Raw genomic sequence first — 68,458 nt, 5'->3', positions numbered from 1 at the left:
TGAAAACAAGTAAAGGACTAAAGGCCATCCACTTTCTCTCTCCATCTCTTAAACACCTTTGAAACCCTTACTTTTTCCTAATCCTATTGTATGTAATTATTAGCTATTACAAGTTACAAGATGCATGAAGTGAACTTTCTCTCATGTTCCACTCACCTATACCTCTGAGTAGCAATATATATTACTAGTTCCAATTTGCAACAAAAAAAAACACTATGGGAGTTACCACTAGACTGGTTGAAAGAAAAGGAAAGATATCAAAAGTTGATTGTCAATATATATACATATATACATATATATATAGATAGAGAGAGAGAGAGATTTGATGTTGGTGTTCTCCTAACATATATATACACAGAAATTGAGAGAGAGGGGTACCTACCTAGTTGTTTGATTTGTGGATGGAGGGGATGGGGCAGTACTAGGTAGAGAATCTAATGGAGCCAATAGATTGAATGGACATCACATGTGAAGAATGGCTAAGGAGGACTAGCTAGTAAATTTAGGAATTCCGTACATTCATAGCTGCATGATTACTAAACTATGCTTTGCTACTCCTATTCTACCTTTTTTTTTTCACAAAAAATGACAAAACGATTATAATGACAAATTAGTGTAGCCATTAATTACTGCCACTTTACTTCACAAGAGCATAAATTAGTGTCAACAACTCTTGATTGGAGTGGTAAGAGGTATAGTCTTCCATCTTAAAGGTCAAGGGTTCGAGACACGCTGAACAACTAAAAAAAAAAGCTTGAGGAATACAATGGTAACCATTAATATCTGGGAGCATTGCCCATACGCAATTGTTGTTATTAGAACAACTATTTTCATGACATCGATTTAAACCTGTACTTAAATTCCTTTAAACCAAAAAAATGGTGGTACGTACATTTATGTCTATAAGAGAGATAACATCATCTATGAGAAGAAAGGGCAAAATAGAAAAAAAAAAAAAACAAAGATAATTGAACTCTTTTTTTTTTTTGTTGAAAAATAGATAATTGAACTCAACTAAAGATGAAAATAGAAGCTGGTCCTATGTGGAGCACTCAAATTAGTAAAAGTTAGTCACGTCTTTGGGGTTAAATGAGAATTAGCCCTTTAATTGAAAGTTACCCTAAACCATAATCTTCCATGGTTTCTGGCTCATTCAATCACACTGAAGTATATATACTATCTGCCAGTACCGGTACAGTATACTCTTAAACTCATTCATCCATTAGAAACTTTCATGTGACTCTCATTTCCTTGACCTCTATTGCTTTATACTTCTCTGTCTATATCTTTACACACAACTAGGCTTCTAGTCCCCTGTTCCCACCACCACCATCTCGTGAGAACATGAATTTTTCTTCACGAGGACACTTTTCTTTGGACGTCATAGTAGTTTACAATAATTCTACTACAAGTCCACCACTATTTGGTGCAACGGTTAGACACCCCCTCTTAAGTCCATGAGGTCGTGAAATCGAGTCCCAGTGGAAGCAGTTTGCCATCAGGATATTATCCCATGTAATTTAGGAAATATATAAAGTAAATAATGTAATAAATTTGTCGGGCTTTAGGCCTCTTTCATGTTGTCGAGCTTTAGGTCTCTTTCATTATAGTTCAAATTAGGCGGTTATCGTGCTCACCACATCTTCATGATATATCAATGCCTTGTAACGACTAACGTAGATCATAATCGATTTCTCAAAAAAAAGATCTAGTACAAGATCTTTTTTCTATATATATAATTGTCTGCGGAGAGTTTTCGTTTTCTGACATAGTTGTAATACTAGTTTTATTATGTCATGGGAATAGAAGGCTTTGCATTAGGAAAAAAATTGGATACAATTAACTAATGCGTTTAAACGAAAATTTTATGATCTTTAATGAATTGTTTGCACAAAACTATTTTAGTTAATCTTTTTCCATGTCTGACTAAATTACCAATTTTAATGTTAAATTGAGTTTACCTCCTCCTTCATCTTCATCATTCTCCTTCTTATGTCTCATTTTCCTTTTTAGCTTCTATAAATTTTTTCTCTCAATGAAGATCTCTATTAATATAGTTACTCGAAAAAGTTATGAGGAAAAAAGGTTATCGGGTCGTTTTTACTAACAATCTTCGCTTTATGAATGACATTGACAAAGTTGGTATAAAACGTCAGAGATGAAGTAAGTGGTGCAAGTTGTTTTGAGTTAGAATATTAGACCATGAGAAAAATTTCTAGAATATTTTTGAAGATGATGAGAGATAGAGAGGAGAAAAATTTCTAGAATATTTTTGAAGATGACGAAAGATAGAGAGGACGGCCAAGAAAGATTTGTAGATGACAAATATGAAGAATGATTTGAAAATGAAAGAGAAAAAATATGTTCAATTTGCCATGAAAAAAATTGGGTTATTTCCCTAATGGCCCCCTACTTTGTGACCAGCTTCCCGCCTGGCCCCCTACTTTGCGAGAAATACCCATATGGCCCCCTATTACCGTTAAATTTAACTTTCCGTCACTCTCTCTCCTCCATCTCTTTTTCTCTCTCTGCCATGTCACGCCACCTCATCACCTTCTCCGGCAGATGTCGCCGGCCGGCGACCTTCAAACTAAAAAAAAAAAAACTTTTTTTTTTATCTCTCTCCTCTCTCTCTCTCTAAGAACTCCGGCGAAGGAACCCTTCGTCGGAGTTCTTAGAGAGAGAGAATTTTTTTTTTCTTTTTAGTTTGAAGGTCGCCGGCCGGAAATTTGGCCGGCCGGCGACCTCTGCCGGAGAAGGTGATGAGGTGACCTAACAGATGAGGTGGCGTGACATTGCAGAGAGAGAAAAAGAGATGGAGGAGAGAGAGTGACGGAAAGTTAAAGTTAACGGTAATAGGGGGCCATATGGGTATTTCTCGTAAAGTAGGGGGCCAGGCGGGAAGCTGGTCACAAAGTAGGGGGCCATTAGGGAAATAACCCAAAAAAATATTACATGTTTCTAACAAAATCATCAATATAAGGGGGTAAGTCTAATGATCAATTAAATAGGGAGCATCTTGAGTTGACCATTTCTAGGAGGGGGTAGGATAAAAGAAGCCAAAACCTAATAAGAAACTGATATATAAGAGGTTTGGGTGTGTACAACTACTGGTGGCCTGCATTAGCTGCAAGTCCAAACAGAGGTGGGCCCAACAGGGTGTGCTTAAATAGATGGAGCCATTTATTTGGGCTTGGAAGCATGTAGTTAGTTAAGAGTAAGGGAAGTACTAGGGGCAAAATGGGTTTTACTGGCATACACTACCCCATTTACTGGCATATCAGTGGAGTATATACTCTCACCATTCTCTCTCCAGTTGCTTCACGCTCAAGTGATATGTCGCCACATTAACCGGAGGACTGGGAGAGGGACCAAATGGAGAGATGAATAAAATTTCATTTTTTAATTTGAGTATTGCATTGGAGATGATCCTGCTTGAGCTGCAAAACTCACAAAATATACTTTTGGGATGCAAACCTCTTTCTACCTCTCTATTCATACATGTTACCACCCAAAAGACCTTTCAAATCTTGTGTTAAAAAAGAAGAAGTATTTCTCTATTGTTTTTTCATTCTTTTATGAATAACTTAGACCTACATATACTGTTCCTATTATGGCTGAACTCAGTAGCAGAACCTAATTCACATGTCTCTATATGATTCAACTTTTTAGTGTAAATTTTATGTTTAATTTGGTACCTATAAACATCACTAATATTGGTGGGACTTCTCTTTCATAATTATGGAGACAAAATACTCTAGACCCCACTTTGATTCATATACTTTATATAAATAAATTAAAGTGGCATTAGTTTAAGGGTTACTTTCATTACTCATGAGAGAGAAAGAGAGAGAGAGAGGGGGTCCATGTTTCATGATATCTGACAATATATTGATAAAAACATCAACAACAAGAACAAGAAACAAATTGCAGTAGCTGATATGCCCAACAAAAAAATTCTCTTCAACCTAGTAAACAAAATGCATAATTTTCATCCTTAGATCTATCTCTGTGTTGGCTCTCCCTTTATTGCTAAGCCAGAACCTTGACTGCAAAGTTTTAAAGGCACTCTTATGCTTTGTCTTTCTTCCCAACCATGTCTGAAAAATGTTGCATGGAAATTTTAACAGACACATAAAAAATTATTTTTAACACACATAGTTACACACACACAACACCTAAACCCTTTCCACTATAGACGCGCACACGTTCTACACACCACATTCTTCTGATCCAAACCTAGAGATGACTTGAAAATATGGACTACATTATTATTTCAAATATAATTCATGATAATAAGCATTTTAAATATTATGAGCCAAAGTACAAATATATGAGGTAGAATCCGTAATATGAATCATATTGAAGAATAGTTGTTCTTGGTAGTGGCAATTATTTCACGTATGCCAAACATAGCCTTTGTGTTTTTGTCACTAATAGTAAGTCTAAGGGGGTAAGCTCAATTACTCATTATTGAGGGGGGTAAACTCAATTACCAATTAGTGACGAGGGGGTAAGCCCAAAGAACCCATATATTTATAGATATTTGTGTTAAAAATTACAACATATATATGCACGTCAACACTTATCTATGTCGAGATCTACACTAGTCTATGGGAGATTTATATTAAAAAAAGAACGAAAACAAAGTGTACTTTAACTACATTAATGTTGTTTTTATTTGATTTGTTATGTTTTAACTTCCTTATTTTTTTCCCTCAGATAGGAAACTCTTTTCTATTTTCAATTTTGATGAATTGTTGTTCTTTTTTCTGCAAAGATGAACGGTTGTTGATGCTAGTGGTCTTATTGCAGGTATTGTAGAATACTCGGAGTGAGAAATGCTAAAAAAACAAGAAAAACTAGACAGACTCTAAGCAACAATCTTATGTGGCATGGCGTGATTCGTGTTTCCAATGATTCTCGTTCTGCTCAAAGCCATAAAAGAGTTTTGCTAAAAGGTAGACCTAGTTTTACTCGTTCTCTAACATTACTCTGTTACAATATGACGAGATGGATTTAAGAGAGATCACGAAGCCTAGTACGGGTGGGTAGTAATATGCCTGGCTTTTCACTGTGATGACGAACTTCGAATTTTATTGTTTCAAAGAAAATGAGAAATGATTCACTCGCTTAAGAGCATGCGGGATGTTCTATAGGCACTCCGGTTTCTAATCTTTGCAGGCTTTGTCTCTTGGCAAACTCACATAGTTATCAATGTTTTCATGACACTTTCTTATATCTTGGCAACCCCCATTTTCCTGAAATTTTTTGAGGAAGTGCAAGAGTAAGAAGCAAAGTAACAGTAATGGCAGTAACAGCTAAACATGTGACTTATCGGCCTTTTATCCTAAGAACTCCTTCGATTTTATAAGCTTTTTACCGTATCAATTATATATAGGTCGTACTGAAACCGATAGTTGGAGGGATATATGGGTCGTGTGCTGGCCAAGCTTGTATCCGAGATGACCACATTCTAGTCGTTGGCCATTTTGCATCTATAATGGTATGGATAAATGTTACTTCAACTATTATCTTCAATTAAGTTAAGATTTTCTCTAGAAGATGAATTAGTTTTTAATTTTTGACATTGAATTTGATTGTGGGCCAGATTGAAGAAATGAAAACTAGGGTGAAGAGCATGTTTCGAGAAAACCCCAAGGAGAAAAAAGAAACATTGCAAGAATAGTACATAAACGAAATTTCTTAAGATTGCAAAGTCTTACATACCACGACCCTAATCTACAAACCACGTTACTTTTTGTGACGAGCTTTAGCAAACGGCATTTGTCTGCTCGTCAGTGAAACTCTTATTGACAACGAAAAATAAAATGTTGTCCCTCATAAGACATATTCATGACGACAGAGACTACATCTACAACGAATATTTTAGAACTTCGTCAAACTATAGCTAATTTTTAATGAAGATTTAAATCTCGTAATAATCTCCCTTTTTAACTTCTCAAATCATTTCTTGCCCTAATCTCGGAACACGTTTTGGGCTACAATCTCTTTGTTTTCTTCTTCAAGATCTCTGCTTCATTAGGAAAACTGTCTATCTAGGGTTCATGCTTATTCCTCAAGATCTTACCTTTTACTTAGATGTGGCAACCTTCTTGATTCTCTCTTTACTCGATCACCGTAAGGATTCTTGGTGTTTGTAACAGCAACTAACTTTGGAGAGTTTTTTTTGGTGGTCAATACGTGGACAACTGTGTTTTTATGGCTGTGGCTTTGGGGAATAAAAAATAATCTTCGGGGAATAAATTCTCTAGGGAATCTCTGTTTTTTGTACATTCTTAGAGGCATACTTTATTTTAGTCCAAAAACTAACTTGATCAAACATTGCTCCCTAATCTTCATCTTCTTTATCACTTTCACCACCACAACTTCACACCACCACCACCCCGACCACTACCCCGACCACTACCATTGCCACCTCTTCTCTTTCCTCTCTAACTCTCGGTTATCCTCTCCTTCTCTTTAGACAAAAAAAAAAATTATATCCATGGAAGATAGTTTGTTGACTTGATGAAATGTGGGTTTTATGCAAAATCTATTATATAAAACAGAATGACGAGTGCTGACTAGGACAAAGTTTTGGACAAACCAAAGACAAACCCAGAGATAAATCTGGCCGTTCGTTTCAGATCAACGTTTAGATCATGAAAACACGTGAAATTAGTCTAATTTAATCTGGTCGTTTGTCTGTTTGCTCTAACATCTAAACCGTTTGATTCATCACCTACCTGAAAAAAGAAAGTTCACCCACTCAAAGAAAAACGTCCTTGTGCACCAAATCCTCTCCATCCATGAAACGTAATACCCCTCATTTAATATGAATTGAATTCCATTGAAGTACCCTTCACCGTTACCCTTTAGACTTCTAAGTCTCTCTCCTTTCTGATCGGTCTAAAAAAGGTCGTCAGTTTGATTTCGTGTTCCCTCTCTTTACTCTGTTGTCCCGACTTCAAGATGCTTAGGGTAATGATTTTAACTCTCTATTTTTTTTACTTCCAGATTTAAGTTTAGGTTTTGGTAGGTCTGTTTGATGTTTAAATTGAAATCCTTTTCAGATTACAATAAATCTGTATTTTCAATTGATCTAGGTTCTGGAATTTGGAGAGACATCAAGTTTTGGAATCTATCATTATGCCATTGGAGAAGTTGGGTTCTTTTGAATAACAAAACTCAGCTTGATTTTTGTTTAGTTTATATAGGTGTGGTTGTATGAATATATAGGTGTGGAGTTGTGACCAGTAATTCTAGACATCTTCGTATGCTACCAATCCGATTCTCTTATATATGTTCCCTATTCTTTTATATCTTTTTATACTTACAAGATTTGGTTATATGGTATTGGTATTCCTTAATTGCTTTCTGTAGAATCTAGGGTTTCGACTGAAAGAAGAGAAGAAGAGATGAGGGCAAAAGTGATTAGGACAAATGAAAAGAGGGCTTTTATATGGTCAGCAGAAGTCGTGTGTGGTCCAAGCTTGACCGTCCTAGTCTGGTCCAAGCTCCAGTCAAGCAAGTCAACTCAAGCAACGTCTGACTAAGTCAATAACTATTGACTTCACTTCTAAAAGCACCTACATGAGAATTCAAGAATAGAAGTTAGGAAAACAGTTTTAGTTGTTAGGTTTTCTGTTATTGTTAGTTTCTGTTATTGTTAGTTTCATAACTGTTTTTCCTTTCTACTCTATAAAAGAGAAATGTAAAACTAAATCAAAGATAATTTGAAATAAAATAGAGAAGAGAGAAGTTTCTTACATGGTATCAGTTAGGTAAAGAAATCGATCCACTGCTAGGGTTTTCTTCTCTCCATCTCAAGAACATTCAATCCAAAATCTCGCAAAATGAGACAATTCATGATCAAAATCCAGTTAAAATAGATCAAAATCAGACAACAAAGATCAAAATCAAGAAGATAAATCAACAAGTTGTAAGTGATTAGATTCACTTACTGTTTTTTCAGACTAATTTCCATCTTTCTCCTGGTTCTTTACTCATCTCTTTATTCTCAATCATGGCATCCTCTAATCAAGGTAATCTTCCTCCAATATCTTCTGTTACTAGTTTTATCACAGAGAAGCTAGATGATAGTAATTTTTTAATGTGGAAGGACCAAGTAGAGACTCTACTTGGTACATATGATCTGTTAGGGTTTGTAAATGGTACAATAGAAGAACCACCTCAACTTAGAATTTTTCATGGTGTAGAACAAGTTAACCCAGATTTTCAATCTTGGAGATCAAAAGAAGGGTTTGTCAGGTCTTATCTCAAGAGTACTCTATCAAAATCTGTCTACTTAGATACTTATGGTCTAAAAACAGCTAAAGAAATTTGGGATTACCTTGATATTACTAACAATGAGGGCTTAGAATCAAAAAAGGATCAACTCAGGAGAAAATTACAAACAATTAAGAAGGGAAGTGCCACAATTGCTGAATATCTAAGAGAATTGAAACTTATAGCTGATTCTCTTATTTCTGTTCATGACAAAATCAGTGAATCTGAACTTGTCAGAATAGCTATTCATGGTTTAAGTTCAGAATATGATCAGTTTGTCATTGCTATAAGGGCTAACAATGAACAATTGTCCTTAGCTCACTTAAAGTCTAGGCTAATTCAACATGAGCAATGGTTACTTCAAAAAGAATCTGATCAAGAGGCTTACTATGTCAAAAGAATTCAGCCAAGACAACATCAAAGATATGCAAATAAACCTTCTCCAACCTACTATAAAAATCAAGCTTATAATAAGAGAGATGGGTCTCCTCCAAAAGGAAATTCTTCCACAAACAGTCAATTGAAAGGTCAAAAGGCTGAAGATTTTGATTTCTCTTCAGTTCCATGTGGTTTATGTAAGAGGTGGGGTCATACACCTAATGTTTGTTATTTCAGATACAAACCAAACAGGAACTATCCTACTTATCATACTGAAGCAAATTGCCCACAAAGTGATATTGATAAAAATCATCAAGATGGAAATGCAGATACAGAGTCTTATCCCTATGAAGAAGAGGGAATGCTAGAATGTAATAATGCTGTTCTATTTCCTTATGAAAGCAGTGATGACTGTGATGAATTTCAAGAGTGCCATACTGCCACTGTTATAACAGATGCAAGTGATGAAATATATTATGATTGTATCTCAGATCAGGAACAATGCTTTGTTTCCACAGATGCTTTAACTTCATCAAATAAAGATAAGTCTTGGCTAGCTGATACAGGAGCCAGCAGCCATATGACTCACAGTGAAGATAATCTTACTTTGATTCAACCCTATAATGGGTCTGATGCAGTTATGGTGGGAAGTGGAAAGTTTCTATCTATTTCAAGTACTGGTATGTCAAAACTATCCACCTCAACTCATGATTTTGAGCTAAACAAGGTCTTATGTGTACCACATTTGAAAAGGAATTTACTGTCTATTTCAAAATTCACAAAGGATAATTCATGCTCAGTGGAATTTCTTCCATGGGGTTATAATATAAAGGATATTCACTCCAACAAAATCCTAGCAGAAGGGCCTGTCAAGAACAACTTATATCCTATTGAAGTACACCATACTATCTTACAACATAGGTTAAATCATGCATACTTATCTCAGACAGCATCTACTTATGATATATGGCATGCTAGATTGGGTCATACAAACAGTGCTGTGCTTAAACAACTACATGATGAGAATAAAATTGCATTATCAACAAAGATTAAGAAAAAGTTTTGTAAATCTTGTGAATTGGGTAAAAGCAAGTGTCTTCCTTTTGATAACTCTTCAACTACTACAAATACCCCATTATACTTGGTTCATTGTGACATTTGGGGACCAGCCCCTGTTTCTACTCCTAATGGTGCAAGATATTACATTCTTTTTCTAGATGATTTCAGCAAGTACAGCTGGATTTATGCCATGAAGCTAAGGTCTGATAGTATAAAATGCTTCAGTCATTTCAAAGCAACAAATGAGAATCTTCTAAAAGAGAAAATTGTATACTTCCAGTCAGATGGTGCACCAGAACTCAAAAAAGGAGAATTCAGGGCTTTTTTAGACAAAAGTGGGATTCTGTTCAGATGTTCATGTCCTTATACTCCTCAACAAAATGGCAAAGCAGAAAGAAAGCATAGACATATTACAGAATTAGGTAACACACTATCTTTTCATTGCTCTTTACCAAAGTCTCTATGGTTTGATGCTTTTAGTACTGCTGTTTATATTATAAACAGACTACCCACAAAAACTTTACAAGGCACAACACCATTTGAAACCTTATTCCATCACAATCCTGACTACTCTTCTTTAAAAATCTTTGGATGTGCTTGTTATCCACATCTTGGGGAACTCAGAAAGGACAAACTTAGTCCCAAGAGTGTTCAATGTGTGTTTTTAGGCTATAGTAATGAACACAAGGGTTATAGATGCTATGATCCTCTTACAAAGAGACTTTATATGTCTAGACATGTCATTTTTGAGGAAGACAATTTTCCTTTTGTCAACCTCACTTCTAGACTGTCTAGTGGTGATCAGAATTCACAGCCACACATTTCACTACCTTTACCCCCTGTTGATCTTTTTCCAGACAGTCCAACTGAATTAGGGACACCTAGTGTAAATACTAGTACACCAACTAATTCAGTATCAAGGCTTTTGGCTAGTGATGAGGGCATTGCTAATGTTTCCACTAGTACACCAGCTACATCACTAGGAACATCTCATCCTCCACCATCCAGTCAAATCACAACAAGGGGTAGGAATGGTATTATCAAACCCAAAAATCTTCCCAAAGACTTTGTGGCCCATTATTCATCACCTCACACTTTAGATGTAGCTTATTTGACTATATTAGAACTACCCTCTGAACCAACAACATACAAGGAAGCAGCTAAGCATACTGCTTGGGTTCAGGCAATGCAAGAAGAATATCAAACTCTAATTGATAATGAAACATGGTCCTTAGTTCCTTATAACAGGAACATGAATGTTCTTGGATGCAAATGGGTATTCAAATTGAAACAGAAGAGTGATGGCACAATTGAAAGGTATAAAGCTAGACTTGTTGCCAAAGGTTTTCATCAACAGGAAGGCATTGATTATGATGAAACTTTTAGCCCAGTTGTTAAGGCAAATACCATAAGATTGGTTCTGACTATAGCAATCACAAAAGAATGGCATATTAAACAGCTTGATGTATCAAATGCCTTTTTACATGGGGTATTAGATGAAGATGTATATATGATTCAACCCCCTGGGTTTATAAAATCAGGCACAGATACTCTGGTTTGTCATCTGCACAAAGCTCTTTATGGTCTTAAGCAGGCACCAAGGGTCTGGTTTAACAAATTTGCAACTTTTCTTCTATCATATGGTTTTCAGAAGAGTAAATCAGACCACTCTATGTTTGTTTATCATCAGCAAACATCCACAATGATATTACTTCTATATGTGGATGATATAATTCTAACAGGCAACTCAATATCAGATATTTCAATCCTCATCAAAGATTTAAGCAACAATTTCAAGATGAAGGACTTAGGTCCACTATCTTACTTTCTGGGTATAGAGGTTACTCATCATCATGGTAAGATTTTACTTACTCAGAATAAATATACTTTGGAACTATTACAGAGATCAAATCTATTAGATTCAAAGCCATCAAAGTTACCTGTTAGCAGTGGTAAAAGAGTCTCTCTCACAGAAGGGGATGAACTCCCAAATCCAACAGAATATAGAAGCCTTGTTGGGGCTCTCCAATATCTTACTCTTACTCGACCAGATGTTTCATTTGCCGTCAATTATACAGCCCAATTCATGCATAAACCAACAACAGTTCATTTAGTAGTGGTTAAAAAGATTCTCAGATATCTTAAGGGTTCAATGGGTTCAGGAATCACTCTGTCTGCTGGTGATCTAACCACCCTGACAGCTTATTCAGACTCGGATTGGGCTGGATGCCCTGATTCGAGAAAGTCGACAGGAGGCTACTGTATTTTCTTAGGGTCAAGTCTCATCTCATGGAGTTCGAAGAAGCAAGCCACAGTGGCTAAATCTTCTACAGAGGTCGAATATAAATCATTATCAAACACAGCAACAGAGTTAGTATGGCTATCATACCTCATGGATGAACTGCGATTGCCACTCACTCGTCCCTTTCATCTCTTCTGTGATAACATCAGTGCTAAATACTTAGCCTCAAACCCTATATTTCATGCACGAACAAAGCACATCGAAGTAGACTTCCATTATGTTCGAGATCTAGTTTCAAATGGTTCTGTTTTGGTAAACCACATCCCCACAACAGAACAACTTGCAGATATATTCACAAAGGGTTTACCAGAAGATTTATTTCAGAAATTTCGAGCCAAACTGATGATGTTTCGTTCCTCCTCATTATCGGTTTGAGGGGGGCTGTAGAATCTAGGGTTTCGACTGAAAGAAGAGAAGAAGAGATGAGGGCAAAAGTGATTAGGGCAAATGAAAAGAGGGCTTTTATATGGTCAGCAGAAGTCGTGTCTGGTCCAAGCTTGACCGTCCTAGTCTGGTCCAAGCTCCAGTCAAGCAAGTCAACTCAAGCAACGTCTGACTAAGTCAATAACTATTGACTTCACTTCTAAAAGCACCTACATGAGAATTCAAGAATAGAAGTTAGGAAAACAGTTTTAGTTGTTAGGTTTTCTGTTATTGTTAGTTTCTGTTATTGTTAGTTTCATAACTGTTTTTCCTTTCTACTCTATAAAAGAGAAATGTAAAACTAAATCAAAGATAATTTGAAATAAAATAGAGAAGAGAGAAGTTTCTTACACTTTCTATGTGTAATTGGATGAACTTCAAAGTGTTAGTAAAATTTTGATCGATTTTGCAGAAGGAGGACAACAATGAGAACGTGGCTGAGATAAAACCCTTGTTAAGAGTATGATGCAGGCGCATAACATGTGGGCCCACGTCCACGCGTGCCCACATCCTATTCGGCCATAATAGTAGTCCTAGTTAGTATAGGATTAGGAAGTTACTTTAATTTGATATTTCTTTATTTTGAAATTTCTATGTTTTGAGTATTTTATTATTTTAGGAATCATAGTTTGAGTCTATCTAGGAAAGTTTGTTATCCTATAAAAGGAGGTCTAGTTTATTTTATTAGGCAGATTGAAGAGAAAACCAAATCAAAGTTTATATTTTATTAAGTTTATTCAGTTGTTTTACCGTTCTTCGTTTACTTTATTTATCGTTTTTATATTTCCGCTGCGTCTACATCAAGTGGTATTCAGAGCCATTTTTTTTTAACCAATCACAATGGTTAATTCTACCGTTCCTACTCCAACAATCAAAGAGAAGACACCAACTTTTGCCTCCGAATGGGATAACATCAACAAGAAGTTATCCTCGGTTACAAATTTGGAAGAAGCTTTCGAAAATTTCAAGAAGGAAACAATGGATAAATTCGATCAAGTCAACGATTCAATCATGAAGCTATCCAACCAAATCGAAGGCATATGTAAGTCTCCCTCTTTTACCACTACTCCTTCTTCTTCTACTTCAATTCAAACATCATCTCAACAATCACTTCCAACCACAACACCAACTTCAAATTCCATACTTGGTCAACCTAACACGACCCCAATCCCGATTCACATCAACACTACACCACCACTCCCACCGGTTTTCCCACTAACATACATAAACCCTACAACCGTTCCAACCACACCACCTTTCTCCTTCACCGATCAACAAACATCAAACCGACCCGAATCGTTCTCTCACCAATCTATTACCAACCCGAGTATAACCCAACCATACCCCTTCCATACCCCTCAGCAATACTATTCACCAAACACCCTTCCACCGCCGTACGCTTATTATACACCTCCATACGCTTATTATACACCACCGCCGTATAATAAGCGAGTTCATCATGAAGTTCCAATACATAATTTCTTGAATACGATTGTTAAGTGGCTGCGCCTACCATGGGAGGATGGCGAGATGAACATTATTTATTCACTATGGCACGAGGAACAACCAGAGAAATCTTTGGAACAACCCGAAGGAAGTGATCATCATGAAGCAACTGTTGAAGAAGATAATGAATTGTTTTTCGGTTTAGATGATGTTCCTGTCGATCCTAAGAGTTATCTTGATGAGAACTTGAATCAGTTCGTTAAACCCCCTCCGAATTTGGTTGTTCTAGAAGGGGATTGTTTGGACTCTACTGGCGATGTCGGGGAATTAGAATCATATCTGTTGTCCACCTGCAATCTTTACGAAGATTTTATTCTGTTAGACCCTTGTGATGCCGTTGAAGTTCAAAAGTTTGTAATGAGTAAGAAGGCTGGTGGAGGGCACAGGGACAACTCAGTAAGGTCTAAGTCTCGCAGAAGTTTCATCCAGTCTCCAACTAGAGTATCTGGAGGAGCTAGCCGCAAATCAACTACTCGGGACGATGTCAACCCTGATAGAACTCTTGTGGTTGATCGTACTCATGAAGTCAATGATGATAATATGTTGGAAGATCCTCCTGGCTGTAGTTTTCCTGCAAATGACTACCATGAAGATGGATTTAATGATGGTTTCGCAGAACCCGGGAGTGAGCCGGACAATGACGAAGATGATCCATGGAAGCCTTTAAATCCTCATGAACCAGAAAATTTGAAAGTAAAACCATTTCAGAAAGTGAACAATCTTGAAAGGAAGAAGACGTATTCTAGTAAACAGAATTCAATAGGGAATCTATTTCCTATTGCAAAATTGAATGGCACTATAAAGCCAGAGTTCACTGAAATGTGGGAGGCACAACGCGCCTCTGAAGATCTCACGGCACCAAAACCTACTCCACTTTATGAAGTACTACGGCAATCACTTATTGATGGAATTCAAGAAACTTCCAATGCTTCTTATAGCGCAAAGGATGATGAAAATATAGTGTATGATCTTGACATCCCTGATTTTGAACAAGATGACAGTAATAATTTCATGGATGTGGAGGAACCTTCAACCAATAACAAGGATGTCGATGATGATGTTCGTTTCGAAATTACTAATCTTGCACATGAAGATCAAGATTCTCAGGCAAACCTTGAAGAGCTATGTCGTTCACATTTGAATACCCTCTTTGCTAGCATCGTTAAGACTGAGAAGCAAACAGAGCTGGCTGCCCGGGTTTCGACTTGGAAGCTGAGAATTGGGGTCACGTTGGAAGAAAAGGATAGTGACACCTTGTTTAAAAACGTTGATTTTTCCTCCACCTGTCCCAATGCTAGATTCATAGCTATTAATATGAATTTATTTGAAGAGATTATAGAGACAATTGGGAAGAGTTTGAGTGATGCCAAGTTGGTTGTTCCTGGTGATGTTCTTGTTGGTGGATCGAGAGGGATTTTGAAAGATCGATTCCTTTTGCCGGATTTCTTTGATGAAGGACAGGAGCTTTGCACATGCATGTATCTTGATGAATTGGTGGATTGTAGTGTTGTTGTCCAAGATGCTATTGTGAGTGGTGAGGGTACTGTGAAGGTTCGGGATTTATCATTGTTGGTTGTCCCTCCTCTTTTTCTAAGGGTGGAGACGGCTGAAGATGTTATGTTTATGTTGCTTCCGGTTCATGTCGGAAAAATAGCTATAGCAAGAGACCGCAACTTGTTGGTTATGGTTTATAGACTTAATGAAGATGAACGTGGAAAGTTAGTCCAAGTTAATAAAAAGGAAGAAGCAAACATTGAAACCCTAAAGAACAATTTGGTATTTGAAATCTTCCCCGTCAAACCACATCATGAGTTTCCGTTTATCGTTGGAGACTTAATCCCTTTCTCTATCCTTCGAACTTCATACAACGTTCGTTCAAAGTGGGAATTACGGATCGCCGTGGAAGAATTCATCGTATACGGGTGCATCAAATTATTTTCTTCATCAAAATGGTTCGGGACGAACCTTCTGGGGAACAGGGTGCTGATGCAGGCGCATAACATGTGGGCCCACGTCCACGCGTGCCCACATCCTATTCGGCCATAATAGTAGTCCTAGTTAGTATAGGATTAGGAAGTTACTTTAATTTGATATTTCTTTATTTTGAAATTTCTATGTTTTGAGTATTTTATTATTTTAGGAATCATAGTTTGAGTCTATCTAGGAAAGTTTGTTATCCTATAAAAGGAGGTCTAGTTTATTTTATTAGGCAGATTGAAGAGAAAACCAAATCAAAGTTTATATTTTATTAAGTTTATTCAGTTGTTTTACCGTTCTTCGTTTACTTTATTTATCGTTTTTATATTTCCGCTGCGTCTACATCAGAGTATGTGGTTACTTCTATTATGTTAGTTTTTCAATCTAATAATATATATTTATTTGCTAAAAAACATTAGATAAACCTATAATGTCAGGCAATCAACTAAAAAGGGCATAAGCCAGCCTGGTTTCATTGACGAGGAAGGTATGCAATTCCCTTCTAATTCTGTAGGTTTATTCCATCTAATAATATATAATTATCTGTCAACTAAGATATGTAATATCATCTACGTTAATGAGAAATGTTTGAATTCTATCTTGGTGTGGCAAGTATATCGGATACTAAAGTCGAAGAAATGTTTGTAATATCACCTTGATGCTCTCAAAGAAGTGTAGCGAAACACCATGGTTCAATTAAGCGATATTTCTTTACATATCTAGGAAGGTAACACAAACGAGATAGAAGACTAAGTTCAAGACACCGTCGTCCCGAAGTTGCAACCAGTGCAATGATCCGTCATTCATGTTAGAGGGAAGGATGGATTGGGTGAGACATATCTGAGTGTAGAGATTTAGGTTTCAAAAAATGACTTGAATTTTCTCCTTCCATTTTCTATAACCTATCCATTGTTGTATGTTGGTGTCCATGTATTTTGATTCACATGTCAAGATAATTTAGCTCCTTATTCATATTTTATTCTTCTTCGAGCTTAATTAATTTTCTCGATTGTTTGTTACATGATCGCTGTAGCTTATTCTTCATCTCAATTTCTTATAGTTTCATCTCCATTTTTATATTTCTTTAGTAGATGTTTAACTATGTTAGGTTTTGGAGCAAATTTTATGTTTGCTTATGATTGTCGTGCTTGGATTCACTGGAAGGATTCTGCAAATAGAAGTAACAGGTACGCTATTCCTCTTTGTTTCTTGAGTTTATATTTGTGTTTGGGTGAACGTGCTTTGAAGGCACTGATTATATTTATAATATTATGTGGTGGTAAATCTTCAACGAACTTACTAGAAAATGAAATACAAAAGAAAAATACGAATTTCTCATTTGCAAATTTCTCATACAAGGGAATCGGTTGGTTTTCTGTCAATTAATATTGTTCTTTTGAATGGAGTTGATATCAATTTTGTAACAAGTGGAAGAAGAGTTTCGATTTTCGAATTGAGAGTAGATAAGTAGTGATACACTTTTAATGTCAAGATAACTAAAGAATTTCTAACTTAATTCGCTACCTACTACATCATAGCTTACAATGAATATTGTTTAAGCGAGGCTTGAGATTGATTACGGTGGTGTTTAATTGTTTGTTGTAGTATTACCGGTATCATTTTGGAGGAACTCAAAGTGTTTGGCATTGTTGGTAGTCAAATCAGTAGTAGCAGACTCGTGCCTAGAAAATTAACCTACTTCATTTTATACTAACCACTAAATAATAATACCCATTGGAACGTAACAATAATGGGAGAATAATTTCCAGGTATAATGTTATTGGTTGTGGCCCAACACAATTCTAGAATGAATTTTTTTTATCTCTCCTCTATCAACGAATTCAAGCTTCTAAAGTAAATAATTTTTCAGTGTAAGAGCTAAACGTCTAGGATGCCCATAGATCAACCCCTTATCTCTTTAACAATTCTAGCTGGATAAATATCATGTCATCTTAATAAAGCCTAAATTATTTTTAACCCATCATCTTAATAGTGTTTTATTACCTGTTATGATCAGTTCTTAGTATTGACTTTAAGTTTATATATTTGGGTGGAAGTGAGGTGGACAACTAAGGGTGATGATCCATAGAAAGAAACATCAAGCTTCATATCTTATGGGTACAAAAATTGCATATATTTGTGTATAGCAGCATAAGAGAAAACTTAAACACATAAGATTTTTGTTCTTATTGAGTTTTACGGTGGAAGCAAGGTGAACAACTAAGGGTGATGATCCATAGAAAGATACATGAAGCTTCATTTCTCAAAATTGCATATATTTATTTATGTATAGCAGTATAACATAATGTTAAACACATAAGATGTTTGTTTCTTATTGAGTTTTTGTTGTGCTTCATGGTGGAACTTAAACTGAAGTTAATTCATGTTTGTTGTATCATACAGAAGTGGGTTACTGGTTGTAGTGATAATCGATTTCTCATTAAGTCGAAAAAATTACAACTCGAGTCAATTTATAACTTCAACGGCTAGACATAGACGAGTGATGAATACACAATCTTTACAAGATCATAATGAAAATAATTTTGTAGAGATCTTCAAAATAGAAGGGATCAACTGATGGATTAGCCTATCACTTGTCCTGATGGCTCGAGTCAATTTGAGCCGATTGTTTAATCTCTCTTACTTTAATCTACCCCTCACCATGTCTCTCCCTAAGTTCTTCAATATTGACAAATGGATTGTACTGTTACTTTTTAAAATGAACTATTTATCCGTTTAAAACTAATTAAGGTTTATTTCTCAGGGAGAAATCATGAAAAAGTCCATCCAAATATATTACATCGCCACATAAATTCATCTAGATACATGTTCAATGGATTTTTTTTGTATCGTGCCGGAGGCACGGGTCATACCTAGTGTTGTTTAAAAATTATTTTTTCCTACACAAATTGGATGGATTTAGGATTGTTTATTTCCTGAAACTTCTAATTTGATAAATGAACCACCAACCTCATCGAGATGTCGTTTCCCAGGAACCCATAAAGCTGAAGCTGAAATTGCATGAATTGAATCATCGTGACTAACCGCACCATCCCCAACATTTCCATTATCTTCAACCTATTCAATACCAGAAAAACTCAGTTCCACTGCTTGTGGCTCAATACAATTCCAATTTCATGTTCATGCTCTGAATTTTCTAGCCAATTTTCAACACCACCAGAAGCTTCTCTTCAACATTTTCAACCTCTTTAACAACTTTAGGAACCGAACCACTTTGAACCTCTTCATCGACTTTGATATCATCATTTTGATCTTCATTAACATCAAAGAACACTTCTGTGACGTTAATGGAATCCTCACGATCATTAGCAGTCAACTCGTTCGACATTTTAGGGTTCCTCTAATGTGAGAGCTGTCAAATATTTTGTGATTTCGGTTGGTTTAGGGTTTTGATAAGTAGATTAGTGATGGGTGGTGATGGACTTAAAATCTGAACCCATGGAACTAGGGATAAAAATCGTGAGTTTTGTGAGAATTCGAATCAGAGGTTTTGGTCGAATGGGGTAAAATTAGGTTTACATGATGGTGGAGAGAGAAAGAGAGTAAGAAGTAAAAAGAGAATTTTATTTGGTCAGTGTCTCCTACCAGTCGTGGTTGCCATTCAGCTGTAGGGGATGGTTTGACCAGAAGATGGGATGTTGGGCGGATAGCAGAAAACCATGGTAAGGAGCAATATTTGATTAAGTTTGGACCAAAACGAAAATATATATCCATGAGTCAATATTTAGTTACTAAATTTTTATTCCCTAGAGAATTTTCTTTATTCCCCAAAGCCGCAGCCTTTTTTTATATGGACAACTATTTTCGGGTCCGATGTGAGGGTCCGGTGCGAGTCAATTATGCTTGACTTAGTTGACTTTGATTTTATAAGGGGGCAACTCCATAAAGTCTTAAATACTAACAGTTACTAACTTGTAGACCATTAACAAAATAATAGTTCAAAATTGAAAACCTAAGTTGTCTTCTTCTTCATCATCTTCTTCATCATCATCTTCTTCTTCCTTCCTTCTTCTTAGTCGTATTCTTATTCTTGTACTGCTACTAAAAGTAAACTATAGTTTCTACCACTTCCTTTTGTTTTTTATCAAACCCTAGATGAATGAAGAAGATAAAACTCATCAATCTCTACTTCCTTTTTTTTTAGTAAACTATAGTTTCTACCACTTCTCTTTGTTTTTTAGTGAACTATAGTTTCGACTACTTCCCTTTGTTTTTTATTAAACCCTAGATGGGTTTTAATCAAGCCCTACATTGATGAGGTAAAACTCTATCTTTTTTAATTTTATTTTGTATTTTCGTTGGGTAGTTTGAAAGAATACAAAACGATTTCAAGGCAAAAAATCGAAGTGAGGAAGAAATTCCCAGAATTTCGTGGGAAATCTACGAAAATATGCTAGATTTTCGTGGCACGTTTTCTTCTGTCTTGCCAAATTTTCGCAGGAAATCTACGAAATTGGCAAGTCAGATTTTTTTTTTATAAAAACTCAGAAATTAAGATCTATCGTGTTTTGTCGATTTTCCACGAAACACGAACAACTCTACTTGTTTGTAAAAAGATTTAGGGTTTTGAAATTTTTGATTTCTAGGTTTTAAAAGTTTAATGGATTTTAGGGTTTTTAGATCTGATCTTTCTGGTTAGGAATATCTTTCAACAATTCCCTTCCCTTTGTTTGATGTCATAATCTTCTCCAAAAAAATTATCTCTCTAGAATTTTGGGTTGATGATGAAGATGAAGTAGTAAAAGAAGACCAAACTTACTTAGGGTTTATGAGAAAAAAGGGAGGTGTTAAAATAATACATCTAATTCTAAGAGGACTTGAGTGAAAATAATAGAGAGTTGTCCCCTTAGAAACTGGTGTCCATATAAAAAAATTAATTATTTTAGTTGTCTACATAAGATAGTTGTCGTAAGAAAACCGGTTGTCCACGTATAGGCCACCTTTTTTTTCATAAAAAACTTTATAAGCTCTGCGTGACAGGTAAAATTTTTGTAATTGAGTCTTGCATTGGAAATGATGTTTATCACCTGAAATTTGAGTTGACGTATAAATGACTGAAACACATTTTAGGATTTTTTTTGTTTGATTCATCATGCTAATTTTGGGTCCATGAGTCCATCTATTATATTAAAACAACTCAGTCGGTTATCCAGGGGATAAGTCTGACCGTCCATTTTATTTAGAGATATGGTTGGGAACACATCCGACGGATGATATAAAACCTTTTTATGTAAATAGACTAAAACAAGAAGGGTATTTACGTAAATCAGTCAAAACTGGTTAACCACTTATGCATGTGTCACTCAATTAGATAAAGAGTTACAAACTACCTCATGCTTCCCCCCATTTTCTATTCCTCAAAATCTTTCCCTCAACCAATTATCTACCCATGTTTCTCCTCTTAGAAAATAACCGCTTAAAAAATATTTGCTCAAAGTAACTTCCCCTACCACGAGCCTATGTATACACTATTAACTTGCCGTTTTGCTAGGAAAGTAGCAATCAATTTTTGTTGATATTTCAATTGCCTTCTCTTGTTCTCTATCTCTCTCCTCTATATCAAGCATTTTATTGATGTGTATGTATCTTTAAAATTTGTAAATAATGTACAGTTTTATTATGCAAATTTAAATTGGATTCATTGATATTTTATTACGTAAATAATGTAAACTTTTATTATGCATTTTGTTGATGTGTATTCTTTTTACCATTATAAACATGATTTTCTTTACTTCTTAATTAGATAGTAGTAAATCTGGTTAACTTTACAAATTGTTTAATAGAAATTTGTCTAACCAAAACATATTGTGTTAATTCCCTTATTTTCTCTCTAAACACTTTCTCTCTCTCTCTCTCTCTCTCTCTCTCTCTCTCTCTCTCTCTCTCTCTCTCACTCTAAAAAATAATAGAGATGTAAAGTATCAACGACGGCGTAGCCAAAAGGGATCTGTCGCGTCGGTAGGATGCGGTGGACACCTAGTTTGTATAAAGATAGTTCAAATTTAAAATATAAAAAACCATACAAAGTCAATATTTGGAGAGGAGTTGTTAGCGTCTCTTATACCACTAATTAAAGTCTTCGTTATTGACTAGCTTTTGTTATTCAGGCCCAAGTGCGACGAGTAGGAGATCTTGTTCCTACCGAAAACTCCGTTATCTCATTTAAAAAGCCTCAAACGGTTTCTTAGTTTGAATAAGCACATACCTCGTGCTCTAGAGAGTCGATTTCCCAAGGCGAGAGCAAAGGACATTCCACTTTTGGGCTCGTGGGGGACCTCTCTGGCTCCATGTTGAGTCAGTCCCTTGGGTCGGATTCAAAGCCTTTTTATAAATGACATTAATCACCCTTTTTATAATCAATTTAAATATTGTAATATTATCAGTATTTAAATCGATATATATATATATGTTTTTTTTTTTGTTGAACTAAATTGATATATATGTAAAAGAATACAATCATAATTCCAGGCCTTTTTATGAATGACATTAATCACGCCCCTCATATTTCTACAAAATTTGAAAACTCAATTGTTTTCCAATACAAATATATATGTCCCCGAAGAAAAATATAAACGAAAATAGCGGATGCCCCAAAACCTAATCCATCATAGAAAATTTTGGTAATTAATCAACTCATCTAACGGTTGGTGTTTATTACTCAACGGCCAAGCCAATCTGGAGCAAACCTAGTCAATTATCCCTTTGATCGGCTTGGCTTCTGGGGGCGATTTAACTAAAATACTAGTAGTATAGTGAGAAAATACACACTCTATAAGCCTGAAAAAAGGACAAATTCTCTGCTATCTCTTTCTATTTAGGGTTTATGCTGGTTTCTTTTTCAAATTCAATAATTAATGAAAGAGATAACTCAATGGAGTTAATTTAACATCACTTCTTAAGTTCAATCATAATAGTAACACAATTTTTATCAATACTTTTTTTTTTGTTGAAAGGTTATCAATACTTATTTCATATATGTAAACAAATGCATTTTTTTTTATAATAGACACTAATAACCCCTTATATTTCTACAAAATTTGAAAACCCAATTGTTTTCATTACATATATATATATATATATCCCGAAGCAAAATATATAAAACAAAAAACACACATTGATAACCTAAAACCCTAATCCATCACAGAAAATCTTGGATATAAATTAATTCATTCGAACGGCTGGTGTTGCATCGTGTGATTTGATGATAATGCCGGTGTTGATGATGATGATCCTCCATGCATCATCATATTTGGAAATTTAGCATTTACTGGGGGCACCATCATTGGCTGCTGCAAATTGTATGATGTCGAATTTCCAAACTCCATATGATTTTTCATTGATGTAATAATCTTCTGATCACAAGGCAGTTGATTTTGAACCGTTGGATATGAAAAGTCTCCACTATTACTGTCAATGAAATTCCTATCATCATAATCATTCATTGAACTCATTAAATTCATGGGAATAGTGTTACTATCGTACATCATTGATGAATGATCATATGATGGATAATCCATTGGCACCATTTGTTGATAATATTGATCATGATGTTGGTGATATTGATCATAGTGATTATGATGCTGATGATAATGAGGATGATGGTGATCAAACGGTTGACCATAAAGCTGTGGTTGCATACACATGTTATCAACTCTCTTACTAGTACTAGGTATATCAGCAGGGTTTTGATTAGGTACAACACTGGAGTAGTATCCATAATGACCCATCATCTGTTTTTGAGTTTCCAGAAAATCAATCTTGAAATCTAATTTCTTAACAATCTGATGAAGTTGATCAACGGTGAGATTATTAAGACCATCATCCCATATAAGTTTCTCAAAATCTTGATCGTTCTTTTGTGTTAATTTAGTGAATTCATCTTCAGTCTTGTTCATATGTTCATCGTAGAAATTACCAAGAGTCAAACTTCGCTTCTCACGATCATCTTTATCCATACTTTTATACCGTTTGATTATGCGATGAAGTTTATCTGAGTCTTCGGGATACACATCGGGGGGTTCAGTCCTACTACTACCTTCATCACCAGATGGTCCATAAATTAGCATGCATACATCAACGTCACACAGTATAGAGAATTCATTAATTTTCTTCTTCAAACTAATTTTTCTTTTGAGAAAAGTAGAATGTCTAGCTTTTTCATTGGTAATGAGTTTTAGGGTTTGCTTTGATCGTACCATTTTTGTTTTGTTCACTGAAACAACAGTACTCGCGAGAAGTTAAAAGTAGAGAGAGAGAGAAAGGAAAGTGTTTGTTATTGTGAACTATGAAGACGAGGGCATAGAATTATGAATAGAAAGAAGTTAGTAACTCTCTCCTATTTATAAGAAAGATCAGTAGGATTTTAGACAGCGCCTATGAATAAATAGAAGTTACTAAAAATATGACTTTTACTTTAACTCCCTAACATTAGTTTGTAATTGAGTTCAATCCCCTCCCTCCCTCCCTCATTGGTCAGTCAGTATGCTTACCTCCTTCACCTGGTTGCCATTGCCATACCATTAGTACAAAAATATCTTGACCTAAATAACCCTTTTTTGACCCAATTTACTAATATGCCCCCACTTGAACCCTCCATGTTCATTCAATTTAATCAACCTCCCACAAAATTGCTTTCCAAGTTTATCCGACTCACGCTTCAAAACTTTTTCCGTCCCCATATTATAAAGGATCCCATTTTTTGTACAATCTAAAACTTCAAATTCTATTACGCTTCACCAAAAGTTTAAATTTTCAATTTCATATTTTTATGAAGATGATTTATCACTTCGAAACTTGTAGAGAAAGATGAAGAGATTGAAAGCAAAAAAAAAAATGATTGAGTATTGATTTCTACCACAATTTCATTTGGGTATGATCTGAGCAGTCACATCCGGACGTTTAGTTATTGCAAAATGACCTTCGGTCTAACTCTTATGTCTCTCCTTTTTAGTTCTTATTTTAAACAAAAACTTCTTTCAACAAAAAGAAAAATAAAAAGGCTAAAAACTTCAAACGAAATATCCCATTTATCTGAAATCGTATGTGAGCGATTTTTGGTTCTAAACATATTAGATTGACGAGACAAACGCAATGACACATCTTTTATCTGAGTTTGAAGACTCAAACAATTAGCTCTGATTCCGATATGGCTGCGGCTTTGGAGAATAAAGAAAATTCTCAGGGGAATAAAGACTTTTCTTAAAATTAGTCAAATAAGATTGACTTTTTTATTTCTTTTTATTGCTAAGGGCTTATAATTTTGGGAGTTCAAAATTAAAAAAAATTAGAAGGCTCCTCCATCTCATCACCTCTCTCTACCACCTCATCTTCTCGCCACCTCATCATCTTCTCCGTCGAAGGTCGTCGGCCGACCAATTTTCCGGCCGGCGACCTTCAAACATCAAAAAAAAAATATTCTCTCTTCCTCTCTCTCTCTCTAACACTCCGGCGAAGGGAGATCTTCGCCGGAGGTCTGGTCTGTTCATGGACAGACCAGATCCATATATCGGTTCCAACTTCATTCCTCACAAATCCATACATCGAGTAAGTCCTGTACTTCTTAATCCTATTGGATATCAGAAAATCTCCATTATTGAATCTCTTCCTTGCTTTACTTACGTCTTCTCTTAACCTTGCTTTCATTTCATCTAGAAAAATTGGTATCCTCTTGAATATCAAGTACCCATCTTTCTCATTAATGGCGTCTTCTCCGTCTTTAGTTTTTTGGAGCGCCTTCTCAACTAAAACCTCTCTTAGTTGAAGAAAAAACGCATAAGAAGGATTTGTTGGATCGTCTAGATATAAGAAAACGGGTTGGTGTTCGATTACCTGCAGGAGTTCATGCTCACAGAAACGAGATCCGAGCTCTGATCCATCTTCTACAGTATAAAGTGTTTTTAGTACTACTTGTTGAACAACATGCTTAACAATTTCTTTCATGTTTTCTTCTAAATGACGAAGATCGATAGCTTGACAAAGTCCCACCATGAAAGTTACGGATATTAGCTTCAAGATCTCAATAGCTTCTGCACTTTTTCTTGCAGAAATCAAACCAAGTGAATTCACATCTTGATTGTGTTGTTCTGCACTTTGAACATGAGTTGTAACTGGATTAGTTAAGTATTGAAGCTCTGAACAGTATGAAGCCATGGCAATCTCTGCACCTTTAAATCCATAATCTAAACTTGGGTTTGATCCACCACTTAGATTTGATGGTAACCCATTATTGTAGTAATCACAGATAAGTTCAGAGAATTGTGCAAACATGAGCTTTCCAATAGCTGCAATGGCAATTCTAAGATCTGGTTTGTTCATGGACAGACCAGACCTCCGGCGAAGGTCTCCCTTCGCCCTTCGCCGGAGTGTTAGAGAGAGAGAGGAAGAGAGAATTTTTTTTTTTTTTTATGTTTGAAGGCCAAGATGATGAGGTGGCAGAGAGAGGGTGATGAGATGGAGGAGAACTTTCACAAAAAATGTATTCTGTATTCCCCATAAAAATTTATTCTCCGGAGAATTTTCAAAAAAATCTTGATTCCCTCGAGAATTTATTCCCCGGAGAATTTTCTTTATTCCCCAAAGCCGCGCCCTTCCGATATATCATACATGAAATAAGGGCAATGAGAAAATCCTCTTTAGAAATTTGATGGAGATATTTGAGAATGGGAGTAGATTTCAAGTTTGAATCGTTAGCATCTTCAAGTGTGCTTTGGAGTCAGCCTGCAATTTGATACTAATTAAAAAGATAAGAATGAAGGAGAAAGATAGATATGGTCCGTATGGACTTGTCAAGGGGAGAGGAGGGTGCTTGTTTCAATGAACTTGGGTGGGTCAAGAGGGTTGTTTTAGTCATTGGTGGTACCTAGGTAAGGAGGTTTCTATCTTTCGGAAAACGATAACTTACCCATCTTCCTTACTCTCAACTACACCGTCAACAATTGGTTGCCGAAGTGGTCCAATGTGTTGACATAAACTCCAAAATCCTGGAGGTCCGAGGTTCGATTCCCAGAAGAAGTGGTTTTCATGGTTTGTTAAACTTGGGATATTAAGGTATAAACAATGTTGTTGGACTTTAGGCTATAGTTTAGTTGGGTATAAGTCCATTCTTTGTAAGAGTTTGAATCCGGCAGTTATCGTGTTTATCACATCTTTGATGTATTAGTGTCGTTATGATGACTATGGTCCACTCCTCACTATCATTTTCAACATAAATACTTCCTACCATACTTTTGTCTACAATACTCTTCGGATTCCAATTTTCATTGCTCGTTGTGATATCCCAAGTTAGCCCCTCAATTGATGGAAGATTCCAATTTTAATGCTTCTCTTGTAATGATGCATCATCTCCGATTCATGTAACTGCCCTTCATCACCCTCATTATCGTATCATGTTATGACTCCGCATGTATCATTATCTTATTATCCAGCGTCGTCGCCAGTATCCAAAATAACTAAATGTATTTGTTGCATTTGGATAACCATTTACAGTCTTAGAGAGATAAAGTCATATCCGGCAAATAGAATGTACTTTAAACCCCAAGATTTGAATTCAATAATGAAAAAACTCTGTTACTTTAAACAGAAAATATGAATTTCAATTGTGATTTGGCAGTTGATAATAGTCAACAACTACAAAATTTCTGTTTTGATCTAGCGGATCAAAGGCACGAACAAGAAGTTGAAATTGATCAAAGAACTTATTTTATTCATTGATGGTTAATAAAAGAAATATAAGACTCTCTTTATAGAGTTACAATACTAGTTTCTAATTTTACTAGTTCCTAATATCTTACTAGTTTCTTATAGTTTTATGCTAATATATATACTAGTTCCTATTTCTAATATTTGATATTTCCTAATGTTATTACATGAGATATCTTAACATATAGAAAGATATTTCAACACTCCCCCTCAAGTTGGTGCATAGATATCGCACATGCCCAACTTGTTTACCAATTTCGAAAATATTCGACTTGAAACTGCCTTGGTAAGAACATCTGTCAATTGATCTTCAGATCGGATCTTTGGTAACTCTACAATGTTGTGTTCCAACTTTTCTTTAATAAAACATCGATCCACCTCAACATGCTTTGTGCGGTCGTGCTGGACTGGATTGTGTGCAATATCACATGCTGCTTTGTTGTCACAATATAATTGAATTGGTCTTTCAGAAAGATATCCTAAATCATCCAAAAGGAGTCTTAACCATAACGTTTCACATATGTCATCATCCATACCTCTAAATTCGGACTCTGCACTTGAACGTGCAACAACGTTCTGTTTTTTACTTCTCCACGTAACAAGATTTCCACCAACAAAGGTAAAATATCCTGCAGTTGATCGCCTACCATTTACTTCATCTTGATTGAAAGAGAAAGAGTCTTCATCTTCATATTATTTTTTTTCCATTTTAGTTAAAGTGAAGGGCTACTAATGCTTCCGCAATAATGACTCGCAATAAGGCAAAGTCAAATTTTGCTAAAGTTGTTGGTCAATATGACAAAACTACTAATAAGTGTACTCACTGCAACAAAATTGGTCATGCCAAAAGTTATGGTTATGAACTATTAGGCTATCCAGAATGGTAGGATTATAATTGAAAGAAAAACTTTAAGAAGACCCTAGATCCAACTGTTAAGCAAGCTTCATCAAAAGTAGCCACTACAGGTAATGTAGGCAAGACTTTAAATATGTCTACACATGTTTCAAATAGTACTTGGATAATTGATTCTGGTCCTACAGATCATATGACTTTTGATTCTAGACAGGTTTCAACCATTAACCAATCTTCACATAAATATATCTCTACTGCCAATGGGACCTTAACCCCTGTTGTAGGGGAAGGACCTATAACTCTAATGAATACATTGAACTTAGACTCTGTTTTGGTTGTCCCGTCTTTAGATCATAATTTATTATCAATGTCTCAAATAACCACCACTCTATTTTGTGTTGTCATCTTTTGGCCTGAATTTTGTGTATTTAAAGACATCCGGACAAGGCAAACAATTGGTCATGGTGTTAGGCGAGGAAAGTTGTATTACTTGGATTTAGTATCTGAAAGCTCTGATACCAAGTTGAAATTGGTCAAAGAACTTGTTTTATTCCTTGATGGTTTACAAAAGAAATATAAAACTCTATTTATAGAGTTACAATACTACTAGTTTCTAATTTTACTAGTTCCTAATATTTTAATAGTTTCTAATATTTGATATTTCCTAATATTATTATATGGGATATCTTAACACATAGAAAGATATTTCAACACAAGAGACTTCAAAAATTCGATTAGACTTCGAAAAATCAATTTCTGTTGTGACTTGGCAGTTGATGATAGTCAACAACTACTTTTTTTTTTGTTAAAAGTATTCGATTAGACTACAAAAATTCAAACTCTGTTATTTTTTTGGAATCTGTTAACTTCATTGAGTAGGCAAAAGCCAAAAGCTATTACAATCAGGAAGTCAAAAGAAACAACAAAGCAAAGCACTAGCATACTCTAGGTTGTCTACAGAAAGACGACAGTGTTCCAATTGCCCATCACTTCGTGGGCCAAGTTATGGGCATTCCCATTAGCTTCTCTAGGACATAATTGAAGAGTTCCCAGGTTGATGTTGGAAAGACGATATTTTATTTTCTTTTATACGAAAAGGCCGTCAAGTTCTTTTTTGGCTTGAGCTTCCTATATAAGATTAATACTCAATATTAGATAGGTTTCGGGCCAGTAAGATTTGCATTATGCCTATAACTTAGACATAGTTTACATGGGTTTGTGCAGTGGTCTAACCCTACGACATAAGAAACTCAATATTTTTTTTCTTCTGATTTGTTGTTACGCTCTTTTTACATTCATTTGTGGATTACGAATAGGTAATATTCTGCTAATAATTTATGTGCATGAATATGCTAAGAAATTGTGATATCGTCCCGTTTGGAAGCGTCACTGAGAATGGTTTCAGGAGCTGTCATCGGAAATTTTATTTCGATATATTCGCTCACAAGAAGCTTGTAACTAATCGACCTAGTTTTTTTTGTTCTCTGGCATTACTCTGTTACAATATGATGAGATAGATTTATGAGAGATGAGGAAGCCCATCAGGGGTGGGTAGTAATATGCCTGGCTTCTTATTGTGAAGACGAACTTCGAATTATTGGTTTCAAGGAAAAATGAGATATGATTCACGCACTTATGAACACACATGAAGTTCTATAGGCACTCCTATTCCTAATCTTTTCAGGCTCTGTCTCTTGGCAAACTCACAATTTTCATCACACTTTCTTATATCTTGGCAAGTCCGGTTGTTGTCAATCCCCTTTCAAACTCTAATGATACAGAGGTACATATTAAGGCCTTTTTTCAAAAGAATTCCTTCGGATTCGTATGCCTTATGGTGTCAATTATATAAATGTCGCACTGAAATGGATAGTTGGAAGGAAATATGGGTCGGTGTGCTGACCAAATTAACATGTATCTGAATCGATCACATTCTAGTCGAAGGACATTTTGCATCTATATTGTATAGATAATTATACTACTACAACTATTATTTTTGTTCTTATTGGATAACGAGGGTTTAATCCTTCTCTAAAAGATGAATTAGTTTTTAATTTTTGACACTAAATTTGATTGTGAATCCAGATTGAAGAAATGAAAACTAGGGTAAAGAACATGTTTAGAGAAAACCCAGAGAACAAATAGTAGCATTACAAGGATCGCAAATAAAGGACATTTATGTTAAGTTTGTGGCCATCCAACTCAAAACCAATTGGCAATGAGTGGAGAGGACCTATTCTTTATATTCTTGGTTGCTAGTTACCCATTCTCCCATGTGGGACTATTCTCACACGCCCCCTCACGTGTGGGGTTCTTTGAGCCTAACACGTGTGTTTTTTTTCTTTACGGGTGACGTGGAGCACGTGTGGCTTTTAAGCCTATCACGTGTGGGCCTAGCTCTGATACCATGTTAAGTTTGTGGCCATCCAACTCAAAACCAATTGGCAATGAGTGGAGAGGACCTATTCTTTATATTCTTGGTTGCTAGTTACCCATTCTCCCATGTGGGACTATTCTCACAATTTCTTCAAACTGCAAAGTCTTATATTGTATAAGGTGGTTCCCCATTTATAAAAAAGGCCGCGGCTTTGGGGAATAAAGAAAATTCTCCGGGGAATAAAGATTTTTCTTAAAACTAGTCAAATAAGATTGACTTTTTATGTTTCTTTTTATTGCTAAGGGGCTTCTAATTTTAAAAGATGCTATAAAAAAGGCTCCTCCATCTCATCACCTCTCTGCCACTTCATCTTCTCGACACCTCATCATCTTCTCCGGCGAAAGTCGTCGGCTGGCCAATTTCCCGGCCGGCGACCTTCAAACATAAAAAAAAAAAAAAAAATTATTTTCTCTCTCCTCTCTCTCTCAATTTTTTTTTTCTCTCTCTAGAACAGATCTAGAGAGAGAAGGTCTGTTCTCAATGGTCTATTGAACTCCAAGACTGATTTCTCCTCTGTACAGCAACCGGAAACTCACTATTTTCACCGGATTTATGAGTTTCCGGTACCTTCTCCGGAGATCTGAAACTCAAGCTCGTTTCAAGTGACTCTGAACCTTTGAGAAAGTATTCATGACCGTGAGCTGGATAAATGAAATCTTCCTCTGATAAATCTTGCCAGACGAATCCATTTTTATAGCTTCTCAATCAAAATCGAACTAATCAAAAGATAAAAAGAGGAAGAATTAATTAGGTTAAACTTTGAAGCTCTTATTATAGAAGGGGAAATGTACTGTTTAGAAGACCAAGAATACTTGCTGGCCATTCCTTTTCCTCTTAAATTGTTCAATCGATTGATTACATCTGATGAGAAATCAAACAAAGTAAAAAGTTCCAGAAAACAAAAAAAAAGAAGAGATTCTTAACCTAGTAGATGAGATTATGAAGGTTTACCTTTGAGACAGAGACCATCATTTGAAGAGAGAGAAACTTCAATAAAATGTGGATGTTGTAAATGTCCATTTTTAGAGAGATAATAAACAACAGGAACTCTTCTATGATGTTCATTTTTTGGTTCAATCCAAACTTTAGTTCTTTCAGGATTAATTCTTGTGTTATTATCTCTCCATTTCTGAATATCTGTTCTTCCTCTTGAAGCAACCGCCATTGTTGTTGAAACTCTCTGTCTCTATTTCTCTGTGTGTGCAAATAAAACAGAGGATAAGTAGTACAGAAAAAAGTGAGAAGAAGAGGAAGAAAGATACAAAGATTGCAAGTAGAAGAATACAAGAATAAGAAGTCTTTAAATAAATAAACATTTGAAGAGGACTGACTAGAGGAAGAAAAAGATATACATTTACCGAAGAGAAAAAAACGTTGATTTTCAAGTTCTAGAGAGAGATAGAGAGATAGAGTGGTGGTGGGGAAATCAAAACCTAGTTGTGGGTGGGAGAGTGAGATTCAAAAAGTCAGAGAGGTGTCGGTGTTCGTGAGAACAGACCTTCTCTCTCTAGATCTGTTCTAGAGAGAGAGAAAAAAAAATTAGAGAGAGAGAGGAGAGAGAAATTAAAAAAAATATATTTATGTTTGAAGGTCGCCGGCCAAAAAATTGGCTGGCCGGCGACTTTCGCCGGAGAAGATGATGAGGTGTCGAGAAGATGAAGTGGCAGAGAGAGGTTATGAGATGGAGGAGAACTTTCAAAAAAATGTATTATGTATTCCCCATAAAAATTTATTTCCCGGAGAATTTTCAAAAAAATCTGTATTCCCTCGAGAATTTATTCCCCGGAGAATTTTCTTTATTCCCCAAAGCCGCGGCCTATTGAAAATGAGTACCCTAGTTAACTTTGCTATTTAGGGGGCCACGGGTCGTTACTCGGGCAGATCACCGGGTAACGACCTATGCCCGCGTCCATCCGTTTAAATTATTTTGGGCGGTCGAGTAACGAGTGGACCGGGCATCGACGGCCATGATACCTTCGGACTGGGACGGTCACAGGCGAGTTCTGGGTTTCCGAGCCAAAATCCCACCTCTAGCCAGGGCCCACGGGGAGGGGGCCGCTCGGCCGGTGTGATGGTTCGGGCGGACCCCACTCCCACAAACCCACACCCATGATGGCAACTTCATCTTTTCTTGGTTACCATGGTCTTCTTCTGCGTGTACTTCATTGCTTACGAAAACTATTAGGAAGTTCTTCAATTTTTGCAAAGAGTTGAAATACTTAATTGGTTATCTTCTACCCAAGCCGTTTATATTAGAAATTTCTACGAATATTGGTCATAGTTATTACTAATATGAAAACTATTAGGAAGTTCTTCATATTTTGTGCACTACACTTGTCAAGGGCTTTAACACCCAAAATGTGTGTGGCTCATGAACTTCGTAACGGTAAAATCCACAAAACTCGTATCAAAGCTTGTAACTTTTTTGTTACAGAAGTCATCATGGGGCCACGGTGCTTGATACTTGTAGTGGTAAGCTAACTACCAATGAACTCTATCCAAGGATGAGTAGATAGCTTGTTTCTAGCACTCATTGGGGACTAGCCAGGAAGTTCAATGCGTGTAGCCCACGAGCTCAGTTCAAGCATGGAAAGGGTCAATCACCCATCACTTGCCAAACATCCATTGAAGTGCTATGACACTCATACTTGTGTCGTCGACAAGCTCCTTGAGGCTCTAATGTGGAGTAACAAGTGTAGTGCATTCAAGGGTCGATAACCAGCCCCTTGCCTACTCCCTAGTGAAGCAACATCCTAGTCGTCGCAAGGATTATACTAGCACGTATTTTCAGGTAACTTACGTTAACTACGATGTTCCCCACATCGCTTGAAGGAACACGCCATAAACCACAATCCCCTCGACATCTCCTTCCTACTACTTTTACAAAGTATTGCAATTTGATACCTTCATGTCTCTCTACAAATAGAGGGTTCTCATCCTGACTAAAATCAAACTAAAAAAGTCTTGTGGAGTGTAGCCCAACACACTAAGTTCTCGTAAAACTTCAACGACGATATATGAATCGAAAACCTAAACTCCATCTTCTTCCGAGAATACCTACTTCCACCAAAATTCGAACCCAAAATATCACGGATTTAAGAAGGGATTCAAACTACTTGAGCAAAGAGACCCATCGGCATAACTTCCCTGTCTGCTAACAGCTAGTTCACCCTTACGTCTTCGAATGAAACCTGATATATTATTTTATGACTAAAACTATATGTAGCAAATTGACATCTACTTAGCAACATATATATTTAATTACTTAACTTGATTAAAAAAAGATTCTTCCAAACCCTAATTTTGGAGTCCATGTAGAGAAGATGTTTGATGTATTTCCTCAAAGAATTTCATGGATTTATAACTTACTATTAGGCACCCAAGCAATTGAAAAAACTAATCTCATTTGTATAAATGTCATGAACAAAAACTATAATCTCAAATACCCTAAACTTAATCTTCACAGTTTCATATATAGATCCCATTTGATTTTTGTTTCAAAACAGGTGAGATAAACAAAAGAATCCAACCTAATTCTATCAAGAAGATGTTCTAATCTTTCTTTTTAATCTAGGGTTTCTTTGATTATCTACTACTCTATATATACACAGAATTGGTATTGAGATAGTCTAATTAGAGCTCCAAAATGGTAAAGAGTTCCCTTGGTAAGACTTCACTTGTGGAGAAAATATACCAGATAATGAATAATCTTGCTGATAATTAGTCAAGTCTTGAAGAGCTGGAGTAGTACTAGTAGCCATTGATGAATCAAACCCAGGATAAGAAGTTTGTAAATCATCCAAATTCAACCCTAAAAACCAGTCATTCTCTTCATCTTTCATTTGCATTTTGAAGCTATCTTTGGTGGTACTGCCATTACTTGTGAACACTAGTTCTTCTTCGCCATTTCTTCCATATTGATTAGTTGATTCAAATACATTGCTTTGATTGAAACTAGTAGTAATACTCTTACCATCTTCTTCTCTATGAAAATCATTCTCCACTCCTGATTCAGGGCTCATGAAACTATCAGATCCGGTCACGATCGATTCGATGTTTTCTTCGACCGGAGGTAATTTTGGTTCATTTGGAAATGATTCCCTTGTGTTCTTCTTGTTGTAAAGCCGGCAAAGAACCCAATTGTCAAGCTATAATAACAAAAGTTACAGGTAAGAAACTCATATCTCAACAAAAAAAAGAAAAGAAAAAAAATGTAAGAAAACTCATAATGTTATAGTAATGGGTCGAATTCAAATATGAAATCTGTCTCGAGTTCTTAATTGTCTCGAATCAAATTTCAAAATGTTTTTTTTGGACATCTCACTTGTGTGTCGGACTCGAAGAATTATTGCTTTCTTGACTATAACAAGTTAGACTCGGGCGATTTAGCTTCTAAACAAATAATTTCAAGCGAATCAAATCCAGACAATAAAATAAAAAACCACTTAAATTCTTGACCTAATATCTTATATAAGACTTACCCTTAGACTGCCATTTTTCTTGGACGATCTGTTCGCATCAGCCAATCGGTATTCATGCATAATCCAATTAGTCTTGATACCTTTAGGGGCTTTACCAGAATAAAAAACCAGTGCCTTCTTTATCCCAATATTAGTTGAATACCCTTCAGGTTTGATAGGTTTATCAGCCCCTGTTGCCTTCCAGTATCCACTTCCAGCAGCCCTGTTTGGCCTAGACCCGTTCGGATACTTCCTATCCCTAGGTGTAAAGAAGTACCATTCTTTTGTTCCAAACAGAGCCTTATCTGTTTCATTAGATTCATTAACAAACATCAAACATACATAATCAAAATCATTTCCAAACCCAAAATAACAAAACAAAAACATATCTTTTGATTTGATTGAATAAGGAAAACGGATCAAAATTTCGATTAGATTCGTGAAGAAATATTACCAGGAAGCATCCACGGATCGTATTTGTAGAGATCGATATCAGCGATAATCGGAACGGGTAAACATTGATTACTAACTTTACGACATAAGTAATGAACGACTAGTTCTTCGTCAGTTGGATGAAATCGAAAACCAGGAGGTAGATTCAATTCCGATTCGGCGTCTCTTTCTCTTTTCATTCTTCTTCTTCCTTGTGTTTGTTTTGTTGAGAGAGTATATAATAAGAATGAGATATTTGTAAGAATTGAATAGGAGAAAATGTAAGTAGACACACACACAAACACACTTAATGAGAAAGAAATCGAAGAAATAAATAAGATGAATTGTATGAGAAAAAGAGTGGGACCCAAACAAACAAAGAATCAAGATCCAGCTGCCCGTTTGCCGTTTCGGGTAAGGAAATGTGTTGGTTCCTGGAAAGTGTGGTGGGTCAAAATCTTAAACCGGCCGACTCACACAACAACTCTAGGGTTACTCTTTTTGTTTGGTCGACAAGGAAACTAACACGTTGCATTTTATCAAAGACACTCAATAACACTATCATTAATTTAGTCACGACAAAATCATTTCTTTGTCTTTTGTTATTAGTTCACGTGTGGTCAAAAAAGTTTTGGGTCACTGGGTCTTCCTTAATTTCTCAATAAGAATTCTTAAGTATCAGTTTCAACTTTAGATTATAAGAAAACCTAGAAAAAAAAAAATTTAGACTATGATTATACTCATGTTTAGAGGAAAATCAGAAATAATAACTGTTCTTTCTGTAAACACACCTTAAAAAAATGGTGTTCAACGATTATATTCACAAAGTGAAATTTGATTTAGTGGAAAATAGAGGGATAATAGTAATAGTCAGAGAACAACTAATTTAGAAATAATTGTACCTGTTGAGATTGGTCTAAGTATATTTTTCTCAGATCATTATATGCGGAAAAATAATAATGAAGAAATCTTCCAAATAATAGAAAGGATTAAGAAATGTAATAATAATTATTGTCATTTTTAAATTAATTTATACTCCTTTTTCGTGTTTTAGGAGATCAAGCTAATGATAAGTGAATGTTTCAGTAGAAAATTAATAATGAATTACTAAAAATTTGAGAGATTTTGGTATTTGATGTTCAAGGTGAGATTCAATTGAACATGTGAAAGAAATGAAGAAATTCATGAATACACATAAAATGGAAGTCAATGTGGTCCAATGAACTTGGAAAAACACCTAGGTCATGACTTCCTCTATGTTCCTAGGATGACGTCATTGTTGAGGTCACTTTCTCTTAATCCTCGTCACTGCTTACGTTTCCTTAGAATCTCAACATTGAGAATTTTCCACTTTTGCTTGTTCTTTTTTGTAAAATACTTTTTTTTGTTAAAGGTTTTTGTAAAATACTTAATAGTCCAAGAATCTGAACCAAACACAAATGAAAAATCGAACCGTTTTTTATCAAAAAAAAAAACTGAACCTTTTGGAATTTCTTTCACTTTTTTTTTTGTTGAACTGGAATTTCTTTCACTTAAAAAGGAGATGTGGAGAACTTTTTTTTTTTTTGTTGTTGAACTATCCTTTCATTAATTAATAAAAACGTTATTACAATATTTATCAACTAAAATACAAGAAACATTATTCCACTTTTTGCTTCTATTCTTCTTCCTTGCCCATTTTACTAGTTTATCTGCTTGCGAGTTGAGTTCTCTTTTGGTGTAATTAAATTGAACCACATCGAATCCTCTTCTGATTTCTCGTATTCTCCGGATATGTATTAAGGATTGCCAGTGTACCGTGTGCTTCAGGTTTATGTTGTTAGTTTCAATTATAATTGACTTGTGATTCTGTTCTTTCGCCCATTCCATGTCATATAAGATAGTCATAGCTTCACTTTCTTCACTATTTCTCGCCCTCGAGGTTTTCACTTGAGCTTCTATAAATTTGGAATCTGTATTATGAGCTATTAGGCTGATTCCCATATTGGATGTTACATTTATAAAGTATGCATCAACGTTAATCTTAATGAAATGATTTGCAGGTGGTTGCCATTTTTCAGTGGATTTTTGTTTGTTTTTCTCAGTGATTTTGTTGTTTCTAGGAAAAGTTTTGATCATTCTGATGATCTTATGCAGATCATTTATCTCATGCTGGAAGCAGTGATCACATCTCACTTTGCATAAAATTCATAGGATGCTCGCAAAGTGAATGCCCTCACTGGTGTAACAATGACTGACATTGTCTTCTCACGAGAAGATCCAATCACAGATTGAAGTAATGTTTTCCGATATAATATTAAAATTAAACCATTCGTTTTTAGCTAGTGCGCAGTGTAATAGTGCATGTTCAATTATTTCGATATTCATACAATTCGGGCAAGTCGTGTTATTGTCGATGTATTTTTCTATTCTCTCTCTTACAGGGAGAGCTTTTGTACAGATTTTCCAGATGAAGATTTTGATTCGCGAAATGGTTGGAAGAGACCAGATGAACTTCCAGTTCTGAGAGTTAGGATTTTGGATGATATGGTTAGTGCTGAGATGTTGGTACATAGATTTAACTGTGAATTTACCAGATTTGGTAAGCTTCCATTTGAGTTGATCTTTACCTTCGCTATTCACTGGAATAGCTTTGATAAGATTTTGAGTCGTGACATCAAAATTGGCGTTGAGGATCTCATTGTTCCAGTTGTTATTGGTAATTAGCTGGGCCACCTAGATGTAGAGAACTCATGTCCGATTTTCCCTTAAAGACACATTTGAAAAAACTTATTTCGTCCTTCAAAAAAAAAAAGAGAAAATTTTTTATAGGTGTCAACGGGAATGAAACCAAAATTCTACGTATTCTTTTTTTTTACCAAAATTCTACATGGGTTAGGACTAGACTAAAATGGCTAAAAATCAGACTTCCACCTAAAAAGCGTGTAATTTTTGCCAAACTATAATTTAGAAACAAAATTTGTTAAAATAGAGTGTCTTTTGCATTATCATATATTCATATCGTATATATGTGCTACTTAATTAGGGTGATTTGAATTCAAACACAGATAAAACTGTAACGAAAATAATAAAATAAAAGCCAAACTGATTTGAACTCACATTGAAAACATACTTAAACAGAACATAATATTGGGAGTAAAAAAATGGCCAGCGCTTTGGGGAAAGCTAAATAGTTTCTGGGGTGTGAAATTTTAAAGGGAATATGCAAAATTTTGAAAAGTTTCCGGGGAAACATATTTTATGGGGAATATGGTTCAAAATAAAAAACTCTCCCCCTCACCTCCCTCCACCTCATGTTCTCTCTCTCTTCTCCAATAGGTCGCCGGCCGGAAAATTTTTCCGGACGGCGACCATGAAATTTTTTTTTTCTCTCACATCTCTCTCTCTCTCTCTAAACTCCGGCGAAGGGGGTTTCCCTTCGCCGGAGTTTAGAGAGAGAGAGAGATGTGAGAGAATTTTTTTTTTTTTTTTTTTTCATGGTCGCCGGCCGGAAAATTTTCCGGCCGGCGACCTATCGGAGAAGAGAGAAGATGAAGTGGAGAGAGAAGATGAGGTGGAGGGAGAAAAGTGAGGTGGAGAGAGAGAGCTGAGGTGAGAAGCTATTTTGCTTTCCCCCTAAATAAAATTGTCAAACAAAATTGACCAATTTTTGACCAAGTCTTCACACCCCGGAAACTATTTAGCTTTCCCTAAAGCGCTGGCCAAAAAAATAGACTGGGTAGTGCAAGGAAGGGGACTCAACCCGATGTCACCGAAATGCCCAACAAATTAATTAGCCAATAAACCACTTCGTCAATATTGTAATTCAAAGATTAAATAAAGGAAAATTATAGAGTGACTTAGAAATTGGTACTTAGAGGATACCATGTTTCCTCATTTAGAAATAAAAGCGGTCCTCACCGTAGTCAAACTTTGAAAAAATCTTGTCTTTTAGGAAATTTCACATCATTATGTCACCCTCTGAGTCATCCTCAAAGTTATTCTAGCATCTCCCTTAAATAAAAAGTTCTAAGCATTTGTAGCACTCCCTTGAAAACGTCAACTCCAATCGTGGGTTTTTTCTTCTTAAACCTCATCATTGTAAGAACAACTGCAAGATAATCGAATCGGTAAGCAGATCGAAGTAACTCTAAGTTCTTAGAAGCCAAGGCAGAAACGAAACTAAAATTTATCACTGAAGCGTCTCTTAGTTACCGGCTTCTTGTGAGCGAATGTATCGAAATAAAATTTTCAATGACAACTCCTGAAACCACTCTCTCACTGACGCCTCCACGAGGACGACATCACAAACATACTACATTCATGCACATAAATGATTAGGAGAATATTACTTATTCTTATTCCCCAAATATGTAAAAAGAGTGTAACAACATATCAAAAGGAAGGAAAAGATATTGTGTTTCTTATGTGTCATAGGGTTAGACCACTTCCAAACCCATGTAAACTAGGGAAACGATAGAGTGACATAAAATTTGGTACTTAGAAGATGACATGTTTCCTCATTTGTAAACAAAAGCGGTCTCCACGGTAGTCAAATTTGAAAAAACTTTGTCTTTTAGTGTACTCCACGTCATTATGTCATCCTCTAAGTCACCCTCCAAGTCATTATAGCATCTGTCTAAATTATAGGCATAATGCAAATCTTAGTGGCCCAAGTCCCATCTAAATTCTTATAAATCTTATATAGGAAGCTCAAGCCAAATAAGAACTTGATGGCCTTTTCCTATAGAAGAAAATTTGCCCCTTTTTCTATAGAAATAATAACAGAGTTTGAATTTTTGAAGTCTAATCGAATAATTTCGTCTTCAAATCTCAAATTTTCCGAACAATCCCCTTTTTAAGTGAGTCACTTTTGGCGAAGACATAAAGCGCAAGCCGCCTTGGTCTTGAATTGATGAATTCAATACTCTCTTTAATCTTTTTTAACTGCAAAATATCCGAAGAAAGGCAATGACATTTAATAATTACTTAAATATCTATCATATGCATGGGACGGAATATATCTTCGGTCAATATTCGAGATTCCAGAAGCAGGTCCAATCAGCTATGTGTAAGGAAATCTTTTTAAGTCAACCACATAATTTATATAGTCAACATTCCAAGGCACTAAAGAGGTAGACTTTCGCATATATTGTTGCTGAGAATAAGGCGTCTTCTCTTCAGACCTATCACTTTTTTGCTCTTCTTCATGATTGATTAGCTACTAACCTAGGTTGACTCTAAAGCTTTTAAAAAAATTTACATATTCAGTGTCCTCTCCTTTTTATTAGAAAATTGGAGTTCATTGTTCTTTCTGCTTTGCAGCTTCAAATTGATCGAAGTCGACTTCACATAATTATGACATGCAAGAAGGAAGTTAGAAAACAAGAACGAAACATGGATTGTGGGTGTTTCGTGCATGAATAAAGCTTGGTGAAGAATGTTATTCGTATCTTCATAAGTTTTCCTAATAACGATGGAAGTTGTTCCTATTGATAAAGCTTATTCCATTAAATTCTTTAGAATTAACCCTTAAAAGAGTAAGAAAATGAAATCATTTCACATTTATATAGCAATTTAGAAGTTCAATTTCCCTCATTGAAAATGAAACAACTCAAAACTTTTCATACATATTGAAATTTTGAATGCAACAAAAAAATCCAAACTGAATGAAGAAATTAGCATACAAAATGGCAATTTCACAAAAAGTAAAGCAAGATCAAATAGAAATTATGGTAGGTCTGAAATTGTTGAAGGCAAGATACCCTCATTAGGGCTTGTCACTTGTATTTATAGAAGTATCATGTACATGAATTACAATAATGGACATTGAGGACATAGACAATTACAAGTGTATATAAATGTGTGTTTTCACCCCCCCTCAAGCCGAACGTCGGGTCCCAAGTGAGAGCTTGAAACATAATTCTTGAAATTTTGTCGTTGAAAGACCCTTAGTAAAGATATCCGCTAGTTGAGACTCACTTGGTAGGTATTGCACACGTAATTTACCATCATTTACTTGTTCACGTACAAAGTGAAAATCAATAGCCGAATGACGAGTCTTCGAGTGTAAGATGGGATTTACCGCCAAGTATGTTGTGCTCAAATTGTCGCAATAATTAATTGGTGAATTAGAAGACACATAACCCAATTCACCCAACAAATTCTTTAACCAAATGATGTCAGCAGCCGTATGAGCCACGGCTCGATACTCAGCCTCGGTCGATGACCGAGCCACGGTTGGCTGAGTCTTTGAAGTCCACATTATTAAGTTTGGGCCAAGGAATATACATGAGCCGGTTACGGATCTTCTGTCATCGGGTGACCCGGCCCAATCCGCATCAGAGAAACCTAACAATGGCAGAGATGAAGATGATCGAAGTATGATACCGGTTGTAATTGATCCTTTGAGAAATCGAAGGATTCGTTTAGCTGCTTTCCAATGAATAGTGGTGGGTTCATGCATAAATTTAGACACCTGATTGACTGAGTATGCAATGTCCGGCCGAGTTAGTGTTAGGTATTGTAATGCTCCGACGAGACTTCGATACTCTTGTGGATTCGACAGAGGTTCACCATCAAGCTTAGATAACTTCTTACCAGTGATAGAGGGGGTAGACACAGGCTTTGAATGTAATAATCCAAATTTAGTTATCAAATCAGTTGTGTATTTTTGCTGAGTAAGAAGAAGAGAGGAGGATTCTCTAATGGCCTCCATACCCAAAAAGTAACTTAATGATCCCAAATCAGTAATATCAAATTGGGATTTTAATTTTGAAATTAGAGACTGTAAATTTGCAGATGAAGAACTGGTGACAATTATGTCATCCACATAGAGTAATAAAATGGTAATACCTGAAGAGGATCGAATGATGAACATTGAGGGATCTGAAATCGATTGATTGAACCCTAACTCAAACAAAAACGAACTGAACCGATGATGCCAAGCCCTTGGGGCTTGCTTAAGACCATAAATCGCCTTTTGGAGTTGACAAACGTAATCAGGATGATGTTGATCTTCAAAACCTTTGGGCTGAGACATAAACACAGTTTCTTGAAGATCACCATTCAAGAAAGCACTCTTAACATCCAATTGACGAATTTCCCAATTTCCAGTAACAGCAAAAGAAAGGATTGTTCGAATTGTGGCCGGACGAACAACTGGACTGAAGGTTTCGGTGTAATCAATTCCTTGCTGTTGAGTAAACCCACGGGCAACAAGTCGAGAATTATGACGAGCTATTGATCCATCCGAATTTTGTTTGACTCGAAAAACCCACTTGCAGTCAACCAAATTCATATTCGATTTCTTGGGAACCAATTTCCATGTTTTGTTTTTATGCAAAGCATTAATTTCTTCTGCCATTGCTGCACGCCAATGTTCATGCTTGGACGCCTGAAGGAACGTTGAGGGTTCCTCAAGCAATGATGAATTTTCTAAAAGAAGAAATTTGGACAAACTGTCTGTAAAAAGGACTTTTGCCTTTCTCGTACCATCACGACTGCGAGTTATCATGTGATGCTTGGAGGAAGTAACAGTGATGTCGGTGGTTGAGGAAGGTGGTGGTAAAGAATTTGCAGTGGAGAGAGAGAGAGGTGCAGAGTTGTGGTCCTCTGAATTAGGGTTTTGAGACGAAGGTGAATCAGAGGAGTGGGAGGCAGGAGACGACAGTCGTTGGACCACAGAGACAGGTGGAAGAGACATAGGAGATGGAGCAGACGAATGATCAGGATTTGATAATTGTTGGACCACACGAACAGATGTATGGTTGATAGGTTGCGTGAGAGATGAACGGCCACGATTAGAAGAAGGAACTATTTGATGTTGAGGAGATGAGATGGACGATGGGATGGACCCATCTGATGTGGGAAGGACAAGGTGGACAGAGTTAGGGGGTACAGCTCGATTTGAGACCGTTGGAGTATTGGAATTTGAAATAACAGTCCAATTTAGGGTTACTGGAGGAGAAGAAGACGAACAAATTGGGGATTTTTGATTTTGAAGAGAAAATGGGAAAATTGACTCATCAAAAATCACATTTCGAGAAATATAAACCCTATTAGAAGATTCATCTAAGCAACGATAGCCTTTATGATCCGGACTGTAACCTATGAAGATGCAAGGCTTCGTTTTCCATTCAAGCTTAGAAGATCGATAGGGAGTGAGAAGAGGGTAGCAACGACAACCGAACACACGAAGAAACGAGTAATTTGGTTGTTTCCCTGTTAGTTTTTGATATGGGGATATGTTATTGAGAGTACGAGAAGGGAGTCTGTTAATGGTGTAAATAGCAGTCGAGAATGTATCAGGCCAAAGAGAAGGAGGAACAGAGGCTTGGTTAATCAAACAGAGAGAGGTTTCTACCAGATGACGAATCTTTCTCTCAGCCACCCCATTTTGTTGGGGTGTATGAGGACAAGATTTCTGTGAATAATGCCATGAGTATGAAGGAAAGAAGAAAAGGAATTGCTAATGAATTCTCCTCCACCATCTGTTTGAAAGATTTTAATAGGTTTAGAAAACTGCTTTTCAACCATGGCTTTGAAGTTCTTAAAGTGAAATTCAACTTCGGATTTGTTTTTGAGAAAATACAACCATGTAAATCTTGAATAGTCATCCACAAGAAGAAGAACATAACGAAAATTAGAGATAGAAGAAACAGGAGAGGGTCCCCACAAGTCAGCATGTATTAACTCATTTGGAGAGGAAGAAAGATGAGTAACAGTACCAAAAGGGAATTGATGATGTTTTCCATTAATACAACTAACACATTTAGTTTTTGACATTGAAGAAGTTGTTAATGGTAACAATTGATTTCTAACTAAGAAATTTAAAATCTGCAAATGAGGATGACCCAGACGAGTATGCCATGTATCTGCAGATGTTCGAACACCAGGAGAGAGTGATTGAGCAAATAAAGTGAGAGGTGGAGTTGACACTGGGGAGAGGCGAAACAATCCATCTCTAATCGTTCCTTGAAGAAGTATCCTCCCTGTGGGAAGATCCTGAATGACAAAACCATTTCGATGGAAGATGACAAGACAGTCAAAATCATGAAGAAGTTTAGAAACAGAGATTAAGTTCTTTTTGAAGGAGGGCACAATTAGGACATTTTTGAGAGTAATAGAAGAGGAGAGAGGAACATTACCCACGCCAGAGACTGAAGCAGTATGGCCATTGCCCACCATGACTTGATCAGGAGCTTGAGTATCATTTCTTGATGCAATAGAAACATTATCAGAGGCAATGTGAGATGTAGCACCAGAGTCTACATACCAATTTGGGTCTGAAGAGACAGAATCAATTCCCAAAGCAGCAAAGGAGTGAGATAGTTCTTGTTGTCGTTGGAGAGAGAAGCATTGTCTAGCAGTATGGCCTGGACGACCACAATATTGACATATGAGAACTGAACGATCAGGATGAGGACCAAGAACAGAGTGAGAGTTTGAATAGAAACGAGAAGAGCCCCCTCTGTTTGAATAAGAACCACGACCACCTCTGTGACCTCCTCTGTTTCTTTGAGAATAGGATCCCCGACCTCCTCTAGAGAAGTTATTCGAAAAACGAGGAGGGGGAGAGGACATTTGAGTGAAAAGTGCAGACGGTTGAGGAGTTGGAGGCTGAAGGAGCTGAAGACGACATTCATGAGTTAAGAGGTGAGCATGTAATTCAGAGGAGGTTGGTGGTGTGAGTCTGGTGGTCATTGAGGTAACAAAACCTTCATAAGAAGGACCAAGTCCAGAGAGAGTGATTAAAACCAGTTCATCATCAGCCACTGGATGACCAATGGCAGCTAGGGAGTCAGATAGGGTTTTTAGACGAAGGAGATACTCAGAAACAGAGAGTGATCCTTTCTTGGTTGTTTGGAGCTGAAGCTTGAGGTTCATAAGACGAGCTGAGTTGAGAGAAGAAAAGGTATGCTCAAGAGATTCCCAAACAGCTCGAGAAGAGGTAAGACCCAGTACCTGAAGAAGAATAGGTTCAGTGAGAGTTGCATTGATCCATGAGAGTAGCATTTGATCTACTCTATACCAGTAAACAAAGTCTGGATTAGGAGTTAGCTCAGAGGAGCCTTCAGCTGAAGCAGGGAGAAATTCATTTGGAGGAGGAAAGTTGTCATTAACAAACTTGTAGAGATCCTGGGAATGAAGAATAGGAAGAAGTTGGCTGCGCCAAAGAAGGTAGTTCGAAGCATCCAATCTAATGGAAATGAGATTGGAGATATTTGTTAGAGAAGGAAGAGTAGAAACAGAGTGAGTGAGAGAAGAAGAAGAAGGTTGAGGATTAGGAGATGAAATAGGTTGAGAGATTGGTGAAGAAGGGATTGAAGGAGTTGAAGGAGATGTCCTTCGACCAAGGTGACAATGCGAACAATTTGTCGGATAGGACAATTGATGTGGAAGATCATCAAGTCCGATTGATTTAGGGATCGTAGAGTTGTAGCTAGAGACCAACTACGATCGTCGAATTACGAAGTAATTCGCGGCTAACTTCGATCGGATCCTACAACGGGTTACACATAAGAGTGACAAATTGATCTAGGATATGACTAGTGGGAGTGAGATATAATCATGGGAGTGTCCCATAAACATATCTCATAGGCCTAAAAAGGAATTAGGCAAAGATAGTACAAAAAGGCCAAAAGCAGGGTTTTTGGGCCTAGGCCGATTCGGGCACTTTTAGGGCTCGGATTGGGCTGATTTTTGGAGGGACGTTTCCTTATGTTATGAACATTAAATCTGCCAATTTTGGCTGGGTTTGGACGTCATCTCCTTAGGGAATTGAGAAAATACCAATAGTTGCTATTTTCGACTATTTCCCTAAATCTTATTCTAAAGGGTGTTTTGGGAAACCTAAAAGGAGGTGGATTCTTATTAGGGTTCTATATAAACACTCTTAGGGCAGAGAATAAGGTGTGGAATTTCTCTCTAAGCTTTCTTACTCTACCACATCAAGTAGAGAGGAGAAAGTGAGCTAATTCCCATTAACTATCTATCTAGTCAAGCAAGAAGAAGGTCTTCTTATTATCCAACCACCATTGGTGTGCTAGCTATACAACAAGGTGGGAGATCAAATTGATTGCTCGTGTCCCAAGTAGAGGAGCTACACTTGAAGCTCTTGGTCTTCTTCAATCAATTCAACTAGTTTGAGGGAAAAGCGATTAAGGTAATCCACTATCTCCATTAGATTAATTACTAGTTTTGCATGTGATCCTGGGAATACTAGTGTAGACATTAGATGTCATATTTCCGCTATAAACACTAGTAGAAGGGTATAAAACCCTACAGTGGCGTCAGAGCCTCTTGCTATTAACTAGTTTTTGCTAAGAATCGAACTAGTTCATATTAGATATAATTGATAGTTTGATAAATTGAGTTTATAAAAATATTTTAAAAGTGTTTTAAAACTATTTAAACTCACAATTTGATAATATTGAATGGGATTCAATGAATTTCAAATTAAGAATCAAATTGATGATTAAAAGTGTTTTAAAACTCAATTAGATTGAATTTCGGACTAATCCATGCTTGATTAAGTTGATAGTTATGTTTAAAAGAGTTTTAAACATAAGAAATTGATTGATTTTGAATGGGATTCAAGAATTTTTCAAATAGATTTCAAAATTGTTCTTTGAAAAAGTTTTCAAAAACCTAGACTTTGATCCAAAATTGGTTTGATTAAGAGTTGTTTTCAAGTTTTGGAAACTTTTGAAAAACAAAGATTTTTGGAATTTTAGAAGTGTTCTAAAAAGAAGTGTTTTGAGTTTTGGGAAACTCTCAAAACAAAATTTGGAAATTTTAAAAGTTTCTACAAGTTTTGTAAAAATTTTAGAAGTGTTCTAAAAGATTTCAAAATTTTAAGAAAAGTTTTAAATTTGGAAAATAGCAACTTAGAGTTGCAAAAGAAAAAAAAAAAAAATTTTTGGAAACTAGGGTTTTGAAAAACCCTAGTGTCCGGCCAGGAAGCTTCCTGGCCGGACCGGGAGCTCCTGGATGCGTCCTCTGGACGCATCCAGAGCAGCTGCTGAGACGCGTCTAGGACGCGACCAGCAGCTGCGACAGAAGCTTCTGGACGCGTCTTGAAGACGCGTCCAGAGCAGCTGTTGGGACGCGTCTTGGAGACGCGACCAGCAGCTGCGGAGGGAGCTTCCTGGACGCGTCTAGGACGCGTCCAGAGCACTCGACCAGACGCGTCTTGGAGACGCGTCTGGGAGGTTCTGGGTGTCTCGGACTAGTCCGAGACACCTAGTGCTGGTCCGGTCCAGCACCAGACACGTCTAGGACGCGTCTGGTACATGGACTAGCGTCCTGGCTCCGGCCAGGACGAGACCAGGCCTTGATAGGCTTCGGCCAGGACATGCCGGCCTATGGGCCGTGCTATGTCCGGACCTTGTCCGAGCCCTTTTCTGGGCTTGGGCCGGGACTTGTCTAGGACTTGTCCCGGGCTTTTTCGAGGCTTTTCGGACCACAAAAAGGAACCATCATTCGAGTGGGAGTTTTTGCCAAAATTTCTTCCGATTCCAACCAAATAATTCCAAAATCAATCCGGGCCATCCAGAAGGCCAAAACGGATTTCTCTTTAAATTGATTTATGAAATCATTAAGAATCGAACCAATGTTTTTCCGAAATTGACCCGGGCTTTCAAAACCCGAAACGGAGTTTTTCTTAAAGATGATTTTAGAAATCATAAAAGATAAAACCGGAACGCACCACTAGTTGAATTCTTCGAATTTAGACTTAAGGTCCGTAATGTGACATGTGATGTCAACAAAAGTATCTCCCAAGATAATCATGCATATATAATTCTTAGCCTTGATATATTATATGATTGCATGTGATGTGAATGCGGGAAACTAGTATGGCCATAGATTTATATCTTTATTCTTGTTTTAAGCACGGATGGGTGCATGCTTTGTAATTAATTTTAATTTCAAGTTTATACGATCTGCGAATCGTTAGAGTCTTGTAATTAGAGTTTAGGGTCAATGAGTCCATTGAAGAAAACTCAAGGATGGAATCCAAAGGCGAGTGGGAGAAATCAATGGAGGTTCAAGGATGGAGATCTAGACGAACCAAAAGGCGAAACAAGAAGAAAACCAAAGGAGATTAGATCTTCTAGGTTAGGGGCCATACTAGGATCCATGTCTGCTTGATTTACTTTCTCGCGCGCATTTACTTACTTATTTACGCTTTATGTCGTGGATGTTAGTTAGGCTAAATAGTTCACTATAACAAACGCCAGACTAGCGTAAAAGTCCCCAAAAGTAATCTTGAGTAATCGCCTATCCAGATTAAGACACTCGTTGCGCCCTTGTTCGAGGAAGGTGGGTCGGCCTTCGCAGAGTACCTCCTCTACCTTGGGACAATGCGGGTAGGTCTATAGAAGAGGCCTACACGTCTAAATGGTTCTACTCAACGAGATCAGCAAGAGAGTCTTGGATACTCGAGGCAAAAGGATAGATTAGTCATTCATTAATGAAATCTATCAACCAAGAGTCATAAGGTATGATCAGTGAAGTAGTTCACTCACCCGGAACGACGGAGTCAAAGGGTAGGGCCTTCGTCCGCTTTACTCCGAAGAACTGGGGTCTTGGAATCACTTATTCAATCGGGGACGATTTTTATTGAATAATGTGGGAAAACTAAGTTTTTCAAAATGATAACGAGTTTAAAACTTTGCCATTTCTTTTATGTAGATGACAAAAGATATTTTCAACTTCCGCTCACTTCTCGACAAGGAGAAGCTAAATGAGCACAACTTCCTTGACTGGGAGAGGAACCTGGGAATAGTTCTCAGGATGGAAGGAAAGCAACATGTACTAGAAACTCCAATTCCTGTATTGGATGATAATTCGACTAAAGAAGAGATAGATGAAGAAAGGAGTGTGCGGAAAAAGGCAGAGCCTGTAACTTGCTTAATGCTAGCAACCATGGAACCGACTCTGCAAGAGCAGTTCATAGACATGGATGCTTACTCCATGATGCGACAACTTCGGGAAATGTTCCAGAAACAGTCGAGATTGGAGAGGTTTGAAACCTCTAAAGCAATTATGGACATGCGCCTTGAAAAGGGAAAACCAGTTGGGCCTCATGTTCGTCAAATGATCAGGCTCATGGGCAAGCTGGCTAAACTAGGTTTCCCTTATAGCCAACAGACGGCTACCGACACTATCCTTCACTCCCTCCATAGTGGTTTTAATCAGTTTAAGATGAACTACAACATGAATGGATGGGATAAAACGTTGGAGGAACTTCATTCTATGCTTCTAACAGCCGAAAAGGACGTCGCTATAGTGGAGACTAAGAAGGACGTTCTTATGGTACAAAAGGACAAAGGGTTCAAGAAAGGTGGAAAACAGAAGAAGAAAACCGCGTCAAAAGGAAAAGGCAAACGAGTTGCCAAACCTAAAGACAAAGGTCCTCCTCCTGACACCAAATGTTTCTACTGTGATGGCAAAGGCCACTGGAAAAGAAACTGCCCTAAGTTCTTGGAGGACAAAAGGAATGGAACAGTGGCTTCCAATTCAGGTATAAACAGTTAACTTATCAAATACTGTAAAATTCCCAAACCTAGGTATATGATACCTAAAATTGCCCTATCATTGTGAATGTACAGGCGCAGCTGGGAACTGAGTATTTGGCTAAAGAAGACAAGATCCAAGAGGGAGCAGAAGCCTCGACTGCTAAGGATGCTGAAAGGGATCGAAGTCTACTTTAGGCACTATTCTAGATTAATAGTTTTTCTAGTTTTTTAACATCATCTCTGTACTAAGTATTACGGAGAATCAATAAAGAACTTTATTTCTAAATTGGGATGTTAATAAGTGCTAGATTTAACAAACTATACCAAAAGATTCTAAACTTGGTCAAAAACCTATAAGATAGGTTCATCGGAAAGGGATGAGGACAACAGGTCCACTATAACCAAAACATGAATCAAACTGACAAGAAAGAAAGTCTTGAGTCAGAAACAGAAATTGATCTTCAAACGTACTTCTAACCTATCCATATTTGGAGTGTCCAAAAGGATTAAGATGAAGAACACGAATCAAACTCTATCCTCCAAAATCCATTAGTCTAGACATAGCTTCTCACAAAACTACCAAAGTCCGTCTAAGCTTGTAAAGGCATTACAAAATTAGCTAAAGTCTGACGCAATTTCTTTAGAAGAAATTTGGGCTTTTTCCACAAGCAATCAAGAGAACAAAGTGTTTGTTGCTCATGATAGTATTCTTCTAATAATTAGCGCACCTAGTAATCTGGGAGAAAAACACTAATTATTACAAGAATAAGTGGGAGAAAAGTACAAGTCGATTTAATTCGATCATGAGAAAAATCATGGAGTTTCATGAAGAACAATCATGAAACTTGTACAAGACGATTAAATTCGACCAAGAGCAACAAACTGCGACTCCTTGGAAAAGGAAAGGTTAAAGATATGATCTTGTAAACCCACCGCACAAAAGCGAATGTCATTCGCAGGAGAACTCTCAAAGCGAGTGAAAGTGTCTCTAAAGGAATATCTCAAAGTAGTTGAGATAACTCCAAATTGTTGTTCAAAAGCCCTGAAAGGTCAAAATAAAATCTTAAAGACTCAGAAAATAAAGGTTATTTCTGAAGAGATAAAAGACCTGCGCAGAAACGGAAACTGACTCTAGATTTTGGCTAGAAGCCAAAATCATCGTGGAATCCATATCTCGTCAAGACATGAAGCTTGATAATTTAAGTCAACAGAAGACCTAAATTGGTTTTCCAAAATAGAAAACTGAGAAGGATGGAAACATTCATGTTTCCCGAAACGAGACAAGAAGAATAAAGATTCTTCCAATCAAGTTATGTCCACAAGCATGCTTAAGAAATCTATCGACGGATTAAAAGCACGCAAGAGTTAGAATCTTCGATTCAAAAGGCAATCAAAGAAGTTTGATTCCTGAGGAATGAAGAAAATCTTGAATCACGAAATTTCAAGAAGGTAAGTGGGAGTAAACAAACCTTCCGGGTCCGTATGCAGAGTACATACAAAAGATTGAGTACGACATAAGGTGTTGTATAACAGTAACGAACTGACTCAATAAAGGACCACACACAAAAGGATAAAATGCCATTTTGGGCATCTGAAGATCTATAAGCATAGATCAAAAGGATGATAGGATTAGAGAGACTCAGTACGCTGAGATGCTTGAGATCCGAAACAGAAAATCTAAGACTCGGAAAGTCTAAGAGAATTTCGACCCAAAAACTCATGACAGAGGGCGTTGCAAAAATCGGAGTCTGAAAAGACACCGATGAGCTAGCACGCATGAGAGAGACATTTATGTTCGAAAACATAAAGTCAATCATGTTGGACATGATTAGCATTTAAACATCCGAATTCGGATTGGAAAACCGAAACACTACTTAGTACATCCTAGAAGGCTAAAGGATGAAGTAGTACAAAATTGAACATGTCATCGTAGCAAACTTTCAGACATGGAAGGAAAGTAGGCTAAAAGTGTTTAAGCCGGGAACTGTTGCAAATACTACATAAAGAATTAAAAGCCTTAACTCTAGTAAAAGTTATTAGAAATTATCAAGGTTGAAGATAACCGTCTTCAAATTAATTGATAATTAGCAAAGTTTAAAACCGACTACCACGGTAGTCAAACTGAACTGTCACCTAAGACATAGTATGAGATTCATACACAGTCTAAGGCATGAGGTATAATTTTAAACCTCGACGAGTAAAACTGAGTGGGTAAAAAGAGTTTTACGGAAGAGGCTCAGATTTACAACTCTCGTTATCAGAAATAATAGAGTTATTTCACAAGTCGTCTAAATTTGGTTTAGTATTTAAACGACAGTCCATTGATGATAAAACATTCCGAATAGGTTTGTCAGATACGTGATCTGATGAATGAAACCCTATTAAGTGAACTTGGAATATTTATTATCAAATCCCTGGTCCAGGTCATTGCATGGACAACGATGACTCACGAAGACTAGCACGGGAGTCGATGGGATAGCGCAGTTTCATGGGCTATAGGAATAGTATATTCTATTCGACTACGTGGGTGTGTAAAAGGTTTATACACTGGATAACCCTCAAATGAGAAGTACATCACTCGTGATGAACGTCAATACTTCTCATAAAGACAATTGGAGAGATTCCTCAAAACATGAGTGCTCCACTCATCTTATGTAAGGAATGCCCGACTTTGGTTCCGTTAAACGCCGCGCCGTAAAAGGAGGTTATAAAGGCGGACACTGGGAAGGACAGGATAGACATGAAGTTAAGTGGGAGCGCAAGAATGGATTGTGTCACCCTAATCACATTAGGTACAAAGTGTCTCAAGGCCACTTGATGAGTAGCAACTGAAAATGCGTGGCCGCGCTCAAACGGATTAAAAGTTAATCGTTTGTCTTTTACAGTTGTACTCGGATATCAAGAAAGTCTGAATGACGTGACGTATCAGATGGGATACTAAATTGACACGGGAATCGAGGCATTGCACTTGTTCTAAGTCCAAGTGGGAGTCTGAAGGAGTTGAAGGAGATGTCCTTCGACCAAGGTGACAATGCGAACAATTTGTCGGATAGGACAATTGATGTGGAAGATCATCAAGTCCGATTGATTTAGGGATCGTAGAGTTGTAGCTAGAGACCAACTACGATCGTCGAATTACGAAGTAATTCGCGGCTAACTTCGATCGGATCCTACAACGGGTTACACATAAGAGTGACAAATTGATCTAGGATATGACTAGTGGGAGTGAGATATAATCATGGGAGTGTCCCATAAACATATCTCATAGGCCTAAAAAGGAATTAGGCAAAGATAGTACAAAAAGGCCAAAAGCAGGGTTTTTGGGCCTAGGCCGATTCGGGCACTTTTAGGGCTCGGATTGGGCTGATTTTTGGAGGGACGTTTCCTTATGTTATGAACATTAAATCTGCCAATTTTGGCTGGGTTTGGACGTCATCTCCTTAGGGAATTGAGAAAATACCAATAGTTGCTATTTTCGACTATTTCCCTAAATCTTATTCTAAAGGGTGTTTTGGGAAACCTAAAAGGAGGTGGATTCTTATTAGGGTTCTATATAAACACTCTTAGGGCAGAGAATAAGGTGTGGAATTTCTCTCTAAGCTTTCTTACTCTACCACATCAAGTAGAGAGGAGAAAGTGAGCTAATTCCCATTAACTATCTATCTAGTCAAGCAAGAAGAAGGTCTTCTTATTATCCAACCACCATTGGTGTGCTAGCTATACAACAAGGTGGGAGATCAAATTGATTGCTCGTGTCCCAAGTAGAGGAGCTACACTTGAAGCTCTTGGTCTTCTTCAATCAATTCAACTAGTTTGAGGGAAAAGCGATTAAGGTAATCCACTATCTCCATTAGATTAATTACTAGTTTTGCATGTGATCCTGGGAATACTAGTGTAGACATTAGATGTCATATTTCCGCTATAAACACTAGTAGAAGGGTATAAAACCCTACAGGGATTTGATCTGCCATTGAAGAGAGGAGAAAAGAATGAAGAAGATGAAGAAGATGAAGAAGATGAAAAAGAGAGAAGAAGACGTTGAAAACTAGGGTGGGAGGGAGGGAAAACTTTTTAGAACTTTTTAGAAGTTGTTGGCTAGCTCTGATACCATGAAATTGTTGAAGGCAAGATACCCTCATTAGGGCTTGTCACTTGTATTTATAGAAGTATCATGTACATGAATTACAATAATGGACATTGAGGACATAGACAATTACAAGTGTATATAAATGTGTGTTTTCAAGGTCAACTCATCAAGTAATCAAGCTCTTTTCTTCCTACCCATTTGGGGTCTTGTGGTATTACTAACTGATGAATGTGGAATAAGACCATTCAGAATTGCAATTAGAGCAAAACCCATGAAAGGTGCATAAATACTAACAAGCTTAGTTGAACCCTTTGGAGATTTGATTATTTCTGATAGAATTGCGACCTGAATTAACAATATCATCAAACAATAGTCCATATAAGTTTGATGGTCAAAGATCTAAAAAAAGGATTAGTGGGTCTTCTGGGTAGGACCTGAATTGAAAGTAGAAGGGGGGAAACATGAAGAATAATTGAACTAAAATTAGGTAGAAGTATAATAACATACCATGCCAGTAGCAGTAGAGACGCCATAGATCAAACAGGTAGTTTTGACCCAAGATTTGTTATTGAGAATACCGTGGAGATTGGCAATGCATAAAGGCCATTGGACGAGGAATTGAACCCAAACGAGTCCAACGAAGAAATGGGGTTTCTCAAGTACTAAATAATCGTTGTTTCCATGGGCGTAATCAGATTTGAGATCAAGGAGCAATTTGGAGAAGAAGGTAAGTGGTAAAATGGTTTGTCCGTCAAAGAGTGGAGCTACAATGGTGATGAATAAGAAGTAGATGAATAGTAAGCCATTGATGAATTTCTGTAGGAACATTTTGACTTTGAGTGCTTATGGAGATGATGTTGGGGAAGAGGGTGTTGCTTTATGATTGAAGAGGGAAATGTAGATCAAGATCCTCTTCTTTGGAGTCAAACTTCACAGGTGGTATGACAATATAAGTGATTATAACTTGTAAAGAAGTAGATTTCCACCTCTTGGTTAATACTTAATTACTGTTATTAGGACATTGCCATAGAATATGTAACCTGTCCTGTCGGCACATTCGGTCAAACACATTTTTGGTAATAGGTGTAAATTGAAGCGCCGTATATAATAAGACCAGATAATGTGTCTTTTTCACGAAGAAAACTAGTTGTTTACGCCAAGGCCGCGGCTTTGGGGAATAAAGAAAATTCTCCGGGGAATAAAGACTTTTCTTAAAACTAGTCAAATAAGATTGACTTTTTATGTTTTTTTTTTATTGCTAAGGGGCTTCTAATTTTAGAAGATGCTATAAAAAAGGCTCCTCCATCTCATCACCTCTCTCTGCCACTTCATCTTCTCGACACCTCATCATCTTCTCCGGCGAAAGTCGCCGGCCGGCCAATTTTCCGGCCGGCGACAAACATAAATTTTTTTAAAATTTTATTTTCTCTCCTCTCTCTCTCTCTAGAACGGATCTAGAGAGAGAGAGAGAAGGTCTATTCTCACGAAGTTCATTTTTTTTGATGTATTGAACAAAAAAGTGTGTAGAGAGAGAAAAAACCAGCAAGCTTAGGGACAGATCTCCAACTACCATGACCATATTTTTTGATGTATTGAACAAGAAGTTCATCTTCATCAGGAGTCCATGGACCTTTCTTTTGTCCTTGCTTATCACAGCAAGGAGCTCTACCCATTTCCTTCTTCTTCTTCTTTACCCTTCTTCTTAAATCTAGAGAGAGAAAGCAAAGAAAGAGATGTAAAAGGGTAGTAGAGAGAGAAAAAGATCGAAACTTTAAGACAGAGTTGTTTATAACAGAGATAGACAAATAAAGGGTAGTAACAGAAGAAGAAGTATCATCATAATTAAAAACAATTCTCTCTCTCAGGATAAATCGAATTTTAGAGAGCTTTATAAATGAAGGGTTTTTGAGCTTTTACATTGAAAACACACAAAATCCCAAGTATTAAACTAGAGAGAGAAAATGCACTAGTAGTAATGAAGGATAAAAACAGAGATTGAAGAAGAGGAGAAATTTGAAGCATTTAATGTTAATGGGGTTCTTATGAAAATGTCAGGTAGGGTGAGAAGTTTTAGAGAAAGAAAGAAGAAGACGAATTTAATGCTTAGGACAGAAAAGTAATAAAAAAGGGTTCTTTGAAATCTTCTCGATTTGATGATAATGAAAATGGCGGATTAGCATTCAATCTTCTCTGATTTATTACTCTTCATTTAATTCTCCCTCACCATTTTGCCGAAATTAGGGTTAGGGTTTTTACTAGAGTAGATTTTGACTGCAAGCTCTGTGTTTCCATTTCGATGATGATATTGATTCGTTGAAAACCATTTCACCTTTTTCTTACTCCTTTCTATGAGAACAGACCTTCTCTCTCTCTAGATCTGTTCTAGAGAGAGAGAAAAGAAAAAAAAAATTAGAGAGAGAAAGTATATATTTTTTTTATGTTTGAAGGTCGCCGGCCGGAAAATTTGCCGGCCGGCGACTTTCGCCGGAGAAGATGATGAGGTGTCGAAAAGATGAAGTGGCAGAGAGAACAGATGAGATGGAGGAGCATTTTCAAAAAAATGTATTCTGTATTCCCCATAAAAATTTATTCCCTGGAGAATTTTCAAAAAAATCTGGATTCCCTCGAGAATTTATTCCCCGGAGAATTTTCTTTATTCCCCAAAGCCGCGGCCTTTTCAATAAGAAAAAAAAAAAACTAGGGTACTCATTTAGATGCCACTGCATATTTTCTTTGTTGTTGAAATAATGCCACTGCATATACTTTCAACAAAAAAATGCCACTGCATATTAAAACTGAAACAACATACTTTTGCTATTCAGAACTTCAGGAGCACCCCTACTTTGGGCCCAAGTTTTTGTGTTCCAAGTATTTTTCACATATTAAACATGTATGTCGGCACACTTTGTTGTCTTTCAGCACAATCTTTATGGGCCTAACAGACATTTTACTTACCCCGTCCTTGTCTCCTTCACTCTTTCTTTTGTTCATTCTCCTTTCTCTTCCTCACTCTTATTTATGCTTAAACTAAAAGATTTCGTATTTATAAACTAAAAGATTTCGTATTTATCTTTCATTGGTCAAGGTAGTTTTCTCTCTACATGACCCGACTAATGAGAGTCGGCCACATCTGACTTCGGGTTGTGACATCCCCAAATTTCGAGACAAACAACATATTTAATAGAATTTTGTTTTGCATGAAACAAAATTATTACTACTAATTGATGGACGTACATTCACAAAAGATGTCTCCTTAGATTTCATGAGTAGAGGTAGAAGTGGATGCTTCGATCTCAAGGACTTAGGAAGTTCCTCATCCATGGCTCAATCTATTTCCTGCCCAAGTCTCTGATCTTAGACTTCAACAATGGTGTCTTCTATGGCATTATCCTTGAATATAACAAAACTGATGGTTTGATCCTCGTTTCCCCAGCTAACCGAAACACGTAATTAATGATATTTTTCCGATTGATATTATAGATTAGTTTTTGTTTTTTTTTTTTTTTAAAAAGCAAAATTATATTAAATGGCCATAAGAGAAAGGGAAACAAAGCAAAATTGTCTAGATAAAGCTAATTACCCTTTTACAAAAATTGTAATAATAAGTGTAAATAACAAGTAAGAATACATAAAACAAATAATACGTTGATATTTGCATAATTTGTGGGTGGGATGAGTTGATGAGAGGATGCTAGGAATAATATATACTTGGATAACCATTAGCCACCGAATTCGACTAATTCCACGTGAAAAGCTACCACTCACCAGAATGTGATTATGTTATGCTTGATACGACAGATAAGTTAGTAAAAAAGTCTTTAAGATAGTCAAATATTCTAATAAGAAACTATTTAATTAATATAAAATCCACACGACTAATTAAAAGAAAGAAAAAATTGATGGTTCAAACAGAGATAAGGTTAAACTCTAGGCTTTGAATGGAGAGTGGTGAGAATTTTCATTCACATAATCACATTCCATAGTTTTAGTTAGGTTTGTTTTTCACTTTATCTTCATTTTGCATATGAAGGAGTCAAAGTCAAGCCTACCTATCCACACTTTCTATCTTACCCCCCATCATCTTGGATTTTGGTTTTTTCTTTTCTTTCTTTATTGATGAACCTTCAATTCATAAAACAAAGAGTTATGGGCAAAGAAATAAATCCACAATATATCTATATATATCATCAAATTTTCATATTTCACATGTGGGTATTTGAATTTTGACAATATAAAATAATTAGGAAAATAAGAGGTGACCTAAGTTATGGGAAGAGAATGAGATAGAGGAACAAAACAAAATCATTCTTGTTATTGTATTGAAGGATGTTTATGATGTTAGGGTTATAAAGTTGTGGATAATCATCAATTTTTGTTTCAATTTGGATGATTCCTTCTTTATACCAGTATGACTCAATTTTATCCTTATTCTGTCCTCTACCTAATGGCTCACCATTTTCAACCAATGAACCACCTACTTTGATTTTTTTTTTTTAATAATTGACACCAATTGTCTTCCCTAATTTTAGGAATACCAATCCATGTAGCTTTTAGATTGTGACATTTAAGAATTATTATTACTATTTGTAATTTTGTTAGTATTATTATCTGCCAATTAAGAAGTAATTTGGTCAACAGTTGGTAGCCCAAGTGGTTCAAAGGGGTTGACATAGAACTCCAGAAATCCCTGGAGGTCCCAGGTTCGAATCTCAGAGAAGGTGAAATCTTTGGTTATTTGGATTGGGATTATTAGGGTATAAATAAGATAGTGTAGTTGGGCTTTAGGCTATTATCTAGTTGGGCTATAGGTCTGGTTACAATGTAATCGATTTCCCAAAAAAAAAAGTAATTTGTGATATTTTAGATTAAATTCTGAAACTTATGTAATGTGATTAAGAGCAAGCACATAAACGCATTCCTACCTACGATTAATTACATCATGAATTTTAATATTATCTTTCACTTAGGATTGCGACTCCTTCGTCATCGCCACGCAGACATGATTTTGTGGCATCGTCCTGCTAGATAAAAATGAGGTGGATTCCCCAAAAGAAACAAACTATACATATAATTAAGAGATATTATACTTTAATTGATTAAAGGATTAACTTAACTGGGGAGATGGTTATTATTCATTTGGCATGCTCCTTGATTGTCATGGGGAGTTTTAAGATTAAATCCCAAGCACTCGTACTCGAGCGACTATATCACCTTTTATCAAATGTTATATGATTGTTTTCGTTAATTTGCTAATAAAAAATATTGAAATTCAACGTGGACGATCAGATTGCACAAACGTGTGGATGGCTTGAGGGAAATTCTAGCGTCTATGTCGAATTTTGGATAGATAATAACCTATTTTTCAGGGCAGAGTATAGGGATTGTTCTTTTTCTTTTTTCTTTTTTCTTTTTTTGTTGAAAAAACCATTGTTGTTCTTTGTAGCATATAGTGACATTAGGACTAAAATTTAGTGATTTTGGAAGGGTAGTGGTTTATGGTGGTGGATATATATCAGGTCACTTTTGAGTAAGAGAAAGAATAAAGTGGCACGTGGGGTTTTTGGGTAGGTATAGAAGCAAATACTGGACTGACTCACTTGAGTGTAAGACTTTCTTACTTTCCTTTCACACTAATTTAGAAGAGTTCTATGATCCTTAGGCTTGACTAGCTATGCATCTTAACATGATGCTTACTGCTTGCATGCATGCCAATGGGTTGTTTCTACAAACTGTAATGTAGGATGGGGGTCTGCTAGAGAGACATACAAATTTAAAAAACTATCACTAGATCTCAAAATTTCAAAGCCGATATTTATCGATTTCTTTCGAAAATATATTTTTCAAAGTGAATACAGCTAACCAAATTTCACATTTTTTTAGTTCAGAATACTAAATCAAGTAATCAACCACTTCTACCATCTCTAAACTTTGAAAAAGAATTTTAGTAGATCCTATGAAATATATCAAGAGCATATCCCCTCCTAATATAAACATGAACAAGGGATATGCTCGATAGGATGTGGTTCGTGGATATAAATGGTTTATAATTCCATTTGTTGTACAAACTGCCAATATGGAAATTGTGACCCCGTTAGTCTCTGTCACTGAAAAGATAGGTAATGAGAATTTCTAATTTATAGTATTGTTCTGCAGTCGATGTGCCATATCCAGGGACGAAACCAGGATTAAAGATATAGGGGGGCCAATGTAATACGAACTCGGTTGTTTTATTTGACAATCTATTTACATTTTATATTTGTATTTCGCCTATGAAAATGGTCTTTATATATATAATCTAAAATAAATTAGTACCTTTTAACTATGATTTTGTTTAACATCATTTTGCTTTCATTACTGAGAACGTCTTCTAAATAAAGATTTTTGAGACAAAATCGACAAAATTGTTCGTAAATGAGTAACAATTTGCTTTTATTGTCCCGTCCATGTGAATGATTGGTCTCTAGGTTTTCAAAAAAAAAAAATGGTAATGTGTAATAAATTCAAGTTCCCTACTAAAAATATTTAACAAGACTAACTAATATCATTTATTTAAATTTGTAAGAGATTTTTTTTTTTTGAGAAATTTGTAAGAGAACTTGGATGGTATATATTCCAAACACTCTTAGAAAAGTGAAAACGAACACATATTGCAAAAAGAAAAAGAAATTGCCATTCTTAGGGATTGAACCTAGGCCAGGTAGGTGATAAACAAGTAGTTCTACCAGCGAGCCATTTACACTTTGCTGTTGTAACTTGCGTATTACTTGAACTAATACCGTAACCACAGTGACTTGGGGTTACAACGTGAACCACTACGGCTAGGTCGAGGGGGGCCATGGCCCCCTTTGGCCTAGCTGTAGTTCCGTCCCTGGCCATATCCCGAGTATACAAATATGTTTTACACGAGCTTAGGCGAGCTTGGTCCAATGGTCCATCAACCTCTTATATACCTTGGCTAACCCGGTCGTACCTTACTATGTCAACAAGGTGGGCACATCAGCCCAGCCCAAGGTTGCGGCCCATCTTAGCCCATTTTGTATGGACTCAGCCTGGTGCGAGGCCGGATAACCCCTACCTAGGTTACACCTTTGAAATGCCCTCGCTGAAACAAAAGAAAAGGCAAACTAAAATATAAGGGAGACTCCATGCATCACATCCTAAGTACCTCCTAAACTTATTTTGACAACCCTGATAAGACAATTTCAACGCTTTTTGGAAGGCTATGGGCTTCGAGTCATGTTAGCACATCTAATTCGGCCTCAGCCTTGCTCGTACTTTTAACCGATCTTGATTCTTTCTCTCACCTCTCACCATTCGCAGTTTATCTACAACTTCTTACTGGCTTTGTCTTCGTCAGCATCCCATGTTCCCAGGTGTTTCGTTACGATCTTTATAGATTGTGGTGGGGCATTCTTTCTCCTTCGAGAGAATACTGGTGGAGTACTCTGGAATCTTCGTGTTCCGCTCTTAAAAAATTACCTGGCTTCCTTGAAGTTATGTATTTCTTTTTCCATAGACTTCTACTGGTGTGGTTTGAACTATTTCAAGTTTTTAAGTGGTGGATTCGGTTGAACTTGAAGTTGTGTTTTGGCGGTTGCTCATCAATAGACTTATCTGTTTCTTTCGAGCGATCGTGGATTTAGTCTCAAGTTGGTTGGGAGACTGCTAGTTCTGAGAAGTTTTATGTGATACAACCGTGAAAGTTACAAGATGGAAGATGTGCTTAGAGTTTATTTTCTGTTGTTCACTCAATCACTCTGATATTGTAACTTTACTTCTGTCGATGTAAACTTTGTCTATAAATAATACGATGTTTACAGACTAAAAAACTTATTTTGGCAACCATGGAGAAGAGAGAAACTTCAACATTTGGGTAAAGTATATGGGTGTAGGCACTTGGCATTTTGTTATAAGCAGACGACTTTATTATAGCACTTGAAAAGCACTCGACTTTTCTAACAAGACGTTGTTGACCCTTATACATGACACATTCGAACATCAAATAACAGTTAGGGAGTATTTATATGAATCATAGAGGCTTTTCATTGCCCCAAATGAGTTGGGAAGGAATCTTATTAAATATTGTTAGATCTTGAGAAGAAGATGGAAGAAAAGATGTGGTTGCATATAATCTACATCAAATTAAGTGTTTATAGAATATCTAGGTCAATGTTAATTGATCCCAATCTAGTCTCTCCTTATAGCACAAAAATCGGTTGATTTTTGCATGGTCTAGAGCATTTGCACATAAGAAATGCTATTTCACCCGAAAGTAGAAGCTGACAACAGCTGAAATCTGATGTGGTCGACTGCTATTGATTCGAACGTTTTTCTCTCCGCATGCCCGAACTAATTGAAGCCGACCACATCGAATTTTGAGTTGTTATCGGCCCTCATTTCTGAAGCAGAATTCATATATCCAATGCATCCTTCAATTTCTCTCCAAGTACCCAATGATCATCATCTTCAAATTAAACCAAAAAAAAAAGTAGGTGTTTCTGGATGTGGTCGGCTCTTATTACCTAAGCTATTTAGACAGAGATATAGGCCAACCAGTGAAGATCAACCACATCTGGTCTGTTCAACAAATAATGGGGGATCAGGTTAGCGTGTTCCAAGCTCCATCACCATGGTGACATCTCAAGTGCTTAACTAACCAATAGGCGACGACAACGAAATATCAAAAGTTATTTCAGATAAAATTTAGACTTTGTCAACCATTTTATTTCTAAAAATTGACAATTCATTCAATGAAATTTTGAGAAAAGAAACACAAATACGGCAAACTATACACTACGTGAACGGTCAAGATCTTAATCTAATAAAACAATTAGATCTAGTTCGTCCATGTCTTTCTCACTCAAAAAGTTGTTTAAAGAGATGTGTGAATACATCATCATTTGTTTGATCACTTCTAATCCTAATTTTTTCACTACAAGACAAATATCACTCAACCATAAATTCCCCTCTCTTCCTTCAATCCCAAAAATTTCAATCCCCTCCTTCCCTTTCTATCTTCAAACTCTCTCTAATTAGAGTGACTAAGAATATACACTAATTATTGATTAGTGAAAGAGATTTTCGATTAATTCGGTCCACTAAGATGAAAAACCCTGAGTCCGAACTTCCACCAGGTTTTCGATTTCATCCCACTGACGAAGAACTTATCACCCATTACCTTCTCAATAAGACAGCCTCGACAAATATATCCCTACCCTATTCTTTATCTATCATCGCGGATGTTGATATCTATAAATTTGATCCGTGGCACTTACCAGGTTAGCTATTTAACTCAATTTTCGATTTTAATATAATTGAATACTTGTACCTTTATATATGCGAACTAATAATGAGGTGTCTTATGTGATTAATTTTTATATTAACAGCACACGCCGTATTTGGTGATAAAGAGTGGTACTTCTTTACCCCTAGGGATAGGAAATACCCGAAAGGAGCCAGGCCTAACCGATCTGCAGCTTCAGGATATTGGAAGGCAACTGGAACTGATAAACCAATATTTACGTCGCGAGGAGATCATCAAAACAAACCTATTGGGATCAAGAAGGCTCTTGTGTTTTACATGGGAAAACCTCCAAAGGGTCATAAATCTGATTGGATAATGCATGAATATCGCCTTTCGGAATGTTTCAACCATAAGCCACCAAAGCTTAATGACTCTTCCATGAGGGTATGATTTATTAGTAAGCTTACTTCAGCATAATAAGTTGCTAAAATTTAATGAGAAGACTCAAGAAGTACTAATTAAGATTTGAGACTTCTAGTTAGGAATAAATCAAGACTTGAACCGATTATTTGAAACTAATACATTTTTTTTCATGTTTTTCACAGTTAGACGAATGGGTTCTCTGCCGAATTTACAAGAAGTTCACCAATCATCAAACCATTTCTATTTCAGATCAAGAAGAACAAGAAGACCCTTTGATCAATGAATTACCTCAGCCTGTTTCATCAAACCTTATTAACCACAACACATCATTTACTAGTATACTCAAACCACAAAAATCTAGTTCATTCTCCGATTTATTCAACGTTGTCGATTACTCCTCGTTGTCTCATCTCTTATTGGATTACCCATTTGATCAAACGGGTTCGGATTTTAGTCCAATTCTCAATTATGGTGATCCAATAAACCAATCAATTACCACTAATAACTTCACCAAGAACAATAATACCAACTATTTGTTTCATGAAGAGATCCACCCTCAAATTGATTATCCTTCACAAGTTCAAGTCATGGAGAAAAACTCATTGAAAAGAAATTTAGATGATGAAGAAATATTAGTCTCAAATCCATCAAAGAGAATTATGGTGAATTCTTGCAACTTCACCAACAATAGTATTAATATTCAATTGGACCCACACAACCAAATTTTATTGAACCAACAATTCCTAATGGGTTCTAAAAATAACCTCCAATTCTGAAAAATCACCCGCGAACCGAACCGAACTGAACCAAACCAAACCAAACCACTAGATGGTAATGTATAGTCAATTTCAGATATAAAGTGCTAGCTAGGGACTAGAGAGATGAGCCTCATCCAAAGGGTGATGGATAATCTTAATTAAAAAACAATAAAATAGAAAGAAAGATCAATGAGAGCTTTTGTTTGTATTGCAATTTGCAAGTGAGATTGGCTTCTCAATTTGTAAATAATATATGTGGGGTTTGAAAAGGATAGTTTAGGGTTAATTTGAAGATGAATAGATGATAGTATTAGAATAAAAGATTCCATTATGAAGAGACAAAGAAGGGTATCCAATATATAAAAGAGAAGATGAAGAGGATAAATATCATGAATGCTACCAAACTCTTGTGGATAATCTATGGATTAATGTGTTGAACTCTTTGGTGATAGATTTTGTACAATAAGCTTGAATTGAATATACATGAATGATTTTCTTTGTTTTTCAATCCTTTGATGAAGTCAAAACATAATTCATCGTTAATAGGCGATCGAACTCAAAGAAAAAAAAAGTCATTTCCAATGGAAAGCCATACTTCAAATATTTAATGAAGACAGCTCCTTATTCTTTGAGTATCCTTTCAACTTCTGTTTTACTTGAATCTTTTTCCATAATCTAATTCTATTATATCCTACTAAAATGAACAACTAGAATATGATTTTTATTTTTTAGAGGGAATAACGATAATGATGACAAGATGCCAGATCACTAAAAGATATACACCCCCTCATAAACCATTCTCATTCAACACATTGCGATTATCGCCTCTTTTCTACACAAAAAATGCTAAACAGCTCAAAAAGATGGGTCAGCCACAAGCTGAAAGCCGAGGTGGTTGGCTCCCATTGGACGGGCCTAGTGAGAAAAACCACATCCAATGGCCAATGGCAGTCGGCCACGGCTTTCAGCCTGTAGTCAGCCCATTCATTCTTTTAGGCGTTTAGCACCTCTGTTTCTACATGAATCCCTCGTCCCTCAAAATTTAGTTGTAGAGGTGCCTATAAAACTTCCCAATCCCGAAAACGCGCTATCCCTAAGTTAAGTGTCATATAGAACTAGGTCCACCCAATACACCGGCCCCAAAACGAGGCCCAGATATTCTTGACCCTGAAAAGATAAAGTGAAGATGCAATTTGGGGTTTCTAATTATAGCTTTTATCTTCACTATTTTGCATATAGTACACAATCTGTCATATATTTTATCACTTTAAAACATCAACTCTAGACTTCTTGTGACCGTTTTTATTCTAATCGAAAGTCTTTCAATTGACAAATAGGACCTAAACATATTATTAGTAAATTATACACATTACTTATAACCTAATAATTCCTGTAACAAAGAATTAAGAATTACACTTATGCAACATTTTGCAGATGTAACACTCTACATATCTGATATCCTAAAACAACAGCAATCGATAAAAGAAATTGTGCTTGCATTAAGTTATTACAACTATCACATGAGGTCTTATTCGAAAATATCAATGTGGGACTATTTTGTGAAACTCTCTTCTTAAAAAGTTTCCAATGAGTCTATAATAAAAAAAACAGAAGACAAACACATATAATTCAGATCTAAATCAATTAAAAAGAAAACCTGCCATGGGTCGTATCAATCAATCATTTTATAATGTCAATCAATTAAATTACTTTCAATTGGTAATTTTTTTATCAAATTTGAAACTACTTCACCAAGAAATAACACATCCATGATTGATGTCATTGACTTTATGTTTGGTTGACTTTTCATTTAGATTAGGCAAACCAAATCTCATAACTTGAATGAAAGTACTCTTATCTAACTCATAGTTTTAGCCAAATACATTAGTTTTTACTGCCATTTGATTAAAGTCAAAGTAATAGGACACGACATATTCTACGTTTATTGCCTCTATTATAGATTGTTATGTTTATTCTTTTATTTTATATAGAAGAAAGTACACGATCAAGTATAGAACAATTACTCATTGGTCGCAATCATATAAATTAGGTCAACCACTATATTTTACGTAAGATAAATACTTTTTGTACTTGAAGTCCGCCTACATTTTCTCATTCGGTCAATAAGTTGCCACATAATTTTGATCTACTAATTAACTATGATAAAATGAAACCACCACTTCACCTATAGGGGATCCACCACTTTTCAATGACAATTGCGTTAGATGTAACTTAGCTTGTGTTCGATAGCAAAGATTTCCGAATAAATTGGTAAGTTTTTGCAGAAAATAGTTGGATTTCCATATTTTGTTGAGAATTAGTTCCCATGAGTGTGTGCAACAATTAACTTAAAAACGGAACCAAAAATTTTGTTGAAACTAGACAATTTTAAACCGTGCTTTCAATTCTCGTTCAATGTATAATAAGAAAAAAGAGCTTTTGTACGTCAGAGTTTAAAATTTCTTCGTTTGCAATTCTCAAATCCTTGAACGTGCATTTCCTAGGAACTTCACTATATACGTTTTCCTATACCATTTTTGAATTTGACTAGATAGATTCCATTTGACTAAATAAAAATTGGACATTTTAGGTGAGATAACCGGCATGGACAATTTCTTTTCTCTAATATTTTGTGTATTAAATTGGCCAACAAATTCAAAATTGATTTTTTATTTCTCATAAGACAGTTTGAACCAAAATGTTCTCATAACATATGGAAGCAGTTTAATAACAAAAGAGTGTGTAAAAAACAAAAATCATCATCCAATTCAATGAGCAAGAGAGTTCCAATTCAATGAGCAAGAGAGGTCAATTAAACCTAATTTAATCTACCAATTAAATTCGTTTCTAATAAGAATAAAATAAGATTTGTAAAACGTGGCTCTCTGCCTCCTCTTTCTATCTCTATATATATTGTCTCAATAATGGAGACTGTCTCACATAAAGAAGCACTTGGTATGAGCCCACGTAGCCCTTTGCGAAAATTAATTAGTATTATCTTTTGGATTAGAGAAGATTTGACAATGATTTAATTATATTCCACCATTAATATTATACAAATTAAGATATGTATTTGTTAATTAAAAATATTTGAATTCTTCCTAACTTTCTTTTAATATATTGTTACCGACTTATCACCTTCCAAGCCGGTCTAAACTAGTCCTGAATATAAACATACGTCACTTGTTGAAAAGGAAAATACTCCACGATTTTTCTTTCATAATTTTTTTGACGAATAAAATTTAGTTCACATATAACAAATAAACATAAATGATAATGCACATTCTAAACGAGTTGTGTTGATATAACCACGTAGTTAACTGTTTAGATATATTGTTGATCGATATTCAGATAGTTCTTAATCGAAGGACTTTAGATAGGAAGATTTCGAGAAAATATTGCACTGGCCTACCCCTTCTAACTTCTAAGTCCTAACTCCATATTGGTGGGAGAAAGTAAGAGCATAAATTGAGCCGACCAAACAATCTTAGCCATTGGATGTGAGATTGGGGGCTTAATGATATGAATTAGGTCAACGATATTAGCAAAGTCAAGGATATAAACAGTACTGACCTGCCTAATCTTTATACGATCTAACCTAAACT

At 36.2% G+C, this 68,458-nt stretch overlaps 7 protein-coding genes across 7 annotated transcripts; 3 read left to right on the top strand and 4 right to left on the bottom strand.

The window, feature by feature from the left end:
* Positions 1-13,150: 13,150 nt before the first annotated feature.
* LOC147545457 (uncharacterized) lies at positions 13,151-16,240 on the top strand. The gene has a single exon (XM_086638555.1). It carries the CDS (start codon positions 13,295-13,297, stop codon positions 16,004-16,006), a length of 2,712 nt encoding a protein of 903 aa, XP_086494681.1. The 5' UTR covers positions 13,151-13,294; the 3' UTR covers positions 16,007-16,240.
* Positions 16,241-25,151: 8,911 nt separating this feature from the next.
* On the bottom strand, positions 25,152-26,303 carry LOC147545456 (phenylalanine ammonia-lyase-like). Its single transcript, XM_086636583.1, has one exon. It carries the CDS (start codon positions 26,270-26,272, stop codon positions 25,352-25,354), a length of 921 nt encoding a protein of 306 aa, XP_086492709.1. The 5' UTR covers positions 26,273-26,303; the 3' UTR covers positions 25,152-25,351.
* A 5,119-nt stretch (positions 26,304-31,422) lies between these two features.
* On the bottom strand, positions 31,423-32,110 carry LOC147545455 (protein SOSEKI 5-like). The gene is made up of 3 exons (XM_086635823.1): positions 31,897-32,110; positions 31,737-31,806; positions 31,423-31,642 (listed from the first exon to the last, which is right to left on the bottom strand). The coding sequence occupies exons 1-3, from the start codon at positions 32,108-32,110 to the stop codon at positions 31,423-31,425; spliced, it is 504 nt and encodes a 167-aa protein (XP_086491949.1).
* Positions 32,111-34,332: 2,222 nt separating this feature from the next.
* Positions 34,333-36,344, bottom strand: LOC147545454 (NAC transcription factor 32-like). The gene is made up of 3 exons (XM_086638556.1): positions 35,860-36,344; positions 35,427-35,710; positions 34,333-35,093 (listed from the first exon to the last, which is right to left on the bottom strand). The coding sequence occupies exons 1-3, from the start codon at positions 36,035-36,037 to the stop codon at positions 34,575-34,577; spliced, it is 981 nt and encodes a 326-aa protein (XP_086494682.1). The 5' UTR covers positions 36,038-36,344; the 3' UTR covers positions 34,333-34,574.
* Positions 36,345-46,732: 10,388 nt separating this feature from the next.
* LOC147545453 (uncharacterized) lies at positions 46,733-50,627 on the top strand. Its single transcript, XM_086638557.1, has 3 exons — positions 46,733-46,983; positions 49,515-50,346; positions 50,435-50,627. Exons 2-3 carry the CDS (start codon positions 49,515-49,517, stop codon positions 50,449-50,451), a joined length of 849 nt encoding a protein of 282 aa, XP_086494683.1. The 5' UTR covers positions 46,733-46,983; the 3' UTR covers positions 50,452-50,627.
* Positions 50,628-54,602: 3,975 nt separating this feature from the next.
* On the bottom strand, positions 54,603-55,338 carry LOC147545452 (uncharacterized). Its single transcript, XM_086638554.1, has 2 exons — positions 54,936-55,338; positions 54,603-54,773 (listed from the first exon to the last, which is right to left on the bottom strand). Exons 1-2 carry the CDS (start codon positions 55,254-55,256, stop codon positions 54,603-54,605), a joined length of 492 nt encoding a protein of 163 aa, XP_086494680.1. The 5' UTR covers positions 55,257-55,338.
* An 8,085-nt stretch (positions 55,339-63,423) lies between these two features.
* LOC147545451 (NAC domain-containing protein 2-like) lies at positions 63,424-65,361 on the top strand. The gene is made up of 3 exons (XM_086635152.1): positions 63,424-63,706; positions 63,815-64,116; positions 64,278-65,361. Exons 1-3 carry the CDS (start codon positions 63,532-63,534, stop codon positions 64,869-64,871), a joined length of 1,071 nt encoding a protein of 356 aa, XP_086491278.1. The 5' UTR covers positions 63,424-63,531; the 3' UTR covers positions 64,872-65,361.
* Positions 65,362-68,458: the final 3,097 nt, after the last annotated feature.

The sequence above is a fragment of the Eschscholzia californica genome, unplaced genomic scaffold (genome assembly GCF_041429995.1).
Source record: "Eschscholzia californica isolate CP2 unplaced genomic scaffold, dmEscCali1.0.p SCAF_4, whole genome shotgun sequence".
Classification (NCBI taxonomy): Eukaryota; Viridiplantae; Streptophyta; class Magnoliopsida; order Ranunculales; family Papaveraceae; genus Eschscholzia; species Eschscholzia californica.
This window is presented reverse-complemented; position numbering and strand designations above follow the sequence as displayed.

Coding starts and splice junctions, on each gene's coding strand:
- LOC147545457 (XM_086638555.1), top strand. CDS start 13,295: ATGGTTAATTCTACCGTTCCTACTCCAACAATCAAAGAGAAGACACCA.
- LOC147545456 (XM_086636583.1), bottom strand. CDS start 26,272: ATGAACAAACCAGATCTTAGAATTGCCATTGCAGCTATTGGAAAGCTC.
- LOC147545455 (XM_086635823.1), bottom strand. CDS start 32,110: ATGGCGGTTGCTTCAAGAGGAAGAACAGATATTCAGAAATGGAGAGAT. Junction 31,807..31,896: donor TGATGGTCTCTGTCTCAAAG/GTAAACCTTCAT, acceptor ATTTCTCATCAG/ATGTAATCAATCGATTGAAC. Junction 31,643..31,736: donor TATTCTTGGTCTTCTAAACA/GTACATTTCCCC, acceptor TTGATTGAGAAG/CTATAAAAATGGATTCGTCT.
- LOC147545454 (XM_086638556.1), bottom strand. CDS start 36,037: ATGAAAAGAGAAAGAGACGCCGAATCGGAATTGAATCTACCTCCTGGT. Junction 35,711..35,859: donor CGATCCGTGGATGCTTCCTG/GTAATATTTCTT, acceptor CTAATGAAACAG/ATAAGGCTCTGTTTGGAACA. Junction 35,094..35,426: donor AGAAAAATGGCAGTCTAAGG/GTAAGTCTTATA, acceptor TTGTTATTATAG/CTTGACAATTGGGTTCTTTG.
- LOC147545453 (XM_086638557.1), top strand. CDS start 49,515: ATGACAAAAGATATTTTCAACTTCCGCTCACTTCTCGACAAGGAGAAG.
- LOC147545452 (XM_086638554.1), bottom strand. CDS start 55,256: ATGTTCCTACAGAAATTCATCAATGGCTTACTATTCATCTACTTCTTA. Junction 54,774..54,935: donor TCTCTACTGCTACTGGCATG/GTATGTTATTAT, acceptor TTGTTAATTCAG/GTCGCAATTCTATCAGAAAT.
- LOC147545451 (XM_086635152.1), top strand. CDS start 63,532: ATGAAAAACCCTGAGTCCGAACTTCCACCAGGTTTTCGATTTCATCCC. Junction 63,707..63,814: donor TGATCCGTGGCACTTACCAG/GTTAGCTATTTA, acceptor TTATATTAACAG/CACACGCCGTATTTGGTGAT. Junction 64,117..64,277: donor TTAATGACTCTTCCATGAGG/GTATGATTTATT, acceptor TGTTTTTCACAG/TTAGACGAATGGGTTCTCTG.